Consider the following 69,914-nt stretch of genomic DNA (forward strand, 5'->3'; position numbering starts at 1 on the left):
TACACAAGTCTACGAGGGTTAGGTACCCAGTTGATAGGTTGAGAATATGATGGATATACATCCCATCATTATGCTTACATGGTTAAAGCAATACAGGAATTTGAGGCCACTTGTTTTGAGCAGGCACTTGGAAATAAGAAATGGAAAGAGGCCATTAACGAGGAGATGGCAGCATTGGATACAAATGCAACATATGGGAGTTAGTGCTTTTGCCTAAGGAAAATAAGGCAATTGGATGTAAGTGGGTGCATAAAGTCAAGCATATCGCTGATAGTTAAGCATTGATTCAGTATTTGGGATGTATAGCATGACATCCACAAAACGTCTCATTGATAGGATGCGTCACCAAGATTATTCAAAGATTTTTTATTCAGAATCTGGTTGAAACCAATCCGGTAGCTGGAGTACAGATTTGCATTTTTATACACTTCTAGAAACAATATGCTTAGTTTTGGAAATACCTCTCTTGTCTCGGATAATACCTTTAGTTATGAAAAGAAATAGTGATTGGAAATCTTCTCAATCCATTCATTCAATATTTTTATTTTTAGAGGATGGATTACCGAACTCCAACCATGTTTTAGATACAAAGATACCACAGAATCTTCATTCAGAGACTCCAATTCGAATGTTTCGTCGACGAATTAAGGATGCCCCGTTTCCACATCTCTCAAGGTTGGCTCTCCATAAATACAAAAATTTGTCTGTAAAAAATTGGAAAGGAAAGGAAAAAAAAAATATCGCCATTCTACTTTGGAATTTCTACATCTACGAGATTGAATCATCACCATTGTTTCTATGGAAACAGGTATATAGGTCACAATCAAGATATTTTGTATCTACCGATCGGAATAACATTACTCGGAAGCAAAGACACGTTTATAGGCCCCAATTGGATACAGCAAACACCAATTCTTACCTCACTCGGAGTTTGTGCATTCACTATGGAAGATATAAGAATCACTCCCTCATGGCTTTTGGAGGAACCAGGTATTTTGCAATAAAATGGATTTATTACATTTTGATACTTGTAGGATCCCATTGTCATTATCGGACTGAATCTAACCAAATGTATATCAAATTATTATCCAGCGGTTGCGTCTCACTCTTAGGTTATACCCCAGGTGTTCAATCAGAAACAAAAAAAGTTCGAGTTGGAACCACAGAGGGTTCAGACATCAGTCTTTGATTGGTGGCCAAAATCTATGCACAGACTTATGGCATTGACTATGAAGAGACATTCAACCCAGTTGCAAGAATGGCAACTGTGAGAGCTATCATTATTATGGCTTTAGCAAAGAGTTGGTCTTTACATCAAATGGATGTAAAGAATGTCTTCTTGCATGGTGATTTGCAAGAAGAAGTTTACATGATGCAGCTACCAAGTTATGAGAGTGATGTACACCCAGATTTTGTGTGTAAGTTACCCAAAGCCTTGTACGGCTTGAAGCAGGCACCCACCAGAGCATGGTCAAACAAGATCAGGGAGTATCTTGTTACCATTGGATTTCAGAAATTCAATGTAGATTTTTCACTTTATGTGGAAAAGACAGACAGATGGATCATGCTATTAGTCATCTACGTGGATGACTTGACTATCATTGGTGATAGTGATGTTGACATACAAGATGTCAGGAGGCTGTTGAAGCAAAAGTTTGAGATGAAGAATTTGGCTGAGCTACAATATTTCTTGGGCATCGAGGTGGTGAGATCACCTCATGGCATTTTGTTATTTGTAGAGGTAATATGGCTTGGACATGTTTTCCAAGTATGGTATGAAAGGCTGTAAGCCTATTTCAGTGCCATTGGAGGAGAACACAAAGCTTTCTACAAATACATGTGAGCTTTTGGAGGAATCCACTATATATATGCACATAGTGGGTAGCTTGATCTACATGACTATTACTAGTAGATAGGCAGCCAGACTTGAGTTTTGTTGTTGGACTTGTGAGTTAGTTTATGCAGGCCCCTAGGAAGCCACACTTGGATGTGGCTAGATGGATTCTCAAGTACATAAGGTCCACAGTTGATTATGGAATTTTCTATGAGGAAAGTATAAAGAAGCAGCTACATGGGTACACAAATGCTAATTGGGGTGGTAGTGTTGTAGACATGAGATCTACCAATGGTTTTTTATTCTCATTTGGGAGTACTATTGTGAGTTGGAATAGTAAGAAGCAGCCAACAGTTGCCTTGTCGAGTACAAAGGCAGAGTACAGGGGTGCTCTATGGAAGCTTGTGAGGTAGCTTGGTTTCAGGAGCTACTTGGTGATATGGGTGAGCCTATGGATAGGGCAGTTGTCTTTTATTGCGACAACATGAGTAGCATATAGTTGGCCAGTAACCCAGTATACCATGCTAGAATGAAGCACATTAAGTGCACGATCACTTGGTGAGGGGAGAAGGTTCTAGCAGGCGATGTAGATCTGGTATATGTCAGCACAAAGGATCAGGTCGTTGACATTTTCACAAAGGCATTGGCCATTGAAAAGCTCCAGATGTTTAGGAGCTTACTTGGAGTGCAATGTGTGGAGTTGAGCTCAAGGGGGAGTGTTGAGATATTAAGCTCAACTAGTGCTAACATTGATGACCCACTTGGGGGATATCTTCCGCACTTATATCACTGGCATGGTTGGTGAGATTATGGTCGATATGCCGCCGCCAGTGGATAGCAAGCTATGTAACTGCCACTTTGGAGTGCTAGAGTTATGCCATAGTTATAGCGCTAGCTCATATAGTCGGGTTCACTCTATAGACTAGTCACTTTGTATGTTGTAGGAGAGTACTTTCCCTTTATGAATGTACTCTTATCGTTTAGTTATATGGTTGTAGAGAAGAGAAGAAGATAGAAGAAAATTCAACCATCCATCTCTCTTGTGTCTTGCACTCTTTTGTGTGTGTGTATGTGTGCTTTCTTGCAAGGAACTCAAGCTCTCTCTCTTCCTCGCATTCTCTTTATTCCTCGCATTCTCTTTATTGCCGCACAAATGTGAGTTACTTACTCCAGCCTCTACCACCCTTGTCATCCCCTCTCCACACCCTCTCTCTCTGCAGCACCGACTGTTTGGGCGAGTGTCATCTCCACCATTTCCTCCACCACCCCTCATGTTGGTCTCTTTCTGATCCTCGCACAGACAGTTTTGACCACTTCCTCTAACCTGGCAAGGCTTCCTTCTAAGTTCTATCTCATGGACGCTAACACGTTAATGGTGGCCTCCTATCAGATCATTACCATTGGTCTCATCCACCGCGCATCTTGGGTGCCTTTAGAGATGCCAACTAGCACCTGATCGGTCTAGTTATCTAGCACAGAGGGCCACTCGGGAGGCTACAGCACCCGAGTAGAGGATGTAGAGGAGGCCCATCAGAATTTGTAGGAGACCATCACATAGCAGGGATAGAGACCATCACATAGCAGGGACAGAGAGCATCACATAGCAGGGACAGAGAGCTCCATGAGCTTTGCAAGGAGCTATTTCAGCTTTATTTATCTCCCATGGCAACCATTTGAGAGTAAGAGTGCACCCTTTTGGTCAATAAACCACACTCAGATTCATCACATCAACTACCTCCATGACATCTTTGCCTCTGATTCTCCTTCCATGGATCCCCTTTTCCCATGTACCGACATCACACCACATTTCCTTGCTCACCTCTCCATCTTCACTATGGTTATCCTCATCACCCCCATCTCCCTCACCTTCCAGAGCTATCCTAGAATCTCTTCTGACAGAGAGTCCTCCCATAGCCATCCTGTAAGATTCCTCCCCCAGCCCCTCAAGATGTCCAGTTTTCCCCCTGTAAATCAATTCCCTTTTCAGAATAATAACATCTTGTTTCTATCTATTTTGGCCTAGAGAAAGAAAATATTCTAGAGAGAGGTAATTCAGTTTCTAGATATCTTTGGATGGAAAAATATCCCTTCTTATTAAAATGATTTTCCCTGAAACTGAAATTCAAAAAGAACTTTCCAGTGTGCAATTGGAATAAATTAAAAATAGGTAAAAAGGACCTTAGCCTGAGGGTCCAAATTTTTTGAACATTTTGGATTAAGGTTCCTATGGACCAATAAGATTAATCCAAATTTAGGGAGGAGATAAATTGAAGAATAAAAGAAAATCCCCCAAAAAAATGAGTAAATACTCACATAAGATGAAGAGTTGACTAAGGACAAGGTTTATTAGTTAAAAAAGAAGAGATATTTAGAGGAAATGATGCATTTTTGACACCTCAGCGTGGGAAATTCCCTCATGAAGGAGGCGCCTATTTCACATGTGTGGATGAGTTTTAAACTCACAAATAATAAGATGTTTTCATCTCTCCTCTCTCCTGTTTCAACTAGATCCAAAAAGTAAGCAACTGACCTAAAAATGGTCAAAAAGTGACCAAACTGATTTGGAAAATTCTAGAATCAGTTTGCTTGGTTAGAGGCTCACTTTTTCCTATAAATAGAAGCCTCCCCCCTTGTAAAAGGTTAATAGTGTTTATGTACTATTACTCTACTCCTCCCTAGAGTCAAATACATTGAATTCACTTGATAATTAAATTATTTTTGAAAAAAAAAGGTGGCCACTCTTACTGCAAACAAGAGTAGAACCCTCAATCCCTCAAGCCAAAGGAAAGCTTAAAAACTCCATGTAAGCTTAATGCTTACTTATTGTGGATTTTAAATCTATGGTTTTCTTAAATTTTATGCTTTGAAAATGTTTGAATTTAAAATCTGATGCTATGCCTTGATGAAAAGGCCACCCCCTTCTCTTCTTTACAATTCAGTCCTTCTTAATCCTAGAAAGTTTAATTAAAAGATTGATTAAACTCTTTTCATTGTTTACCCTCTTGATTTTTGGAAAATGGAGTAGATTAGAGATATTAGAATTCAAATTGGATTAATCCAAGTCATAAATTGAATGTTAAAATTGAGAAACGGTCAGCCATACAAAGGAGGTTATGGCAAAATTTTCTTAAATTTTGTGAAACTAAGGTTTATCATTAGGCTAATCTAAAAGAATAATTCCTTTCGTTTGTGCATTCTAAAAGATTTATTTTTTATTTCAAAAGTGTCATTCTCATTAAAATTGAATTTATGCATAGAAAGATGCATAAAAGATGTAAGATTCCTCCCTCCGGCTTTTGAGGTGTACAGGTGTTAAAACCTCCCCTTCTGATCTTATAAGTATTCCCCTCTCTGAAATAAAAGAAAGATCCTGTTTTTCCCTGTTTTGGCCTAGAGAGAGAAAATATCTAGAGAGAGGTAATTCAAAATTGAGATATTTTTAGATATAAAAATCCTCCTAGTGTCGTGATTTTCTAAAAAGGACCTTAGCCTAAGGGTCCAGATTTTCTAAAATTTTTGAATTAAGGTTCCTATGGACCAATTAGATTAATCCAAATGTAGGGAGGAGATAAATTGAAGAATAAAAGAAAATCCTCCCAAAAATGAGTAAATACTCACATAAGATGAAGAGTTAACTAAGGACAAGGTTATTAGTTAAAAAAAGAAGAGATATTTAGAAGAAATGATGCATTTTTGACACCTCAGTGTGGGGGAATTTCCCTCATGAAGGAGGCACCTATTTCACATGTGTGGTTGAGTTTTAAACTCACAAATAATGAGATATTTTCATCTCTCCTCTCTCCTGCTTTAACTAGATCCAAAAAGTAAACTAAACTGACCTAAAAATGGTCAAAAATTGACCAAACTTATCTGAAAAATTCTAGAATCAGTTTGCTTGGTTAGAGGCTCACTTTTTCCTATAAATGAAGCCTCCCCCTTTGTAAATGGTTAATAGTGTTTTATGCACTGTTACTCTACTCCTCTCCCCAGAGCCAAAAATAGTGAATTTATTGATAATTCTTTAGTTTTTGACCATTTCGTCTTCAAAAGAATTGGTGGCCACTCTTGTTGCAAACAAGAGTAGATCCCTCAAACCATCAAGCCAAACGAAAGCTTACAAAAATTCATGTAAGCTAGAAATCCTACTTTTTCTTTATTCCATTTAATGGTTTTCTAATTTTTGTTTTCTTTAAAATGAAAAATGGTGCTATGCCTTGTTGGAAAGGCTTTCCTCCTCTCTTCATTCTTGAATCAACCTTTCTTTATCCTAGATGTGTAATCAAATTGTTAGAATTAAACTTTTCATATTGTTTCTCTTTAAAAAGTGGAATTTGATTAGTTTAGAATGCTTTAAACCATTTGGGATAATTTCTAAGTAGCTTGAGAATGAAAAATTTTAAAAAATGGTCAACCACACAAAGGAGGTTATGGCAAAATTTTCTTAAATTTTGTGAAATAAGTTTTATCTTTTATTATTCAAAAAGAGTAATCCCCACCGTTTGTGTATTCTAAAAGTGTTATTTTTATTCTATACATAGAAAAATGCATATTAGAAATATTTTTATAATAAAAGTGTTATTTTCATTAAAATTAATTTCTAGGCATAGAAAGATGCATATTGGGAATATTTTGATTATAAAAGTGTTACTTTCATCAAAATTAATTTTTATGCATAAAAGAATTTTTTTAATTGTAAAAGTATTACTTAATATGCATAAATAGATGCATAAAAGAATTTTTTTATTTATAAAAGCGTTACTTTCATCGAATTTTGATTTTATGCATAGAAATATGCATAAAGAAATTTAATTTTATTTCAAAAAGAGTTATTCTCATTAATTTTAATTTTATGCATAATAGAAAGATGCATAAAGAAATTTATTTTTATTTCAAAAGAGTTATTCTCATTAATTTTGATTTTATGCATAGAAAGATGCATAAAGAAATTTATTTTTATTTCAAAAAAGTATTTTATGCATAGAAAGATATGTTGAGATATCGAGCTCATCTAGTGAGGCGGTGGACATTGTGATGACCCGCCTGGGGGATAGGCCCCACACTTACACCACTGGCATGGTTGGTGAGATCATGGGTAATATGCGGCCAGTGGGATGACAGGTTGTGTGACAGCCATTCTGGAGACTGGCATAGTTATAGCGCCATCTCATTTAGTTGGGTTCACACTATAGAGAACCCTAGTATGTATTTGCTTGAGTACCTTTCATATGGTGTGTACTCTTATCTTTGTATATGGTGTGTTGTGTTCTCTTTTAGGGTTTTGTGAGTGTGTGTGTGCTTGCAAGAGCTCAAGCTCTCTTCTCCCCTGCATCTTTTCATGGTATCAGAGCCTGGTTCATGCTAAGGACTGAGTTGCAAGCAAGAGAAGCACAGGAAGCGGTATGAGGGTAAGAGCTTCAACTACTCTTCCCTATTTGTGTTGGCGACTACACCCTTGTTGGGAGCTCTACGGGAGACACCGGCAAACGATCTCTGATTAAGGAGCTTTCTTCGTGGGAGTAAAGCTATAGGGCAACTATACTGTCCTAATTTTTGGGCCGAAAACGTGTTTCGGGCACGTCACGACCTCCGTTTTTCAGAAAGCATGCGATTTCGAGCACTACGGGTAAGTCATCGATTCTCTGCAGAACTCTGTTTTAAGAACTGCAAGAAGACAAATTGGTTGTGCAGACACTGTGTGTGCTACAAGGAGGTCAATAGTTGCCATTGGGTGTATGTATGCACATTGAGGTCACTGGTTGTGACATTTGAGTATACTACAATATCGCTGCAGAAAATACAGCAGTTTGTGCAGGACAAACCAGAGTGCTATTTCTGGTAAATTTGTGTGTCTGGAAAGATGTCAAATGATAGCATAAACCAGATTGTTGCTGAGAAGCTTGATAAGAACAAATTCCATGCTTGGAGGTTCAGGTTGATGAATTTCCTGATGAGAAAGGGTTATTGGGACTACATAGAAGGTGAGCATGAAGAGGCACCGGAGATACCGGAGATACCGGAGATACCAGAGATCAATCCGACTGCTGCAGATGTGAAAGAGTTCAAGGACTGGAACCAAGGAGCCAGAAAAGTTATGTATTGGCTCTCTATCAGTATACAGGACACCAGGATGCCAAGTCCCCTAAGGAGGCGTGGGACACCTTGGTAAAACTCTATGAAACAAATACCAAGGCACGAAAGATACAGTTGAAGAATGAACTTCATACTGTGGAGAAAAAGAGTATGTCTGTGAATGACTATGCATTGAAGATAAAGGGTATTATAGAATCCCTTGCATCTATTGGTGTTTCAGTAGATGATGATGACAAGGTGGAAGTCTGTCTACGTGGTCTCGGGCCACAATACAAGGCATTCAAGACGTCCATTCAGACTCGGGAAAACATTCCCAATTTCACAGATTTGGTGTCTATGTTAATTATAGAAGAGAAGAGCTTGGGTGAAGACCAACAATCTTTACAAAACAAAAACAGTTCAGAGCAACAGGCCCTCTACACAAGTTCAGGAAGAGGACGAGGTAGAGGAGGCCATGGACACGGTCAAGGAGGTGACCGAACAGGTAATCAGAATTATGACCAGCACAGAGAATCTGGTTTTAGTTGGTCAAATGATTGAGCAGGGTTTGTAGGCTCGGTTTAACCCTGATGGTTGTTATGTTGAAGACTTTAAAGACAAGTGCAGGTTGGTTGCAAAAGGCAACAGAGTGGGCAGAATGTTTACATTGAATGTAATCATGCCTGAAGTGAGTGCTGTAATGTTTGCAAATGGTTCAGGAATTGTTGCAGACACAGACATTTGGCATAAAAGAATTGGACATGTGAATGTGCAAAGAATGAAGTCTATGCAGACTAAAGGAATTATGACACGACTGCCAAAATTTAAAGTTGAAGGTATGCAGAGAATATATGAAGCATGCCAATTTGGAAAGCAAACAAAGCATGTATTTCCACGTAACAGAAATGTGAGCAGAAATGCACTAGATGTTGTGCATTCAGATGTATGGGGTCCTACAAGGACCATGTCTATGGGAGGCTGCAGATATTATGTGACATTTATTGATGAGACCACACAAGGAAAGTGTGGGTATACTTCATGAAGGAGAAGGGTGAGGTGTTCACTCACTTTCAGAATTTCAAAGTTATGGTGGTTAAAAAGCAAACAAGGAAATATGTAAAGTGCCTAAGGTCACATGGAGGGGGAGAGTACTTCTCCAATGAGTTCTCTGAATTTTTTAAGAAAAATGGTATTCGAAGGCAGTTTACATGCAGATACACTCCGTAGCAAAATGAAGTTGCTGAGCGGAAAAACAAGCACATTGCTGAGATTGTGCGAGCATTGATGGAAGAGAAGAATATGCCGCATAGCTATTGGGCTGAGGCTGTTTCTACAGCAGTTTACATCATGAACAAGACTCCAACTGCAGCCATACAAGATGTAACTCTAGAGGAGAGATTTACATTTGTCTCATCTGAAAGTCTTTGGATGCATTGCATATGTGCATGTGCGCATGTGCCAGATGAGCTGAGAACTAAGCTGGATCCAAAAGCTGAAAAATGTGTCTTTATTGGATATTCCCTTGAGCAAAAGGGATACATGTGTTATAACCCTGCTACTACACGTGAGTTGAGGGTAATCAGGGATGTTGTTTTTGATGAGATGAGCAGCTGGTATGCTACTGAAAAAGAAGCTGTTGGGGCTGATGTGAGTGGAAATGTGGTCGCACAGAATGCAAGTCAGCAACAATCACATTCTTTGAGTGGACCAGGAGAGTCCTCATCTAGTGGTTCAGTTTGATAGACCATGGAGTGGCAGGCTGCATCATAATACCAGTCCTGCAAATGTGATTAGTACATCACATAAAGGCAAAGAGAAAGTGGTTGAGCCCCTTAGTATGCCTGACATTTCTGCAGGGCATTCTCATGTTAATGGAGAGTCTAGTGGCTCAGAGATGAACCTTGATGAGGAGTTTGGGATACCAGCTATGAGAACACCTGGTGTAAAGAAGGCTATGGAAGCCATGAATGCAAAACTGCGAAGATCTGGAAGAGTGAAGAATCCTATGCAAAGGTTTACCTATGATGGTTATGTGGCACATCACTATGCATATATGGCAAAGGTTGTGCAGGTTGTAGAGCCCACATGCATTGATGAGGCTATTAGAAATGTGTGTTGGGAGAAAGCTATGGATGAGGAGATGGATGCACTATATGGAAATGAGACTTGGGATTTAGTGCAATTGCCTGAAGCTAAGAAAGCCATTGGATGCAAGTGGGTGTACAAAGTAAAACATAACAGTGATGGAAGCATAAGCAGGTACAAGGCTAGATTGGTAGCCAAAGGATATGCGCAGACATGTGGCATTGATTATGAGGAAACTTTCAGCCCAATTGCCAAGATGGCAACAGTGAGAGTTGTGATAGCAGTGGTTGTGTCAAAGCAATGGTCTTTACATCAAATGGATGTAAAGAATGCATTCTTGCATGGGGATTTGCAAGAAGAGGTGTATATGTTACAACCACTTGGTTTATGAGGATGTGAGTCACCCCGAGCATGTGTGCAGGTTGAAGAAAGCCTTGTATGGCTTAAAACAAGCACCAAGAGCATGTGTGCAAGTTGAAGAAAGCCTTGTATGGCTTAAAACAAGCACCAAGAGCATGGTTTGACAAGATTTCTGAATATCTTGTCACTATTGGCTTTCATGTAGCCAATGCAAATTTCTCGCTGTATGTGAGACACGATGATAGAGGGGTTGTGCTTGTTGTCATCTATGTAGATGACTTGATCATTACGGGGGACCATGATACAGAGATCTTTGATGTAAAGATCTTGCTTAGACAGAAGTTTGAGATGAAAGATCTGGGGGAGCTCAGATATTTCTTGGGCATTGAGGTGATTAGGTCACCACATGGTATTGGATTACTACGGAGACAGTATGGCTTGGACATATTATCCAAGTCTAGTATGAAAGGCTGTAAGCCTATCTTAGTGCCATTGGATCAGAATGGCAAGTTGAGTGCAGATTCAGGAGAGATGTTGGAGGATCTTACTATGTATAGACGCATAGTAGGAAGCTTGATCTACATGATGATCACCAGGCTAGATTTGAGCTATGCTGTTGGGTTGGTGAGTCAGTTTATACAGGTTTCTCGAAAGCCGCATTTGGATGCATTGAGATGCATACTGAGGTATGTGAGCTCTACTTTGCATTATGGACTATTTTATGAAACTGGGACAGAGATATGTGTACATGGATACACAGATGCTGATTGGGCTGGTAGTATCTCAGATAGAAGATCTACTAGTGGCTTCATGTTTTCTTTGGGGAGTGCTACCGTGACTTAGAGCAGCAAGAAGCAACCTACGGTTGCTCTATCCAGTACAGAGACCGAGTACAGAGGTGCTGCTATGGCAGCATGTGAAGTAGCTTGGTTGAAAAAGCTACTTGCAGATTTGGGTCTATCAGTGGATAGACAAGTTGTCATTTTCTATGAGGTAGCTTGGTTGAAAAAGCTACTTGCAAATTTGGGTCTATCACTAGATAGACAAGTTGTCATTTTCTGTGACAACATTAGCAGTATACAGTTGGCCAGGAACCTAGTTTTTCATGCTCGCACGAAGCATATAGAGGTCCACTACCATTTTGTCAAAGAGAAGGTCTTGGCAAGACACATTGACCTTGTTTATATCAGCACACAGGATCAGGTAGCTGATATCTTCACCAAAGCATTGGGTACAGAGAAGCTCCGCAGATTCAGGGCTTCGCTTGGTGTACATGAGATAAAGTTGAGCTCGAGGGGGAGTGTTGAGATATCGAGCTCATCAAGCTCTCTTCTCCCTTGTATCTTTTCAAGATACATAAAGAAATTTATTTTTATTTCAAAAGAGTTATTCTCATTAAAATTGAATTTATGCATAGAAAGATGCATAAAAGATTTATTTTTATTTCAAATGTATTATTCTCCTTAAAAATTAAATTTATGCATAAATAGATGCATAAAATAAATTTTTATTATAAACGCGTTACTTTCATTAATTTTGATTTTATGCATACAAAGATGCATAAAGAAATTTATTTTTATTTCAGAAGAGTTATTCTCATCAATTTTGATTTTATGCATAGAAAGATGCATAAAGAAATTTATTTCTATTTCAAAAGAGATATTCTCATCAATTTTGATTTTATGCATAGAAAGATACATAAAGAAATTTATTTTTATTTCAAAAGAGTTATTCTCATCAATTTTGATTTTATGCATAGAAAGATGCATAAAGAAATTTATTTTTATTTCAATAGAGTTATTCTCATCAATTTTGATTTTATGCATAGAAAGATGCATAAAGAAATTTATTTTTATTTCAAAAGAGTTATTCTCATTAAAATTGAATTTGTGCATAGAAAGATACATAAAAGATTTATTTTTATTTTGAAAGTGTTATTCTCCTTAAAATTCAATTTATGAACAAATAGATGCATAGAAGAATTTTTTTATTATAAAAGCGTTACTCTCATCAATTTTGATTTTATGCATAAAAAGATGCATAAAGGAATTTATTTTTATTTCAAAAGAGTTATTCTCATCAATTTTAATTTTATGCATAGAAAGATGCATAAAGAAATTTATTTTTATTTCAAAAGAGTTATTCTCATCAATTTTGATTTTATGCATAGAAAGATGCATATAGAAATTTATTTTTATTTCAAAAGAGTTATTCTCATTAAAATTAAATTTATGCAGCATAAAAGATTTATTTTTATTTCAAAAGTGTTATTCTCCTTAAAATTGAATTTATGCATAAATAGATGCATAAAAGAATTTTTTTATTATAAAAACATTACTTTCATTAATTTTGATTTTATGCATAGAAAGATGCATAAAGAAATTTATTTTTATTTCAAAAGAGTTATTCTCATCAATTTTGATTTTATGCATAGAAAGATGCATAAAGAAATTTATTTTTATTTCAAAAGAGTTATTCTCATCAATTTTGATTTTATGCATAGAAAGATGCATAAAGAAATTTATTTTTATTTCAAAAGAGTTATTCTCATTAAAATTGAATTTATGGATAGAAAGATGCATAAAAGATTTATTTTTATTTCGAAAGTATTATTCTCCTTAAAATTGAATTTATGCATAAATAGATGCATAAACGGATTTTTATAAAAGTGTTATTTTCCACTGAAGTTGTTCTTATGCATAAATAGATGTGTAAAGAATCTTTATATCAAAAATAAGAATTCTCTTACATTCTATAAATAGATGTGATAAGATGTGATTTGAATCAAATAGATGGGAAAGAATGGATGGATGGATGTGTGATGAGAATAGAAGTGATGAGAATGAGAGGTTAATAGATGTGATATGAATCAGATAGATGGGAAAAAATGAATGGATGGATATGATGAGAATAGAAGTGATGAGAATGAGAGGTAAATAGATGTGATGAGATGGGATGCGAATCAAATAGATGGGAAAGAATGGATGGATGGATGTGATGAGAATAGAAGTGATGAGAATGAGAGGTAAATAGATGTGATGATATGTGATGCGAATCATATAGATGGGAAAAAATGGATGGATGGATGTGATGAGAATAGAAGTGATGAGAATAGAAGTGATGAGAATGAGAGGTAAATAGATGTGATGATATGTGATGCGAATCAAATAGATGGGAAAGAATGGATGGATGGATGTGATGAGAATAGAAGTGATGAGAATGAAAGGTAAATAGATGTGATGATATGTGATGCGAATCAAATAAATGAGAATGAATGGATGGATGCGATGCGATGAGAATAGGAGTGACGATAATGTGAGGTGAATAGATGTGATGAGATGTAATGAGAATTAGATAGATGGGAAAGAATGGATGGATGGATGTGATGAGAATAGAAGTGATGAGAATGAAAGGTAAATAGATATGATGATATGTGATACGAATCAGATAAATGTGAATGAATATATGAGATGTGATGTCATGTGAATTAGGATGTAAATGAATGATATAGGATGTGAATGAATGTGATAACATGTGAATCGAGATGTGAATGAACGATAAGCGACATGAATGAATGTGTTAGCATGTGAATCGGGATGTGAATGAATGAGATGTGATGTGAAATAGATGTGATAAGATGCGATGTAAATTGGATAGATGTTAATGTATGTGAAGTGATGAGATGTATGGGTAGATGCAAGTAGATGTGATCTAATGAGGATAAATGAGGAAATAAGTAATGAGATAGAAAAAGATGTGATTAGATGAGAATGGGAATACTTATGAAATGAATGTGGATTGATGTGTGGGTAATGTAGATTGATGTGGATGGATGTATGGATGATGTGGATTGACATATGGATTGATGTGGATGGATGTATGGATTGATGTGGATGGATGTATGGATGATGTGGATTGACATATAGACTAATGTGGATGGATGTATGAAAGATGTGGATGGATGTGTGGGTAATGTAGATTGATGTGGATGGATGAGTGGATAATGTGGATTGATGTGGATGATGTGGATGGATGTAGGGATGATGTGGATTGATGTGTGGGTAATGTGGATTGATGTGGATGGATGTATGGATGATGTGGATTAATGTGTGGGTAATGTGGATTAATGTGGATGGATGACTGGATAATGTGGATTGATGTGCATGATGTGGATGGATGTATGGATGATATGGATTGATGTGTGGGTAATGTGGATTGACGTGAATATGATGTGGATTGATGTGTGGATAATGTGGATTGATATGGATGGATGTATGGATAATGTGGATTGACGTGTGGATTGATGTGGATGGATGTATGAAAGATGTGGATGGATGTGTGGATAATGTGGATGATGTGGATGGATGTATGGATGATGTGGATTGGTGTGGATGATGTGGATAGATGTATGGATGATGTGGATTGATGTGTGGATGATGCGATTGGATGTGATTTGATGTGGGAATGATGTGATGTGATAGGGATCGATGAAGAAAAAAAATTGTGGGAAGGTGAGAAAAAATGGAGACTAATGTGAAAGGATGTGGAGTGATGGAAATATTGTTAAAACTGTATTTGTATGTGAAATCTGTTTTTAAATAACTGTTTTATGTCAAGAATGTTGGGGAAGCATTTTGACTGTCTTGTGAATGAGGTTGTGGAGACCTATCTGTTAAAGTTGCAACTGCTGACGCGGAGAGTCAACACAAGACGTCTCGCGTAGCAAGGTCGGCCGAGGTCTTGACTAGCCTCGGTTTGATTATAGTGAGCTTCCGATACAGTGGATGAGGGACCAAGGAAGTGGCATATGAGTGAAGCGCTAGGTGTCCTGCGAAGCATCCTAAAGAGTGCTTGCCATACGGTGCTCGGGCTTTGGGGTCGTCCAAGATACCCACACGTACATCGGGGAAGATATTAGAATAAGGAGTAAGAGTTGTTTTCTGAATTCGGGCATGGATCTGGTTGATTGACCTTGCTGGTCCTCAACGAATGAGTCCATGGCTCTTTTATATGGATCCGTTGGTTGATCTTGCTGATCTTCAACGGAGATTCCATTTTTGATATGTGAATATATTGCCGGTTACTATGAGCTAGGAAGTATCGAAAAGACCCCTGTTGAGTGGACAAGTGGTGAGCGTTCTAGTTGCCAATGATGCCATAGGTACACCGATGAAGGAATGATTGGAAATAAGGATTCAACTGGAGATTTTGAGGATTATGATCAGTGACACAATGGTTTCATTAAAAGATTGTTTTTAGAAGATGCTGATTTTGTGAAAAAGACAATTTCATATTGGGTGTGTAAGTGGTGTGACTAGTTTTAAGTTGGCATGAATATCCGGCTAGGGGGCTTGGGATCTCTTTTCCCTAGTACCTGGGATAAAACCTAACCAAATTCTTAATTGGATCCCATCACTACAATGGTTGGGCGGTTGGCTAACCCACGGGACTGGATGGGGTTAGGTTGGACTGATGGATCCCTAAAATGAGACTCAATTTTGTTATGGTACGATAGATGAAGTAAATCCCAGGTAAAAATTGTTCTATGGAAAAGAATCAACGACGACTGTGCTTCTCAATGAGGAAAAAAGCATTGGTCTCTATGATCCAAGTGCAATCTTTTCCTTGATCTTACTTTGATACTACAGGGTCGGTCAGATCAGTTCAGTTAGTTAAGGCTTTTGACTACGTTAGAGAAAAATTTATCCTGGAGGAATCGCCCGTGCTTTCCGGGCAAGGGAAGTTTTTTCGGGTTCGGTTTTGGAAGAACCAATGGATTAGTCTCTTGTTCGGATATCCGTGGGCCAGCCCCGAGTGTGGGACCCTACCCCTGCACAAGAAGTGCTACTTCCGCTGCTAGCACCCCTGAATTTGTTGCACGGTGGGGACAGATATCTTACAAAAGAATTATTTTTATTTCAAAAGTGTTATTCCCATTAATTTTGATTTTATGCATAGTAAGATGCATAAAGGAATTTATTTTTAATTCAAAAGTGTTATTCTCATTGATTTTGATTTTATGCATAGAAAGGTGCATAAAGGAATTTATTTTTTAATTCAAAAGTGTTATTCTCATTGATTATGATTTTATGCATAGAAAGGTGCATAAAAGAATTTATTTTTTAATTCAAACGAGTTATTCTCATTAATTTTGATTTTATGCATAGAAAGATGCATAAAGGAATTTATTTTTAATTCAAAAGTGTTATTCTCATTAATTTTGATTTTATGCATAGAAAGATGCATAAAGGATTTATTTTTATTTCAAAAGTGTTATTTTCCTTAAATCTGAATTATGCATAAATAGATGCGTAAAGAATCTTTATATCAAAAATTAGAATCCTCTTAAATTCTATGTTTAAATTCTGTGAATAGAGGTGATGAGATGTGAGGTGAATAGATGTGATGAGATAAGATGTGAATCAGATAGATGATTGGATAGATGTGATATGAATAGAAGTGATGATTGAGAATATGAGATGAATAGATGTGATGAGATAAGATGTGAATCAGATAGATGTGATGTGAATATGAGATGAATAGATGTGATGAGATAAGATGTGAATCAGATAGACGTGATGTGAATAGAAGTGATGAGAATATGAGATAAAAAGATGTGATGAGATAAGATGTGAATCAAATAGATGTGATGTGAATAGAAGTGATCAGAATATGAGATGAATAGATGTGATGAGATGTGATGCAAATCAGATAGATGATTGGATAGATGTGATGTGAATAGAAGTGATGAGAATATGAGATGAATAGATGTGATGAGATGTGATGCGAATTAGATAAATGTGAATGAATGGATGTCATGTCATGTGAATCGGGATGTGAATGAATGATATGGGATGTGAATGGATGTGATGTCATGTGAATCAAGATGTGAATGAATGATATGGGATGTGAATGGATGTGATATCATGCGAATCGAGATGTGAATGAATGATATGAGATGTGAATGGATGTGATGTCATGCGAATCGGGATGTGAATGAATGATATGGGATGTGAATGGATGTGATGTCATGCGAATCGGGATGTGAATGAATGATATGGGATGTGAATGGATGTGATGTCATGCGAATCGGGATGTGAATGAATGATATGGGATGTGAATGGAAGTGATGTCATGTGAATCGAGATGTGATGAATGTGATGTGATGTGATGCAAATCGGGTAAATATGAATGGATGAGATGTGAATGAATGTGATGTGATGAGATGTGGATATGGGTAAATGCAAGTGGATTAGATCTGATGAGGATAATTGAGGAAAGAAGTGATGAGATGGAAAATCATGCGATTGAATGAGAATGGGAATTTATATGAAATGAATGTGGATTAAGTAATGTTGATTAATGTGGAAAGACAAGAGTTCATTATAGAAACTGTATTTATGGCCTGTTTTTAAATGACTATTTTATGTCAAGAATGCTGGGGAAGCATTTTGATCGTCTTTTGAATGAGGTCATGGAGACCTAATCTGATAAAGTTGCAATAGCTGACAGAGAGTCAATGGAGGACGTCTCATGTAGCAAGGTCGGCCGAGGTCTTGACCAGCCTCGGTTCTATTAAAATGGTGAGCTTCCGGTATGGTAGATAAGGGACCAAGGAAGCGGCCTATGAGTGAAGCACTAGGTCACCTGCGAAGGATCCTAGAGGGTGCTGACCATATAGTGCTCGGGCTCTGGGTCGCCAACCATACCCACACGTGCATCGTGGAAGATATTGGAACAAGGAGTAAGTTGTTTTCTGAATTTGGACATGGATCTGGTTGATTGACCTTGCTGGTCCTCAACGGATGAGTCCATGGCTCTTTTATATGGATCTGTTGGTTGATCTTGCTGATCTTCAACGGAGATTCCATTTTTGATATGTGATTATATTACCGGTTACTATGAGCTAGGAAGTATCGAAAAGGTCCCTGAGTGGACAGATGGTGAGCGTTCTAGTTGCCAATGATGCCATAGGTACACCGATGAAGGAATGATTGGAAATAAGCATTTAACCGGAGATTTTGAGGATTATGATCAGTGACACAATGGTTTCATTAAATGATTGTTTTTAAAGATAGCTGATTCTGTGAAAAAGGCAATTTCATATTGGGTGTGTAAGTGGTGTGACTAGTTTTAAGTTTGCATGAATATCCGGCTAGGGGGCCTGGGAACTCTTTTCCCTAGTACCTAGGACAAAACCTAACCAAATTCTTAATTGGATCCCATCACTACAGTGGTTGGGCAGTTGGCTAACCCACGGGACTGACGGATCCCTAAATTGAGACTCAATTCTGTTATGGTACGATAGATGAAGTAAATCCCGTTATTGCATCATGCCTTTTGGTTTAACCAATGCCCTAGAAACTTTCCAATACCTGATGTGCATACCTTGCAAGGAGTATCTATGAAAATTCCTTGAAGTCTTTATGGACATGTGTGCCAACTCTAAATGAAAAGCACATCTATGGTTTTTGAGAAAAGTGCTAGAGAGATGCACACTCTACAGAATCTCTCTTTATCTTTTGTAACAACCCTAACCTAAACAGGGAATCCTTAAGATAGTCTACTGAGCCTTTAAAAGAATTTCCTAGTCATTGACACCACGACCGTGTAGAGATACGAGGATACGACTACTAGGTAAAACCTAGCTCTATCTTGCAAGGGGAGCGTGGTCTCCTAAATGGCTCTAAAAATCGAATCACCCATAGAGAGATCGATCTATCTTGGGCAACCTCTATCCTTGATTCCTAGAAGCCATGCCTTTTTCCCCATCTATGCGAGGCATGGCCACTAACTTATCCTCTAGAATAGAATTGCCCAGGGACTTATTTACTTAGCATAGTGCAATCGATTAGATTTGGTGGAAAGATATCCGAGTAATTGGGTCCACCCGTCCATAGAATGGTGCCGTCAAGGCTATCCATCCTCCCACTTTCCACCCAACTCACTTGTCATTTTTGTTTTCTAATTAATCCTACCACATTGTATGACATATATAGACAAGTTCATTAATTAGACATACAAGTTCATTACTTAAGGATTAATCCAAAAATCTCTTTTTAGATGATTATCAAGCTAACCTGGCCATTGCATCCATGAGGGACTCCCAAGGGGAGAGCTGGGGCTGTGTCAAAGCATTCCCTCTTGTGTAACTTCTTAAGGAAAAATGTTAGCATCTTCAAGGAGGAGCCATACTGTCCACTCTCTCATAACTCACACAATCACAAACTTAACAATCAAGATGGATCACAATTTGGAGTTCGTTTGCTCACTTTATGAGCAAAAAACTCATCCATGGGACCACCTCTAAGAGCTAGACTATGCTTGCTTAAGTCTCTTTATATGGGGAGCAAAAATGGGGAGCAAAAAGTAGAGTTTCCTTAAGGTGAAAGCAAGGCTAGCTGTAAACAAAACTAGAGGGCTGGGGGAGGACAAGGGTTCTCCCCTTAAGTCTATTCACACGGGGGGAGAGAGGTAGAGGACACCCCCTCCACAACACAAGGGGTGGCAGGCTCTTGGGAGCTTGGCTGAAAAAGGGCTTGCTGGGAGGGTGGCTACAGAGGGCTATCGGTGGAGAGAGCTTGACTGAAAAAGGGCTTGCTATGAGAGGGTGGCTGCAAAGGGCTATCAGGGCTCCACTCTAGAGTCGATTGTGTTGCATAGAGAGCGGTGCTAGGGTTGGGGGGTTTATATAGGGTACGGGTAAGAAGAGAGAAGAGGGGTGGAAGGATGTTTTACGTGAAATTATGTTGACATGTGGTTGCATGGGTCTATAGAAAGCGTGGTGCCTAAGCGGGCCAAAGGTGAGGTATGTATGTACCTTCCAGGGTAGTGGTCGGACCCCTTTTTTGGGGACGATGGCCTTGATATGGCCCGTCCAACACCTATCAAAAACAAATTTGTTAAATTTTCCAGGATGTTTTCCTTATCACAAGGGTGCAGTCTGTTTGTCAATCAAATACCTGATTGGCATTTATTAAGGTCGGAAGTTTACTATAATGCAACTAAAAATTTACGTAGAGGCTTATTCGAGTGTCCATTTTGAATGCTGTAAAATCCTATAAAAGGTAAAATCATGCGTAGATTTCAAATTTGGACTCACAATTTTTATATTACAAGTAGAAGTAGCTCAATTATTAAAATGTTGATTTTTACACTATAAAAAGAACCATAATTTCATCTATTAAATGGACATATACTATTATTGAAGATGGGCATGTTACATCCTTCCCCCCTTAAGAAATCGAGATGTCCTCATCTCGACATGATTTTAGGGTAGTCTCTCAAGAGTGTAGCTTCATCTTCCCAAGTTGCATCCTCTTCAAGGTAGTCTTTCCATTGCACTAGATGTTCTGTATAAGGATTCGTTTATGGAGCTTCCTTTCTCTAGAGTCTATGATTCTACTAGGCTGCAACTCAAGGACTCCTTGAGTTGGGATTATAACTTGCTCATCATCAAGAATATGATCAAGACTGAGTATATAAGGCTTCAATGAAATACATTGTGGACCTTAACATGGGCTGGGAGCTGTACCTTATAGGTACTTCTGCCTAAACACTTGATGATTGTATAGGGCCCACAATATCTTGGCCTAAGTTTCTTATATTTCCCAAGTGATAGAGAGATACACTTGGGTCATACCTTGTAGAAGAAATTTGTCTGCTTCCTTGAAGATCCTTTCAAACCTCCTTGTGTCGGCATAATGTTTCTGCTGATCTTGAGCAACTTTAATATCTTCCTGGTGGATAGCCTTGGTTTTCTCTTCCATCTCCATGAGAATTTTTCTACAGGCTTCAAATCTTAAGGTTGGATCTGAGAAATTTAGAGGAGATAAATATTCATACCCATAGAGTGCCTTAAATGGTGACATCCCTATGCTCTGGTAAATAAGATGTATTATAGGCAAATTCTACTAGAGAAAGGTATTGAATCCATCTTCTTGGCTCTCGCCCACAGTATGCTTTGAGAATGTCCTCAATTACTTGGTTGACTCTCTGAGTCTAGCCATCAGTCTCTCTAGATGGTAAGTTGTACTGAAGCAAAGTTGAGTACCCAAGGCCTAAAATAAGGACTTCCAGAACTTTGAAGTGAAGGGAGAGTCCCAATGCTGACTATCCTTTTCGGTAAACCATGAAGCTTGAAGACCTCCTTGATGAATAGTTGGGCAACATCAAAAGCTTTGAAGGTTTTTTTTGCTGGTATAAGATGAGCTACTTTGGTGGTGAGAAAGTCCACCACTACAAAATGGAATCATATCCTCCTTGTATGGTGGGAAGACTTGTTTGTGACAAAATCCATACTAATGCATTTCCACTTCATTTAAGGAATATCCAAGGGTTGAAGCTTTCCAGGCATCTTGACTCTTTTAGCTTTTATCTTTTGACATGAGAGACATTGCTTCAAATATAAAAGGATATCATTTTTGTCAAGCCTCTCTCATACTCAACTCTTTAAATTTGTCAACTCGGCTACCAGGGAGTAATCTTTGATGAAAATTGTATACCATCCTGTGATTCCCAAAAATCCACAAACTTCGCGGACTGAATGAGGGGGTGGCCATTCCAGTATGTCTTTGACCTTGGCAGGATCTATTGAGATACCATCTTGGGAGACAATGAATCCAAGATACTCAATTTTGTGAGTAAAGAAGGTACATTTACTTTTCTTAGTATAGAGTTTATGTCTACGCGCAGCAATTGCAGAACTCTACACACGTGCTCCTCATGCTCTTCCACCACCACTGACTTGGAGTAGACTAGAATGTCATAAAAAAAACAAGAACAAATTCATCCAATTAGGGATGGAATATATCTTGCATTAGGCGGTTGAAAGTTACAGGAGCATTGTTTACCCCAAATGACATCACAGTAAACTCATAGTGGCCATAACGGTTATTGAAAGGTGCATAAAGGAATATATTTTTATTTCAAAAGAGTTATTCTCATTAATTTTGATTTTATGCATAGAAAGATGCATAAAGGAATTTATTTTTAATTCAAAAGTGTTATTCTCATTAATTTTGATTTTATGCATAGAAAGATGCATAAAGGATTTATTTTTATTTCAAAAGTGTTATTTTCCTTAAATCTGAATTATGCATAAATAGATGCATAAAGAATCTTTATATCAAAAATTAGAATCCTCTTAAATTCTATGTTTAAATTCTGTGAATAGAGGTGATGAGATGTGAGTGAATAGATGTGATGAGATAAGATGTGAATCAGATAGATGATTGGATAGATGTGATGTGAATAGAAGTGATGAGAATATGAGATGAATAGATGTGATGAGATAAGATGTGAATCAGATAGATGTGATGTGAATAGAAGTGATGAGAATATGAGATGAATAGATGTGATGAGATAAGGTGTGAGATAAGATGTGATGTGAATAGAAGTGATCTGAATATGAGATGAATAGATGTGATGCAAATCAGATAGATGATTGGATAGATGTGATGTGAATAGAAGTGATGAGAATATGAGATGAATAGACGTGATGAGATGTGATGTGAATTAGATAAATGTGAATGAATGGATGTCATGTCATGTGAATCGGGATGTGAATGAATGATATGGGATGTGAATGGATGTGATGTCATGTGAATCAAGATGTGAATGAATGATATGGGATGTGAATGGATGTGATGTCATGCGAATCGGGATGTGAATGAATGATATGGGATGTGAATGGATGTGATGTCATGCGAATCAGGATGTGAATGAATGATATGGGATGTGAATGGATGTGATGTCATGCGAATCGGGATGTGAATGAATGATATGGGATGTGAATGGAAGTGATGTCATGTGAATCGAGATGTGATGAATGTGATGTGATGTGATGCGAATCGGGTAAATATGAATGGATGAGATGTGAATGAATGTGATGTGATGAGATGTGGATATGGGTAAATGCGAGTGGATGAGATCTGATGAGGATAATTGAGGAAAGAAGTGATGAGATGAAAAATCATGCGATTGAATGAGAATGGGAATTTATATGAAATGAATGTGGATTAAGTAATGTTGATTAATGTGGAAAGACAAGAGTTCATTATAGAAGCTGTATTTATGGCCTGTTTTTAAATGACTATTTTATGTCAAGAATGCTAGGGAAGCATTTTGATCGTCTTTTGAATGAGGTCGTGTGGAGACCTAATCTGATAAAGTTGCAATAGCTGACAGAGAGTCAATGGAGGACGTCTCATGTAGCAAGGTCGGCCGAGGTCTTGACCAGCCTTGGTTCGATTAAAACGGTGAGCTTCCAGTATGGTGGATAAGGGACCAAGGAAGCGGCCTATGAGTGAAGCAATAGGTCACCTGCGAAAGGATCCTAGAGGGTGCTGACCATATGGTGCTCGGGCTCTGGGTCGCCAACCATACCCACACGTGCATCGTGGAAGATATTGGAACAAGGAGTAAGTTGTTTTCTGAATTTGGGCATGGATCTGGTTGATTGACCTTGCTGGTCCTCAATGGATGAGTCCATGGCTCTTTTATATGGATCTGTTGGTTGATCTTGTTGATCTTCAACGGAGATTCCATTTTTGATATGTGATTATATTACCGGTTACTATGAGCTATGAAGTATCGAAAAGGTCCTTGAGTGGACAGATGGTGAGCGTTCTAGTTGCCAATGATGCCATAGGTACACCGATGAAGGAATGATTGGAAATAAGGATTTAACCGGAGATTTTGAGGATTATGATCAGTGATGACAGAATGGTTTCATTAAATGATTGTTTTTAAAGATAGCTGATTCTGTGAAAAAGGCAATTTCATATTGGGTGTGTAAGTGGTGTGACTAGTTTTAAGTTTGCATGAATATCCGGCTAGGGGGCCTGGGAACTCTTTTCCCTAGTACCTGGGACAAAACCTAACCAAATTCTTAATTGGATCCCATCACTACAGTGGTTGGGTAGTTGGCTAATCCACGGGACTGACGGATCCCTAAATTGAGACTCAATTCTGTTATGGTACGATAGATGAAGTAAATCCCGTTATTGCATCATGCCGTTTGGTTTAACCAATGCCCTAGAAACTTTCCAATACCCCGATGTGCATAGCTTGCAAGGAGTATCTATGAAAATTCCTTGAAGTCTTTATGGACCTGTGTGCCAACTCTAAATGAAAAGCACATCTATGGTTTTTGAGAAAAGTGCTAGAGAGATGCACACTCTACAGAATCTCTCTTTATCTTTTGTAACAACCCTAACCTAAACAGGGAATCCTTAAGATAGTCTACTGAGCCTTTAAAAGAATTTCCTAGTCATTGACACCACGACCGTGTAGAGATACGAGGATACGACTATTAGGTAAGACCTAGCTCTATCTTGCAAGGGGAGCGTGGTCTCCTAAATGGCTCTAAAAATCGAATCACCCATAGAGAGATCGATCTATCTTGGGCAACCTCTATCCTTGATTCCTAGAAGCCATGCCTTTTTCCCCATCTATGCGAGGCATGGCCACTAACTTATCCTCTAGAATAGAATTGCCCAGGGACTTATTTACTTAGCATAGTGCAATTGATTAGATTTGGTGGAAAGATATCCGAGTAATTGGGTCCACCCGTCCATAGAATGGTGTCGTCAAGGCTATCCATCCTCCCACTTTCCACCCAACTCACTTGTCATTTTTGTTTTCTAATTAATCCTACCACATTGTATGACATATATAGACAAGTTCATTAATTAGACATACAAGTTCATTACTTAAGGATTAATCCAAAAATCTCTTTTTAGATGATTATCAAGCTAACTTGGCCATTGCATCCATAAGGGACTCCCAAGGGGAGAGCTGGGGCTGCGTCGAAGCATTCCCTCTTGTGTAACTTCTTAAGGAAAAATGTTAGCATCTTCAAGGAGGAGCCATACTGTCCACTCTCTCATAACTCACACAATCACAAACTTAACAATCAAGATGGATCACAATTTGGAGTTCGTTTGCTCACTTTATGAGCAAAAAAACTCATCCATGGGACCACCTCTAAGAGCTAGACTGTGCTTGCTTAAGTCTCTTTATATGGGGAGCAAAAATGGGGAGCAAAAAGTAGAGTTTCCTTAAGCTGAAAGCAAGGCTAGCTGTAAACAAAACTAGAGGGCTGGGGGAGGACAAGGGTTCTCCCCTTAAGTCTATTCACACGGGGGGGAGAGAGGTAGAGGACACCCCCTCCACAACACAAGGGGTGGCAGGCTCTTGGGAGCTTGGCTGAAAAAGGGCTTGCTGGGAGGGTGGCTACAGAGGGCTATCGGTGGAGAGAGCTTGGCTGAAAAAGGGCTTGCTGGGAGGGTGGCTACAGAGGGCTATCGGTGGAGAGAGCTTGGCTGAAAAAGGGCTTGCTATGAGAGGGTGGCTGCAAAGGGCTGTCAGGGCTCCACTCTAGAGTCAGTTGTGTTGCATAGAGAGGGGTGCTAGGGTTGGGGGGTTTATATAGGGTACGGGTAAGAAGAGAGAAGAGGGGTGGAAGGATGGTTTACGTCAAAGTATGTTGACATGTGGTCGCATGGACCTATAGAAAGAGTGGTGCCTAAGCGGGCCAAAGGTGAGGTATGTATGTACCTTCCAGGGTAGTGGTCGGACCCCTTTTTTGGGGACGATGGCCTCGATATGGCTCGTCCAACACCTGTCAAAAACAAATTTGTTAAATTTTCCAGGATGTTTTCCTGATCACAAGGGTGCAGTCTGTTTGTCAATCGAATACCTGATTGGCATTTATTAAGGTCGGAAGTTTACTATAATGTAACTAAAAATTTACGTAGAGGCTTATTCGAGTGTCCATTTTGAGTGCTGTAAAATCCTATAAAAGGTAAAATCATGCGTAGATTTCAAATTTGGACTCACAATTTTTATATTACAAGTAGAAGTAGCTCAATTATTAAAATGTTGATTTTTACACTATAGAAAGAACCATAATTTCATCTATTAAATGGACATATACTATTATTGAAGATGGGCATGTTACATCCTTCCCCCCTTAAAGAAATCGAGATGTCCTCATCTCGACATGATTTTAGGGTAGTCTCTCAAGAGTGTAGCTTCATCTTCCCAAGTTGCATCCTCTTCAAGGTAGTCTTTCCATTGCACTAGATGTTTTGTATAAGGATTCGTTTATGGAGCTTCCTTTCTCTAGAGTCTATGATTCTACTAGGCTGCAACTCAAGGACTCCTTGAGTTGGGATTATAACTTGCTCATCATCAAGAATATGATCAAGACTGGGTATATAAGGCTTCAATGAAATACATTGTGGACCTTAACATGGGCTGGGAGCTGTACCTTATAGGCACTTCTGCCTAAACACTTGATGATTGTATAGGGCCCAGAATATCTTGGCCTGAGTTTCTCATATTTCCCAAGTGATAGAGAGATACACTTGGGTCATACCTTGTAGAAGAAATTTGTCTGCTTCCTTGAAGATCCTTTCAAACCTCCTTGTGTCGGCATAATGTTTCTGCTGATCTTGAGCAACTTTAATATCTTCCTGGTGGATAGCCTTGGTCTTCTCTTCCATCTCCATGAGAATTTTTCTACAGGCTTCAAATCTTAAGGTTGGATCTGAGAAATTTAGAGGAGATAAATATTCATACCCATAGAGTGCCTTAAATGGTGACATCCCTATGCTCTGGTAAATAAGATGTATTATAGGCAAATTCTACTAGAGAAAGGTATTGAATCCATCTTCTTGGCTCTCGCCCACAGTATGCTTTGAGAATGTCCTCAATTACTTGGTTGACTCTCTGAGTCTAGCCATCAGTCTCCCTAGATGGTAAGTTGTACTGAAGCAAAGTTGAGTACAATATGATGATTTTCTAGAGACATATGCACGAAGCATATACTCTACAATCTGATTCATACACTCTGTTTTCCCATCAGAGTGCGGATGACCAGAGCAATTCACATTCAAAGTAACTTCCTTGTTGTAAACCATTTGGAATAAAATAGAAAAACATGGCATTATAACAGCAAAAACAGGGGATTCATCGGCACCCCGACATACCCACATCTGCATATGGAATAATCAACATCTCGAGTTACCCATATCAACATAGAGTCATCAACGTCTCGATGAGTCACATATGTCCATCCGTAAACCTATCAGGTTGATTGTGTAAATCACCTAAAGTACGGAACTAGAGAAAGAAATGCCAACAAAGGAAGAATCCAAATTTCCTTATCCGAATACAACAAGATAAACTTGTTTGAACTCTAAAGAAAGAGACTTCAACAAGTAAAAATGTCGAGGAGATTACCCTCATCAAAACATGCAAGTTATAGATAAAAGAAGTTTATCTAGAGAATGCCCACACTATAATTTCTAGTGAATTTAGAAAATAAGATTGTCTTTGAATGTTGAGGTCAGTTGACATGCTAAGTGATGTAAGCAAAGCAACAATCTTGAGCCCAAATTATCCCATAAGATAATATATGTGAGGAATCCCTAGCGTCCCATTCCACCATGATACCACCCATACATACCTTAACAATTTGAAACTCCCTAGTATGCCGTCTAGGAAAATATGAATAAAATCCTGTATAAAAGGAATAAGATGGCCTTATCCAGACTTTCACATACTAAACCTGTCTCTATATACTTGAGACTACATCAAGGAATAAATCCTTCTGAGTACATCATTAGAAAAGAAATTGAATTATTGGCGCCTTTCTAATGATAACTACCCAAAACACAATAAAGTTAGGGTAGAAAAATAACTCACCTAGATATATAAGCAACTAGGTATCCGAGTTGGAATATGTACAAGAGTACAAAAATATACTCCAAAATTACGTGTAAAAAACGAAGGCAAATGCTACCTTCAAAGCACATGATATTATCCAAAAAATCAAAAGATCCTTATAAAACCATGGATAAAAGCATAGAAGCTCCTTAAATCCATAAAAACCATAGTTGATCATAAAAATCAATGCATACCATCTAATGGACATAAATCATGCCAAAAGAAGCATTTAAATTGGTGGCCAACTCATCAATCTGGAGTATATGAACATTGTGTTGTTCAAATAAAACTCTAAAGTAAGAAAGTGAGACACATGTGTGTAGCACTCAATAAGAAAACCCTAGACATAAGTGATCTAGGCAGAACATGATGAGTCCATATAAAACTTGGAAAATATCCCAAAAAAAAATCCACCAAAACAAACCGATCAACTAACCCATGATAGAATTTGTCTTAGGCTTAAGAAATTAAGCACAATCCACACTTTAATAAGTGCAAAATAAATTATCATGGAAAAGTGTCAAAGGTGAAACACACTTTGAACGAAAATTATAGCCATCAAAAGAAATTAAGGAACATGTCCAAAAAGAATGGCTTAAAAAATGGTAAAAAATCATGCATACATTGTTTAGAATTAATCCAAACATAAATATCCATTAATACGAGCTATAATCGTATTAATAAAATATGCGAATAACCTGCATCTATCTAATGTCAGCACGAGAAAACGTACTTCAACATTAAATAACCCTCGAAAATATTAAATTCTCGAGAAAAAGAATTATCATGATTTTTTTCTAATTTTTTCTAATTTATAGGGCCTCAAAATATAATAATTTTGAATTCCACCAAACCTATCTCATGGCATTCCAAACCTATATTTTTTCAGAAAATTTTTAGCAATTTAATTTGCCAAAATACCATTGATATTTTAAAAAATACCAATTTTTAAGATTTCTAAAAATAATTTCAGAATATTCTTAATTATTCATGAGAATCCCATCGTTCACGAAATTTGCAATTTCGCCCGACAATTCTCAAATCCAATGAAAATTTATAATTTAAATGGAATTTTTAATTTTCTGGGTCAAAAAATATATTTTAAAGGAATTTGAATGGTCACGGGTGCCCGAATGGACACACCACATGCCAAACACCAACCCCACATTTTCCCGAAATTTAAAATAACCTTTGTCTAATTTTCCACTAATTTTCAAGAATTTTTTGAAATTTTTAAATTACCCCGAACGCATTTAGAATACGAACGGTCAAAAAATTTCGGAATTCCAACGGTTTTCCCGGAATACGGAAAGCCAAAAGTTTTGGGAAAATGAAAAGACAAAAAAAAATCGGAATGTGAAAGGTCAAAGGTTTCCGGAATACGGAAGGTCAAAAGTTTTTTCGGAATTCGAAAAGCCAAAAGGTTTCGGAAAACGGAAAGCCAAAGGTTTTCCAGAAGTTGAAAAGTCAAAAATTTTCAAGAAGAAATTTTCAAGAATTTTTCAGAGATTTTTAAACCTCAAATTCCAATTTTTCTGATTTTTTAAAGGTTTTTTCCCAAAAAATCTCCAAAAGCTTTTTTTTAATAAAAAAAATCTTATTTTTTTTTAAAAATATGAAAATAAGCTTTTAAAGCTTATTAGATTTTTATTTTTAAAGGGGGGGGCGATTTTTTTCGCCCGGCTGCAGCGCAGCCCCCCCTCCCCCCCCGGTCGCCTGCGCCGCGTGGACATGAGAAAGATGGAGGGAGTGAAAAAACTCCCTCCTCACCTTCTTCTCCCCTCTTTCCTCTCCTTCATCTCCTTTCCATTCTCTTTCTCCACCCCTCTGTTAATCAGAGATTAGCTTAATGTTTAATTAAGCTTTTTTAATTAAACCCTTAATCATAATTAACATTAATTAGATTAATGTTTTTTAAAAAAATCATTTTTAAGAGAATTTTCACCCGGAAAAGAGAAAGAAAAATCAGATTTGAGAGGTGGAGAGAACCCCACGCACACGGGAGAGCAATTCATGCATCAACACGCTGTCCCCTACTGAATTTCAGTAGCAATCGACAGAAACTTGATCGCATTCCCGCGGAAAAAACCCGCAAAAAATGTATAAAAATATATTTTTAATCATAAAAATGCTCAAATAATTTCTAAAAAATTAGGAAAAAATTTCTAAAAATTCTAGAAATTTAGGGAATCCATCCTACAAAAATATCCACCATAACTCTATGGTATTTTTGTAAAAAATTCCATTAATGCTTGATTTTAACCATAAAAAATAGAAAAAAATAGCATTAACTCACGGTATTCCCCCGCAACGTCGATTCGTCCATTGAATTGTAGTTACACACATTCCAATCACCATATCGATGATCCACGTGTAATTCATCAACACAAATCAATAAAAAATTATATTTTATTAGTAAATATTAAAATTTACTAAAAAAAATTAACAACAATTAAATAGAGATTGCTCTGATACCACTGTTAAAACCCTAAGATCTCTCTAGATAATTGTTATGCATAAACATGCATAAATCAGGCATAAACTCAACCACCCAACCACCCCCGAGCCCAAGGGATGCACACATGAATAAGAATGAAATACATCATACCTCTACCTTGATGTCCCATACCATCAAGAGGTATAACTCCAATCCAATAGCATGTAGCTATAGTGTGAAATAGTAGATGAGTAGATATGGATCTCTACACAAGAGACCATAGCATAAGCCTCAAGCTTCCTAGCCTCCAAGCCCCCTTGAGTGTGCCCCATGCCCCTATTATATAGGAGAGCCCTCAAGTGACTCTTGACTTTCCATTCCTCACGTGTGACCCTTGGATGCCTGACCCTAACCTTAACCCTTAAGGTTAGTCCTAACCCATGCTCCACTAGAGCTTGTTCCCATGCTCCCATGCTCACAAGCCTAATGTGGGTTAGCCTCCTAGTATATGCACACATAATGTGTATATAACATACCACACATAATGTACATATAACATTCCCCCCCTTCCAAAATAGGGAAAACACTTAAGATAGTCCACCAAGTCTTATCTTGGAGAAAATTTCCTACTCATCGACACCTTGACCATGCAGAGATTCAAGGATACGATTCATAGGTAAGACCTAGTTCTATCCCATAAGGGGAGCGTGGTCTTCTAAAAATCAAATCACCCATAGGGTAATTAATCATAATTTGGGTAACTACTAGTCTTGCTTCCTAGAGACAATGCTTCTTTCCTCATCCGTGCAAGGCACAACCACTAGCCTAGTCTTCTAGAATAGAATTACCCGAGAACCTATTTATCTAGCGTAGGGCTTTCACTTAATATGTTGGAAAGCTACCCGACTAATTGGGTCCACCCGTCCGTAGGATGGTGCCGTTGGGGAATTCCATCCTCCCACTTTCACATGTCAACTATTCAAACCTAGTGTAAAGCATCCAATGGATGGCATTCACATGTCAACTATTAAAACCTTGATGGAGTTATAATCTTAATAATTTATAATATGCAAGTTAATGAGATATATCCTAAAAATTTCTCTAAACAAAGTTTCGGTCTATCCTTCTAAGTAGTCATTCAGTCTCTCACTAGTTTCTTAATTTGATCGCCCTATGTTTTTCCTCAAAAGGTTTCCTCCCCAATCTTATTTCTCAAATTTATTGTACAAATATCTTACGTGTGCACCCCCAAGATATAAGCACAATTTCATAGGATGATTGTCTCAACATGTGAGGATATCCAAATCACTTCTATGGCCACAGTAGAGGTGATTGATTCGTCCTCATATGATAAACAATCACTTGTTTTAATCCCTTGATAGTTAACCTTTGAAAAATAAATCCTAGGAACTACGATCGGCTCTGATACCACTTGTAAGGTTCCCCCCTTCCAAAATAGGAAAAAACACTTAAGATAGTCCACTAAGTCTTATCTTGGAGAAAATTTTATACTCATCGACACCTTGACCATGCTGAGATTCAACGATACCATTCATAGGTAAGACCTAGTTCTCTCTCAGAGGGGGAGTGTGGTCTTCTAAAAATCAAATCACCCATAGGGTAATTGATCATAATTTGGGTCTTGATTCCTAGAGACAATGCTTCTTTCTTCATCCATGTAAGGCACAGTCGCTAGCCTAGTCTTCTAGAATAGAATTGCCCGAGAACCTATTTATCTAGCGTAGGGCTTTCACTTAATATGTTGGAAAGCTACCCGACTAATTGGGTCCACCCGTCCGTTGGATGGTGCCGTCGGGGAATTCCATCCTCCTTTTAGCATTTCAACTTGAGATTGTGATAAGACATTCTTTATTAAGGCATATGCTGTTGTTTAAAAGAATACAAATTTTAACTAGTAAATCAATCAAATAGATCACTATTACAATTAATAGAGAAGCAGGGGCCATACCTTAACCCCTAAGAATGATATATAATTGAAAAATAAAAAATATTTATACCTTTTAGAAATTTGTCATTTATTGTTGCCTTTGCTCGTTAATAAGAGTTTCAGAACTTGATATATGAGAATAGAGAGTCTTTTAATACCTTCTCTTATGAATTAAAATCATCCGATCATCCCCAAGATTTATCTCCTCTTACTCGTACTCTAACTGTTCTCTCTTTCTTCAAAGGTCCATGGCAAAATAGCCTTCTCTTGTAGGGCTATGGCATACTATTCTTTCTTTAAAAGAAAAGCTATGGAGTTTTTGGTCTTTTCCTTCGAAAGACCATAGCAATCTAACCTTCTCTTCTAAGAGATTAGATAAGAATAAAGGGATATATACATCTCAAGCTCTAGGATTACCTTGATGCTACTTGCTACCTTCCTATAGTTTTCCCTGTGTAGAGACCCTGACAGAAGCAGCAAATTGTTTCGACCATAAACCCCTGATAAGAACTCAGAATATGATTGTATAACCAATCAAAAGAATCGGAAGCCATCTAGTCTACAAGCTAGCACAGGTAGAATAGGCAAAAACGTCTGTAGATAGCCGTAAACACGTTATCTTTAGAAACGCATTGCTTTTCCACATTTTCAGTATGCATGGACTCTAAATATATAAAGGTACTCTATATATGACCTCTTATCATCTAAATTCGAATTTCTATTTTTGGAGATACTTATCTCTTAATAGAACTTTTCTTGTCTTCTTATTTCTTTTAGGATTTTTGGAGCTAATATTTTTATTCTAACACTTTCCTAATGTTTCTAGCCTTGATGTCTCACTCTCTAAGTACACTCTCTTTCCTTATTGAAATCTATATTAAAAGAGACACATACATGGCTTGGGAGGGACCTTGCAATCTCCCCCGCTTAAAAGATTCGAGATGTCCTCATCTCGTGAGCTGGGACCGTAGTATCTAAGTAAATCCTCATGTCTCTTTCAAAGTGGTGTCCCCACTAGGTAGAAATCTTCTTTTATCTAAACATTGTTCCGAGTCCCATATTTCATGTGTTTGGCTTGTTTTGTTGTGCCTCCAAAAGGTCTATTATTCTAAAGTTAGTTGGCCTTATTATCCTAAGTTCATGCATCATCCATATACCTCTCATATGCTATGAACCTTCAAATTCCTTATTCTATACCCCCATGTAATATGGTACTTAACGAATTGTCATGTAAAAACATAAGGAAATCAATTCTTTATGCAATCTAACCTATGATAGCAATTTCATAATCTTAGTATCCTCTTGTAGAATAGCTCTATTCATCATGCACATTGCTTCACATTAATCTTGCACCAATCCTCTTCTATTTACTCATAGAAATACTTGTTGAATTCGATTATCTTTAGCCCTCCTATCCCTATTTCTTGACCTAATTTTGTTTTAACTCATGATTCCTTGTAGCCAAGGGTGGGCTTGACATTCCTCTTGAATTAGGGGACCTCTTCTTGATTAACATGGAAGGACTCATGTCCTTTTCTCGACACTTTCTATATAAAAATCTTTATCATAGTCTTTGGTATTACGGCTTCTGCAATAGAGAATGGTTTTGCATTCTTGACAATGTTATTCAATGGTAGATTAAGCTTCCAAATGAATCGATGGAGAAGAGTTACCTCATCTATCTCTAGAGCAAATTGGAGAAGTTTAACAAAAGTTTGGTGGTATTCTTTTAGGGTCTTCCTTTCTTGGGTTAGCTCAAAAAATTCATTCATTTTATCCTCTCAAAATCCTGGAGGACAAAACCTCTCTCGAAGGTGTACTTTCATGGCTTCCCATAACTGATTCTGGTTCTCGTTGGTTAGATTGACAATAGTGCTTTTAAATTATTTGACATTTCTTATGATTTTTAGAGAGCAAGGTTGAACTTGCTTAAAAGTTCAAAAACTATCAAATACTTATCATAGTGAGACATCTAAAGGCACTCTGGATTAATATATCTGAGATCTTTATTTTTTTGAGAATTACACCTCTGATTCTTTGGGATTGACACATCCAAAGATTATAAGGATTAACACGTTTGAGATGATTAGTTTTCTGAAAATTATACATCTAGTATCTTCGGATTAACACATCTAATAGCATGATCCTCTTGGAATTACACATCCGAAGTTAGACCCATGTTTGTCTCAGCAGATGGGTTCAAGATCTTGGATGATCGTCCTAGTGTAAAGCATCCAATGGATGGCATTCACATGTCAACTATTCAAACCTTGATGGAGTTATAATCTTAATAATTTATAATATGCAAGTTAATGAGATATATCTTGAAAATTTCTCTAAACAAAGTTTCGGTCTATCCTTCTAAGTAGTCATTCAGTCTCACTAGTTTCTTAATTTGATCGCCCTATGTTTTTCCTTAAAAGGTTTCTTCCCCAATCCTATTTCTCAGCTTTATTATACAAATATCTTGTGTGTGCACCCCCAAGGTATAAGCACAATTTCATAGGATAATTGTCTCAACATGTGAGGATATTCAAATCACTTCTATGGTTGGTAGAGATGATTGATTCGTCCTCATATGATAAACAATCACTTGTTTTAATCCCTTGATACTTAACCTTTCAAAAACAAATCCTAAGAACTAAGATCGGTTCTGATACCACTTGTAAGATTCCCCCCTTCCAAAATAGGGGAAACACTTAAGATAGTCCACTAAGTCTTAAGGCTTGGAGAAAATTTCCTACTCATCGACACCTTGACCATGCACAGATTCACATGCATAGATTCAAGGATATGATTCATAGGTAAGACCTAGTTCTATCCCGCAGGGGGAGCATGGTCTTCTAAAAATCAAATCACCCATAGGGTAATTGATCATAATTTGGGAACCTACTAGTCTTGATTCCTAGAGACAACGCTTCTTTCCTAATCCATGCAAGGCACATCCGCTAGCCTAGTCTTCTAGAAGAACCTATTTATCTAGCATAGGGCTTTCACTTATTATGTTGGAAAGCTACCCGACTAATTGGGTCCACCCGTCCATAGTAGGATGGTGCCGTCGGGGAATTCCATCCTCCCACTTTACACCCTACTCACGCATCAATTTGTTTTCTAATTAATCCTACCACACTGTTTGACATAAATAAACATGTTCCTTAATTAAGGCCCTTTTCACAAGGTTTGTTAAAACAGCCTTTTTCTATAGTATAATAATGCCAAAGACAAGATTTATAAAAAAGGTTTATACATGAATCAATTCCATACAAGCCAAACCGGCTCTCTTATTCTTTTCCTTTATACTGCCCATGATCTAGAATTTGGCCTTCCAGCCTCTACATACTGGGACCCTACGTGACAATACACCTCATCGTCGGGCTGGTGGCGAGGACTCAAGCCGGCCTTTCACCCTCTCAGGCTCCATCGCTCGATCCTCCCGCTCCTTAGAGGGATGTCTATGCACTAGGGTGGGCTAATTCACCGCACTAGCCTGGGCCCTCAGAACTAGGCAGCATCACAATCACTCGCCTCAATCGGCGAAACTCATTCGCCCAATGGCATGAGGGGTACCATGGGCCTTACTAACATCTCCGCCGTCCCGCTATACAAGCACAAGAACGGGGCAGCGTCAAGGCAGGGAGAGTTGTACCTGTATCTTAATTTAACCAAGATAACAATCCATTTACTCAACTAAACCATAGGACTAGAATCCATGTTACCTCTTTTGAAGAAAACAATCATTTTCACAATTTTAGCATTTCAACTTGAGATTGTGATAAGACATTCTTTATTAAGGCATATGCTGTTGTTTAAAAGAATACAAACTTTAACTAGTAAATCAATCAAATAGATCACTATTAACAATTAAAAAAGAAGCCGGGGCCATACCTTAACCCCTAAGAATGATATATAATTGAAAAATATAAAAAAATAATACCTTATAGAAATTTGTCGTTTATCGTTGTCTTTGCTCGTTAATAAGAGTTTCAGAACTTAATATATGAGAATAGAGAGTCTTCTAATAACTTCTCTTACGAATTGAAATCATCCGATGATCCCCAAGATTTATCTCCTCTTACTCATACTCTGATTTTTCTATCTTTTGAAGGTCTATGGAAAAATAGCCTTCTCTTGCAGGCCTTCTCTTGCAGGGCTATGGCATACTATTCTTTCTTTAAAACAAAAGCTATGGAGTTTTTGGTCTCTTCCTCCGAAAGACCATATCAATCTAACCTTCTCTTCTAAGAGATTAGATAAGAATGAAGGGACATATACATCTCAAGCTCTAGGATTACCTTGATGCTACTTGCTGCCTTCTTACAGTTTTCCCTGTGTAGAGACCCTGACAGAAGCAGCAAATTGTTTTGGCCATAACCTCCTGATAAGAACTCAGAATATGGTTGTATAACCAGTCAAAAGAACCGAAAGCCATCTAGTCTACAAGCTAGCGCGGGTAGAATAGGCAAAAACATCTGTAGATAGCCGTAAATGCGCTATCTTTAGAAACGCATTGCTTTTCCACACTTTTAGTATGCATGGACTCTAAATATATAAAGGTCCTCTAAATATGACCTCTTATCACCTAAATTCGAATTTCTATTTTTGGAGATACTTATCTCTTAATAGAACTATTCTTGTCTTCTTATTTCTTTTAGGATTTTTGGAGCTAATATTTTTATTCTAACACTTTCCTAATGTTTCTAGCCTTATTGTCTCACTCTTCTCTAAGTACACTCTCTTTCCTTATTGAAATCTATATTAAAAGAGACACATACATGGCTTGGGAGGGACCTTGCAATCTCCCCCACTTAAAAGATTCGAGATGTCCTCATCTCGTGAGCTGGGGTAAAATCTAAGTAAATCCTCATGTCTCTTTCAAAGTGGTGTCCCCACTAGGTAGAAATCTTCTTTTATCTAAACATTGTTCCGAGTCCCGTATTTCATGTGTTTGGCTTGTTTTGTTGTGCCTCCAAAAGGTCTATTATTCTAAAGTTAGTTGGCCTTATTATCCTAAGTTCATTCATCTATATACCTCTCATATGCTATGAACCTTCGAATTCCTTATTATATACCCCCATGTAATATGATACTTAATAAATTGTCATGGAAAAACGTAAGGGAATCAATCCTTTACGCAATCTAACCTATGATAGGAATTTCATAATCTTAGTATCATCTTGTAGAATAGCTCTTTTCATCATGCACATTACTTCACATTAATCTTGCACCAATCTTCTTCTATTTACTCATAGAAATGCTTGTTGAGTTCGATTATCTTTAACCCTGGTATCCCTATTTCTTGACCTAATTTAGCTCTAGCTCATGAATCCTTATAGCCAAGGGTGGGCTTGACATTCCTCTTGAATTAGGGGACCTCTTCTTGATTAACATGGAAGGACTCATGTCCTTCTTGATTAACATGGAAGGACTCATGTCCTTCTTGACTCTTTCTATATATAAAAAACTTTATCATAGTCTCTAGCTTCTGAAATAGAGGATGGTTTTGCATTCTTGATGAGGTTATTCAATGGTAGATTAAGCTTCCAAACGAATCGATGGTTGGAGAAGAGTTACCTCATCCATCTCTAGAGCAAGTTGGAGAAGTTGGTGGTATTCTTTTAGGGTCTTCCTTTCTTGGGTTAGCTCCAAAAATTTATTCATTTTATCCTCTCAAAATCCTAGAGGATAAAACCTTTCTCCAGGAGGGTGTACTTTCATGGCATCCCATAACTAGTTCTGGTTCTCATGGTTAGATTGACAACAGTGCTTCCAATTGATTTGGCATTTCTTACGATTTTTAGACGAGCAAGGGTGAACTTGCTTCTTTCATTGTATCCATGAAAAGTTCAAAAACTATCAAATACTTATCATAGCGAGACATCTAAAGGCACTCTGGATTAATATATCTGAGATCTTCATTTTTCTTGGAGAATTACACCTCTGGTGCTTTGGGATTGACACATCCAAAGATGATAAGAATTAACACGTCTGAGATGATTAGTTTTCTGAAAATTACACATCTAGTATCTTGGGATTAACACATCTAATAGTATGATCCTCTAGGAATTACACATATGAAGTTAGACCCATGTTTGTCTGAGATGGGTTCAAGATTTTCGTTCACGTTGATTTTTATTTTATTTTTAGTCTAGTGGAAAATATGAATTTCCCTTTTTGGGGGAATATTTTTTGAATTTAAAACAAAAGGGATATGGGTATTTCCCCAAAAAGGTAAGTGGAATAAAAAAAGTCAACCTTTTAATGACACACCTTACACCCTTCATAAACGACCCCCAAAATGGATAAATTGACAACTCATGAGCATCTTCTCATTGAATGCTCATTAACCTTAATGAGTTATGTAAAAAAGTGATTAAGGATTAATCCAAGATTAATCCTTTCACTAATCTTTCTCTCTTTTACACTAATCAAAGTCTCTAATTAACCACTAATCCCTAATTAATTCACACAATTAAGCACACCATTGGATAGAGCAAGAAAAAACTAATCTTTTTGCATCAACCATTGTGTAAATTAATCTAAATTAGGAGAATAATTAGACTCTTAATTATAGTCTCCTCTTTAAAGCAAAATTAAGCAAAGAGAGTTAAATTTCTCCAATTGATTAAAACATTGATGTATTAGGTGTTTTGATGTATCTAGATACTCTCAAAACACTCAAAAACCCTGATTTCAACTACTCATATGATCAATTTAGACCCCAATTAACATATTTTCTAAAATTTTAGCCTCTTGAACAAGATTAATCACCCTTAATGACAAAAACCAGTCCATTAAGAAAAATTAGTCAAGTTCAAGGGTTTTTCAATGGTTTTAAGAAATTTTTTGAAAGATTAAGCTACTCCTAATTCTTGCTAACACTCTAATCCAAACAATTTCAACAAAAAACACACAATTAAACTAAAATTAATGATCTTAGATCTATGTTTAAACTAAAGAGAGCTAACACCATTAAGAAATACATTCTCTTGCATTGTTTGATGTAATGGATGCAAACTAAGCCTAATACAAACTATGTGCAAGCCCTAAGAACATGAAAAATTACAAAAACAACAACAAAAACACATTAATCTAAAACTTAAGCAAAAAGCATTCTTTTCAAAAACAAAAAAGAGAGCTATTCTACACCAAATCTCACATAAATCACCATCAAATCCACATCGTTTTCATGGGAAGCCACTAATCAAGATAATGGGCAATAACACCACATTGGGGAATATGGGAATTTCCCACAAGTTTGGGACATGTGGTCAAAACTTTGGATTTTGCATAACTTGAACACCATTAATCCAAAATGAGTGGTTTATGGCTCTTTAGATCCCATTTTTCAAGCGCTTTCCAATGATAGGTCACATGATAGGGCTTTGAGAAACTTACAAACATGTTATCCATGTCCCCCCCTTTTTTAGTATTCAAAAATGGGAATTGGGAGATTCCCAAATTCTCTAATATAGTGTTCAATGGGTTATGCGCAAATTAGAGGAAAAACGATGGAAAAAGCCAAGGGATGGCTCCCCAGCAGAGCGGCGCCAAAAATGTTATGGCTCACCCTAACCCTTCTTAAAACACATCCAAAAAGAGATTACCTGGTGAACCGCAACTATCGTGAGGATCTTTCCAATAGCCAAGCTCGTAACCCTTGAGGTCTCCAAGCTCTACAACTCCTTGAGAAGCAATTCCATTGCGTCTCCTGCTGCGAGCGTTGTCACACCGCCGCATTGCACTACGGGTCCTTGTCTCTCCTCTCACCTCACTTCACTCATACACACTCACTAGCATGCATTAGGGCGAGAGATTAGCAAGAGGATTAGCAAGAGCAACACTCAATTGCATAATGGGAGAGTATGTTGTATTATGAGAGAAATTCACTTATATATATGGCCATAAGTGTTCATACTCACGTAAACTATGGCCAGCCTAGAACTTTAGGCTCATAAGAGGCCTAAATGCTATTACAATGACTACTCTCATAATATATCCATGAAGTACATCACTTAGGACTTCATCCTAACTTGCTATCACACGCTCTTGAAGCGGGAATCACCATGTTCAGAACTGTCTGAGACCCACTTTGGATAAGTTTCTCTAAAACTAAAATAATAATAAAATTTAAAATTTAAAAAATTTAAAAATAATAATAAATTGGCCATTCAATTCCTTTTCCCTGGCTAGCCTTAAGTCACATGCATTTATGGTCTGGTGGAGGCCTTTTTAGATAATAGTGCATCTATTTAGCTAGGTGTGTACCAGTCTATACTAGGCTCTAGACCTTCAGTAGAAACCCAGTTTAGCATTATACAAGGACCTACAATAGGGGCGAGTGATACTTTATCTAACTTCAAGTAAATGGAAGGATCCCCAAGAAGTGAGAACCCTAACCGGGCCTCACCAACCTGGTGAGCTACGAGTCTTTTTGATCGTGTAGCTTACTACCTCAGAGGTTTCACCTCAGCTGCTACCTCTAAACCAAACCTTAGTACATACCGACCACATGATGGAGGAGTTTAGGTAAACTCCAAAGAGACACCTAGTGTAGTCTCGTCGTTACAAGTAGGGAATGTTCATGTTGATATTCCTATCGATGCACCTTTAACAACTGATGATTGACCCACTCCCTGCACAAGTGCTTATGCCTAATGGGAAGAACGTTTGAAGAAGTGTAGGAAGTACCTACAAGGACCTACAATAGGGGCTATTGATGCTTTGTCTGACTTCAATGGAAAGATCCCCAAGAAGTGAGAACCCTAACCAGGCCTCACCAACCCGGTGAGCTACCAGTCTTTTTGATCATGTAGCTTGCTACCTCAAAAGTTTCACCTCAACTACTACCTCTGAACCAAACCTTAGTACATACCAACCACATGATGGAGGAGTTGAGGTAAAATCCAAAGAGACACCTGGTATAGTCTCATCGCTACAAGCAAGGAATGTTCATTTGATATTCCTATCGATGCACCTTCAACAATTGACCATTGACCCACCCCCTGCACAAGTGCTTATGCTTGACGAGAAGAACGTTAGAAGAAGTGTAGGAATTAGAGGCACTAATCAAGGCTACTAGATCCAAAGAAGAAGAGACTTTGCAATTTGCACAATAGTGATTAGTAGCCCAAATGGCTCATTATACACCTAAAGCTAGTCCCAAGCCAAGACCACACACAAGTAGTGCCTGACAACTAAGACACACACAATAACATTAAATCTATCTCAAGGAAAGAACTAGGTGTGTAAGTTTTGGAACAACGTCTTCTTACAGAAGACTCAGAGTATTACGTGCGACAAAAACCCTTATGTGGACTTAGGCATAGCTCAAAGCTAAATCTACGGTGTTAGTTAGGAAGAGATTATTTAATTAGTCTTTGGAGACACAGGGGAGGAGGAACACCAGGGCATCTACAACTGCATCCATAGGAGGAGAAATGCTTGCAAGGCATCTGCGATTGCATCCATAGGAGGAGAAATGCTTGCAAGGCATCTGCGATTGCATCCATAGGATCATTGAACATGAAAGGATTCAAAGACCCATGATGCAAGGTAGGACATCCAAAGCAAAAGCACCCACACTGAGCGAAATAGTAACACCCCTTATGAGCTTGGCGGATCCTACTTTTGTAGTATCACCCAGCTATGCCATGGACCCACCCATGTCTTATATCACATAAGATCATGTAGGGACTCAAGAGCACAATAGCACGAGCTTCCCATTCTTACATCTTAGAACTATCCCTACCCACCAAGACACTGCTAGCGCACTTTCGGATCGAGTCATTATTATCTATAAGCCATAGGCCCACCACCACCACGGTAGAATCCACTCCCACTTTCCACATAGTCCTCCCTACATTGGCACATCAACTACGGGCCATTTCGAGAGGATCATCAGCTTCACATTCACCATTCATCACATATCTCATTCTAGTGCACCCATGACACATGCATTTCCTAGAGTGAGTGTGCTACCAACTCCGACCGCACTCAATGCCCACATGACTATAACGCTTATTGGGGTACCAGTAGGACACATGCCTTATATTTCACCTCTAGCTCCACCTGGATTTAGACTAATGTATCCTCATGCAGTGCTGCATGTTGCACATGCACCTATTACACCTATCGTGCGCTAGCACCAGCTCCGCCCACCACCACAGACCTACTTGCTTTTGCATAAGCCCTAGGAAGAGCAGTAGTTGAGAGTATAGCACCTATTATGAGAGATGGGGGTCGACATACCTATGGAAAGGCTTCCCAAAAAGCTAAGCTAACTCATAGATTCACTGGAGATGGTGATCCTTAGGGAACACATATGTACATTCATTGAACTTGTTTGGGTGAAGATCATCACCGTGATTTTGCAGAGGATCACGGTCGTGATTTTGGATCCTACAAAATCATGTCAACTAAGACCTTGAGTGTCATCAAATTCAAGGGTGTTTCTAAGGCTTCCCTAACACTAGGGGTAGCTGTAACAGCTCCATATTAAGCCAAAAATTACCGTGATTCTTGGCATGATCACGCTCGTGATTCCCAATCATGCCCATGATTCCCGTGATCATTCCGGTGATCCCAATCACATCTGTAATTTTACAAAAATGTGGTAATTATAGATTTGAGGAGTTCAAATTGTGTACAAATCAACAGTTTTGTCAATTAAATCCATTTCATGCACTTGAGGTCGGGAAGGCTTGTTGGTGACAATATTTCCCTTAACAACAATGCATCTAACCAACCGAAATCCTCCTACCAAAGAAGTCTAGGATTAGCTTGCTTGATTAGCACACAAAGGAGTGTGTTTGCTTTACACAGATTGAGTTCTTATGAATCATCTCAAGTAGTGAGGAAACCATGGAGAACCATCTTAATAATTAGGTATTGGTAGGGGGATAAGGGTACTTCTTCTCCAACACTATACGGTGGTTCATGGGCTTGGCCTGAGGGATCCTAGGGTACAATTATAAGCCTAAAAGAGAAGCTCCACAAATTGCCAAGGGATAGCCACATTGAGCTTAGAAAGGGAGGTAGACACTAGAAGACCCAGAAGTAGAGGGTAACAATTGATGGAGGCATGGAGAAATCCTCAACCTATGGTACAACTTACTCCTAGAATTAGAAGGGATTCTATAAGATCCCAAAGGCTGGGTGCAATGTATTTTCCCACTTCCAGGGAGCTAGATACTGAGGAAATAATGAGGGAAGCATAAGCCCAACTTAGAAGGCTTGAAAAAGAAAAGGTAAACCTATATCTCTATAGGGAATTGGCTAAGAGACGTGCCTTTGACACAGCAATGTGCGAGGAAGGTTCTACCAGCCTCAGTGGATTGATGTAAAAAGAAGACTTGGTCACATGAGACAGTGCTAGAGAGGTTGAACAGGCAATGGAGGAAGGCATGCCACCTTTAGAACCTATTCCAGAGGAGTCTCAAGAAGACCTAACCGATCTCGTTGTATCTCTCTCTGGCAATGATGACTTGTCAAGAGAGAACTCGTAGAAAACTTACACTAAGGCAGAAGTAGATGCAATGTTCAGTACCCCCGAGTTCCAAGACTATATGAGAGGCATGTTGTTACAAGAGCGGAACCTGGGAGAAACATCTTAGATGATGATGTTAACAGGAATTTAGGAGTTGTTCCAATAACACGACCTAAGGGTACATGTAAATTTACATGCTAGAGCTACAAGAGATGGAGGAAGGGGAGGGATGGCCATAGGAAGGATGGCGTACGAGGCCCCACCAAGGGAGCCAATCAGAGTGACCCCTCACATGGGACTTGCAACAACTAGGGAGAAGTAGATGCAATGTTGAGAACCCTAGATTTCTAAGAGTATATGAGAGGCATGCTATTACACGAGGGGAACCTGGGAGAAGAAGTCTTGATGATGATGTTAACAAGAATACAGGAGTTGTTCCAACACCACTTGACCCAAGGGTACATGTAAATGGACGTGCTAGATCCATAGGAAGGATGGCATATGGGCCCCACCAAGGGAGCCAATTAGAGTGACCCCTCGTATCCATGGGAGTTGTAACACTAGCCAACCTATTAAGAATGGCCAAATAAATAGGAAAGGGGGTTGCTAGGGAGTCAGGTATCGAACTGGCACCACAAAGACACTGGTCAAGCCCAACCATGTGGGGCGAGATTAATGAGAAGGTGCTGGTGATGTTATACAACACCTCAAGATATTCGAATCGATGTGTGAAACTTGTGGTCCAATCAGCGAGACCAAATGAAAATATTTGGGTTCTCTCTTACACTAGAAGGCAAAGTGCACCAATGGTATCGGATGATTGCTTAAGCCTGATGGTAGGATTAACTTTGCATGGCTTAAGAATGTGTTCGTACCAAGTTTTGCACAAAGTGGAGATAAATGAAGAGACAAATAAAGGGTATAACCTTAGATAAGCCAAGCACTGCACTTTTAGGTAAAATATAGCTAAAGGAGGTGAGGGATGTGTCCATGAACCAACATCTGTACCCCAGACCAGAGTTGGTATGGTGCTCAATATATCGACAAAATCACATGAAAACCAAGTGTCCTTTGGACTTACCCATTAATGTATTGTGTTCATTATTGTATGCGACTTGGGAACCACAATACCAACATGTGTAGGTACCCACGCAGTCACAACAACCATAGGTACCTCAATTACCTTAGTTGCCTCCTACACGGCAACAATTAACATTACCAGCACCACCTGGGCAAGGGCATGCTCGAGGGGCAAATTTGTCTAATGTGAAAAACCAAACAAGGGGAATGTATAGAGTACCCAAAGTGCCTATATCTCCACATGTACCACCACAACTATTGGCATCTCAAATGATGCCAATGAATTAAATGATCATTGAAGAGGTGCCAGAAGAAGGAGAATATGTACGGGAACCTAAGCAAACCATGAAGGAGTTGAATGAAACTTGGGAGGTAACCTTGGAGTATTTTTTGATGTAAGGAAACACACCAGTGCCATTGTTCCATAATGCAGTGCAATGGAAGGGCAAGGAGATTAATGCCACAACAAGAAGATCCCCACTGCAATGTTATCACTTCCAAGGATCTCATCATGTGGCTGAGTGTCAATGCAACGAACTTGCATACTACTCAAGTCAGTACACACCCAGGTTCCTAGTTAATTGTTTCAGATATAATTAATCAAATTATCAAGTTGGGTCGCTTTGATTGATGACATCAGTAATTGTGGGCATGATTCACCAGTCATGGACTGTGAACCGTGAACTGTGAAAATCGTGAACCATGATCATGGTCCTGTGATCATGATTGGATAAGATAAGACAAGATGAAATGTGTTGAGGATAAGGCACAATTAATGTGCAATCCCGAGGTCAGTGAGACAACTAGAGTTGTCAAAGAATCATGGCGTGATCAAGAATCACGGCGGGTGTGATTTTGCAGACTGCAAAATCACGGCGACGTGAGCCTATAGGTTTTGACCAAAAATCAATGTTTTAAGGGTGCAAATCTTAAATACTTTAGTTTAAAATTTCCAGATTGTCCTTTGCAACATGAATGTTAATGTGATAACAAGCAAGAGGATCAATGGCTCTTTATTTTTTCAAATTTTCAAGATTTTAAAAATACAAAAATGGGTGTTCACTACATAATCATGCATGATTAATGAGTTCCCACCATGCAAGTACATATGCAAATAATTTGTTTTTTTTGCTTTTCTAACACTTAGTCAATGCAACCAACCATTCCAAATGCTAAAACAATAAAAAAATAGTCCTCTTTTCTCGCAACTGTATCCATAACTTATCCTCTTCTCAACCAATCACAGCTTCAAGAAGCCACATCTAGGAAAAAGAGGCTTGTAAGAAGATGATAGGGAGTGTAAATAGAGTAGAAAGAGACCGGTTTCTCCCCCTGATGACAATGACGTCAAAAATGTTATAGGCTACAGTAACCCTCTCCAAATATAATGGATAATGCTTACCTTAACACGTCATGGGAAACTTGCCGGCTCCAAGATCGTATCTCTGGAGGAAGACTCCAAGCTACACTAGTGGTGGCTAGCTCTACTCCTTTGCCACCTTCCTCAAGTTGTCACCATGAGCTTGTCTCTCTTCATATACAAGGACTCTCACTGCTCACACTCATGAACACAAGTATAAGAGGAACATGCACCAATAATGAAGTACTCTTTTTCCTCTCAACTCTCTCTCTCTCTCACCATAGATAGAAGAGAGCAAGGAGATAAGACTAGACTCAATTGGCACAAAGGGAGAGTGTGTCTTGCATTATGAGAATTTGTTATTTATACAACTAGCCCTTATTCACACTTGGGCACCCAAAAATTAAAAAGAGAGGAACTAAATGACTACAAGATACATAGGCTTGGGCATGGCCAACAATTCTCATAATTACAACATTTTAGTGCCGTTTCATGACACTTATTGTGCTATCTCTCGTATGTGATAGAGAGATGCTAAGTTAACCTCTCAAAATGGGGAGATAGAGCTAAACAAGCCCACTTGGTGTACCTTGAACCATAGATAATGAGCTAGCTGCTTAGAAATTCCATTAGGAGCTAAACAAGCTCACTTCATGTACCTTGAACTAGCTTGCAAGTTGAAGAGGAGAACTCTGATGTGTGCAAGTGAGCAAGGAGCTACATGCTTTTTTCAATATTATAGTGCCATTGTCTAAAGGTGAGTATTTTCATTAATATGAAGAAGTGACATGGCTACCGCAATCACAATTGCCTTTTGGAAGGGGAGGTAGTTCTATGAAGGAGACTTACATCATGTGTTCACATCTTAGTTAATTGAGCCATAAGCTCAATCAATTGTTTTCCAAGAAAACCTGGCCTCACCGTTCTAATTGGACCAAAAAAATGTGTTAGGAATTCAAATGGCACAGTTTCATAGGAGTGGCACGTTGTGAGGTGTTTGATAGTCCAAGTCATGGTTTTTTTTAAAACTAAAACAAGCAATCACCTCATCAAAGGTGACTGGCTTGGTAAGGAAATGTACACAACATAATCTTATGTGAGAATGCACTCTATACCAAAGGAGTAAACTTGGCCAAACAATGCCACCCAAGTTCAATTGTGGCGTCCTAGTACCAAACTCTTCCTTATAAAGCCGTGGGAAATAAGAAATGGTAAGGCATTTTATATGGGAAAAAATCATGTAAGTAATCTTTATCACCCCACATATTGTGGCTCTTTGAACACAAACATGAACCTGGTGGCAATTTTGGTGGTGGTGTCCTCTTTTAGCAAAAGGGTCGAATTTGGGTCAAGGTCTCCTCGGATAAAGCTGAAGCGGCGCCAAAAGGCCCGGCTCATCAACGTGTCGGTCATAAAAGTCAAACACGTGGCAGCCGACATCCGGAGATCTATCGCTGACGTGGAGACACGTGGTCGGGCCTGGTCCCCCCCTCCCGCTGCCTCCGCCGGTGTACCTGGATATTGATTATTCGAAATTACGGGGAATTTTCTCCATCCAATCATGTAATTGCAAAAATGATTATTTTTGTTTTGCAACCGACACTCTCCTGCTCTGGTGGAAGAACTCTACAAATGATGCGGATTATGAGCATTCTTTTTCGTTATTGCGAGGCCCCGGTGTGTGTGTGTTTTTCTTCGTCGTGTCAGGTTGATCGAAGCTGCTTCTTTGAAAAAGTCTCTGAGTCGAGACTCGAGCCCCGGCCTCAGAGGCCAGGCTCGTTGCCGTCAGGGCGGCGGATTTCGGATAATCACATTTGCAAGAAGATTAACTCTAATCACATTGCTCGGCCTACCCCATAGGTTGATTCTTTCCTTACAAAGAGAACCTGTAGTAGACACACACACACACACACACACACAGACTACTACCTAAACCCTCTGTACCTCAAAACGCTCTTCGTTTTTCTGGTTACCATGGCTGGCATCAAACTCGGAGAATCCCATCGCAGAGATTCAAACCATATCCAACCCAACGCTTCAAATTCATCCCAACCCAACGGTCGATCTGTCTCTAACCTCCATCGCTTCCTGGAACACACAACCCCCGTGGTTCCTTCCCACCTTCTCTCCAAGGTACCCTCATCCAAGCAATCTTCACAAATTTTATTTTCTTCTTAGTTAGCAGTATGCCAATCTAATCTTATCCGTTTTTTTGTCTATTTTTTCTTACATTCAATCTTGTTTTGTATTACACCTCTGTAGGGTTAGCATTCATGCATCCAACCATGGATGCATGCATAGAAGTATGTATGTATGTCGTACTCTCACATTGGCTAGGGTTAGCCTGCAGACGATGTGAGCTCTTCAAAAGTTTTGTTGAAATCGGCTCTCTTTGCTGCAGAGTTGTTTGCACGGCTCGTGGATGGAAGAGTCCCAAAGGCACTTCTTTTTCTCTTTGAGCGATCTATGGGAAAGCTTTGATGAATGGAGCGCCTATGGTGCCGGTGTTCCCATCGTCCTCAATGGCAAAGAAACAGTAACACAGTATTATGTCCCCTACTTGTCAGCCATTCAGCTATACACGAGCCCCTCGAGCAAGCTCAGTTCGAAAAGCAGGTGCTTGTGGCACTAATTTCCTTATAAAACCCAATGATACGTTCATGATGTTAGCTTTTAAACTGGAACAAAGACTGAAGGTTGCCATGCCATCATCAGGAAGCTCGGCAATGATAGTGATGGTAGCGAGTCGGACTACAGAGACAGCATTAGTGAGGTAAGCTCAGATTGTGAGCTAGAGAAGATACTAGATTGCAGCAGCAGCCCCATTCACGAGCCATGGAGCTCCACCACAGCAGGGGCTTTCAGGGAAGACAATGGCGGCGAGTCTCTTCTTTTTCAATATTTTGAAACCAATGGCCCCGCTCTCAGGGTTCCCCTGTTTGATAAGGTTGGACAATTGGCCCGGCAATTCCCTGCATTGAATACCTTATGCAGTAACGATATCTCGCGATCAAGCTGGCTGTCAGTTGCATGGTATGCAGTTGAACACTCACATGCAAATGCTTGTTTTGCTAGCTCGACGACTCAAGAATTTTTGTCATGTTGCAGGTATCCAATCTACAGGATACCTAGTGGTCTCACGTTGAAGGACTTAGCTACCTGTTTTTTGACATTTCACTCTATATCCACATCGTTGACTGGTATGTCATTCTTCACTTCCTTGCATCAGAGTTTTCCTTTCAGCTCATGTAGCAGTCCCAACTACTCGTTTTGGGCAGCAACTCATAGGGGAAGAGTTGCTTCAAGCTAGCAATGTGCACTTCCTTTGTGTTTGCTCTTGATGTGCCTAAAAATGTTTCTGCTTAGAAAGATGTATGTGATGGTGCTCTGTTTTTCGTGTAACAGGCAACACGAGAGATATGCATGCAGAAGTCTCTCTGAGATTAAGTTTCCTACCCGCCAAGAACCAGGTTGCTCTTCATTCTTTTGGTCTTGCATCCTACAAATTTCGAGGTGCGATTTGGACTTCTACTGGAGTGGCGGACCGTCAATGCTTGACACAGCTACAGAGGTCCTCTGATAATTGGTTAAAACAACTCAATGTACACCATCCAGATTTCGAGTACTTCACGTCTCATGGCCTTCCGGCCCACCGCTAAAGGGCTCATAGGCAGGGTTGTATGGGAAAATTTTGCATATAGCTAACTCTCAACTCAAAATGTAGATAGATTTTGCTGTGTGCCTCCTCTAGTAGCCATTGCAACCTTTTTGACTAAAACAATGAAAGGAAAGGGCATTAGTCATGGAAAGGTGGGAAAACAGTAATGGAAAACTTATCAAAATGAAAGAGTAGCACCCCTGAAGGTGGTGGGATCCTATGTCATCTGAGTGTGTTTGAAGTGACAATGTAAGCTGCCATCACATATTGTAGGCTGGCCACATTTATTAAAGAGTATGAGGCATCAATGCCCCTGAAAGAAAATTAAAGGTTCATTTGAAGAGGGCACATGTAGTGAAGTTAGAGAAAACTGACTGTTTTTTGTTGTGGCTCAGACGCTGAAAGCTAATATCATCAGTAAGCTACATGAACTGTCTCAATGGCTGGGCATTGTACTGTCGCGGAATCTTAAACCCAAATTGGATGTTTCCAAGCTTTATTATTCCTCCATGGGGGTGATTATTTACCAATAAGTGAGCATGATCATTCAATAGTAATGTCATGCCTTCATGCCTAAATCTGCAACTTTATTTTTATTTTGTTGTTGATGTGGCGAGTAATGCCATTGCATCTACTCTATGCTATGTGGTGCAATTTGATGGCCTAAAGTTATATGAGAGGAGCAATATCAAGTCCAGGATGGCTGTTTTCCCTTTTTAACATCTGAGAAAAAGGTTTTTTAATACTTTATGAGCTGTGTTGATTGTGAAGATTAGCACTTTTCTGTTTTTAGCCACCCCCCTCTCTCTCTCTCTCTCTCTCTCTCTCACACACACACACACAATTTTGATTGATCAGTCCCCCCCTCGCTCCCTCGCTCTCTCACACACACACACACAATTTTGATTGATCAGTCCCCCCCTCGCTCCCTCCCCGCCCCAAAGCACCACACCACGACCACCCAGCCCCTTCCATCACACACGCCCCTGTATACACTGTTGATGGCAGTTGTGCACGTTTGGTCAACACACCAAGGCATACCTCCTGGTGTGTGAAATGACTAAACGTGCATCCCAATAATTAAGGTGCGAAACTGCTATCACACATACACACACACACACCCGCGCACACACAAAATTGAATGATCAGAGTCTTCCCCACCCCACATACATGCGCTTGCGCGCGCGCACACACACAAAATTGACTAATCAGTGATGCATCCCACAAGAAGATGCGAAGGACGGTGAGCAAACCAGTACCCATTCCAGCAGGTAAACGATTCTGTCCAAACTGGATGAGGAAAAGGGAAAATTTGAAAAGGATTCTGCCTAGGCGACATCGTGACGAGTGGGTGTGGTGTTCATTTTTGTACTTTTTATTTTAATAAAATTCTTACATTTGATATTTATTGTTTGTGTAAGTATGGTTACTATTGGTTAACATAACATAGTTTCCCTATCCGACTTACTTTAAGATGCTTGGTTATCTTACTCGTTCGAAAAAACGTACTTATCTTCTATAAGATGGCATTGGAACATAAAAAGCGGTTTTATCTTGTGCTTGATGTCAAATAGAGAAAGTCAAAGGACTAAGTGTACATACTTACTTAAGACTAATAATAGAATTCGGATCATTTTTAAGTTTGGTCGACCTAGTGTGAAAACTAGTTACTCGTATATGTATTATCATTTCTGACAACAAGCAATACACAATCATTCCCTTGCAATAGTTTCTTTGTGAGCTCTCCTTCTTCCCTTGTGCATGTTATTGGATTCTTACATGTTAGATGGATGCTTGTTTGAATAGGTTTGATTGTAGATTCTTATCTTTTATTAGCGGCTTTTTTTATCACTATTAGTGAGAGAGAACCGTTGTGAATAACCATCTTTTCTTACCTCAATGTAGGTAGCTTTCCTTCACTCTTTTGACAAGAAGCATTTCGGTGTAACAACAAAGTAAGAACATGACGAACGTTACAGCGCACCCACATTAGAAAGTTGCATTTACGGCTCTAAGGCAAGATCCAATGATACATGCTCTAACAAGGCTAAGGGTAAGCTCTTGACTTGAACATATTTGGCATCATTTGTCGGGGACTAGACTAGGGCTTAGCTTTGTTTATCCGTCCATTCCAAGCCATTAGGATCACTTAATATTGCTCAGTGTTGATCAGGAGATCACACTCTGGAAAACATATGGTTTTGGAAACTTGGATGCATTAGTTTTGTTGCTTTTTATTTTGATTTGAAGTTTATTTGCACTAGGGCATTCTATATTCATATCTTGAAAGGGGTAACCTTGAAACTTGGATGCATTAGTTTTGTTGCTTTTTATTTTGATTTGAAGTTTATTTGCACTAGGGCATTCTATATTCATATCTTGAAAGGGGTAACCTTAGTGTCTTAATGATTTGCATGATTTTGGAGCCACAATGCTAGATTTCATTGCATTAAGCTAAGGAATAGCTTAGCAAGGTGGAATCCACTTCAAAAACAAGAGCTTTAAACTCTATTCGGTGTGAATTACAGTGGGATAGTCAATTTTTATTATCTTTCATAATTTATTAATGTATTATTTAAATTGGCATCTTAGAAGCATGCAAAAAAAAACTAATTACTTGCATAATAATCGTTAACTAGGATTAGGATGTTTAATGAATCTCCATCAAGTGCAAAAACTCCAAAAACCACGCCAAACAAGCTCTCAGGTTTGGGAAGACACAGTCCTACAAAAAAGAAGTCAACACACGTGAGCTTGGAGCTGTGAGTCTAGAGACGCGAGCCATGAGTTTGGAGATGAGTCTAAGGAGCCATACGTTTGGACACATGAGCTGTGAGTCTAAAGATTTACGTAGATGTGAGTCTAGATGTAAGTATACCTAATATTATACCAACCGATTATTACTCTCTTAAAGACTTTAAAGACATAGCTACTCATGTTCTTTAAGGATTTTCTTGTCATACAATTTATACTAGCTATAATTTTTAAGAAAAATTCTTGTCCTTTTTAATTATAGGGACAATAAAGTATAATTATTGTCCATTATACACCAACCCTATCATAGGTCCTAAGTAGGCCTATTTCATAAAAATAAAAGTACGTGAGCCTAGTTCATACAGAAAAGATGTGAACCTATTGAAAAGATACAGGGGAAGAGAGAGCTTGAGCTCTTGCAAGCACAAACACACTCACACAAACTGTAGAAGAGAACACACAAGGTGAGAGGCTGCAAATTCTTCTTCTTCTTCACACAGCAAAAGAGGTCTACAAAGAAAATAAAGTGACTAACGCACATAATAGAGTATATATAAGCGGTCCATAATGTGAACACGCTAAGAAGTGGAGTGGGTAGGTGTGGACTAGTCGATGTAGTCCAGCTGTAAAATATCTGGCGAAGATATATTCGTGCCAACTACCAAACCCGCTAGTGATATAAATGTTGAACGATCATGCAGGCGTCTCGTGAGTGCCAGCTCACGTTGAGCTTGACATCTCAACACTCCCCCTCAAGCTCAACTCCAGCTCATGAACTCCAAGCATATCTCAAAATCTGCGGAGCTTCTCATCTCCCAAGGCCTTCGTGAAAGATGTCAGCGACCCGATCCTGTGTGCTGACGTAGGCCAAGTCAATGTCACCTACCAAGACTCTCTCCCTGATGAGGTGGGAATGTACCTCAATGTGTTTCATCCGTGCATGGAAAACTGGGTTCCTGGCCAACTGTATACTGCTAAGATTGTCACAATATATGACAACCTTTCTCTCCACATGCAACCCCAAATCAGTAGCTTGCATAACCAAGCTACCTCACACGCTGCCCCCTGCAGCTCCTCTATACTTGACAAGGCAAATGTGGATTGCTTCTTTCTACTCCATGTCATACCAGCACTTCCCAATGAAAACATAAATCCACTGGTAGATCTCCTGTCTGAGATGCTACTTGCCCAATCTATATATGTGTACCCATATAGCTCCAATGGTACACCTACTGCATAAAACAATGCATAATGAATAGTGGCCCTCAAATACCGATGTGTGCTCGCACACACTGTCAAGATGTGGTTTGCGTGGAACCTGCATAAACTAGCTTTATAAGCCAATAGTGTAACTCAAATCTAGCCTATTGATTGTGACATAGATCAAACTCCCCACAATCTTCCTGTACATAGTGGAATCCTCCAACGCATAACATGCATCCGCACTAAGCTTGCCATTTGATCTAATGGCAACCGAGATTAACTTACAATCAGCCATCCCATACTTGGACAATATCTCCAATACATACTGTCTCTGTGATAGCCAAATATCATCAGGTGTGCGAATGACCTCAATTCCTAAAAAGTAGCACAAATCTTCAAAATTAGCCATCCCATACTTGGACAACAATCTCCAATACATATTGTCTCTGTGATAGCCAAATATCATCAGGTGTGCGAATCAATTCCTAAAATATAGCACAAATCTTCAAAATCCTTCATCTCAAACTTTTAAGTTCACATGCTCAATCTCATCTAAGTTGTCACCCCCAACAATAAGATCATCTACATAGATGGTGATGATCACAATACCCTTATCACTCTTACGCACATACAAAGAGTGATCTGCATCTGCCATATGAAAACCAGTAGTGGCAAGATACTCTCCAATCTTATCATGCCATGCTCGTGGAGCTTGCTTAAGCCCATATAAAGCCTTACGAAGATTACATACGTACTTCAGGTGATCTGTATCCTTAAAAGCAGGTGGCTAATCCATATACATTCCTTCTTGCAAGTCATCATGCAAGAACGCATGTTTTACATCCATCTGATGTAAATACCAGCCTTTAGCTGCAGCCACCGCAATCACAACTCTCACAGTTGCCATATTTGCAACCGGGAAAAATGTCTTCATAATCAATCCTATGTGTCTGCGCATATCTTTTGGCTACTAATCTAGCCTTGTACCTGCATATGCTACCATCACTGTTATGTTTCACCTCATACACCCACTTACAACCAATAGCTTTCTTCCCTTTAGCCAATGGCACCAAATCCCAAGTCTCATTTCCATACAATGCATCTATCTCCTCATCCATAGCTTTCTCCCAATACACATTTCCAATAGCCTCATCAAAACATGTGCAACACCCTGCGCAACTTTTGCCATATAAGCATAGTGATGTGCCGCCACATAACTATCATAAGTCAACCTCTACATAGGGTTTTTCACTCTTCGAGATCTTCGTAACTTTGCATTCATGGCTTCCATAGCCTTCTTCACACCAAGTGTCCTCATTGCTGAAATCCCAAGCTCCTCATCAAGGCTCATCTCTGAGCCACTAGACTCTCCATTAACAAGAGAATGCCCTGCAGAAATATCAAGCATACCAAGGGGCTCAACCACTTTCTCTTTGCCTTTATGCATGGCTGATCCTGATGTTGCAATGACATAGCCTGCCACTCCATGGTCTATCAATAGAACTGCTAGATGAGGACTCTCCTAGTCCACTCAATGACTGTGATTGCTCACTTGCATTCTATGCAACCACATTTCCACTTACATCAGAACCTTAAACTTAGGCAGCCTTGTCACAATTTCTTTAGTCTGCATAGACTTCATTCTTTGCACATTTACATGCCCAATTCTCTTATGCCAAATGTTCGTATCTGCAACAACTCCTAAACCATTTGCAAACATTGCAGCACTCACTTAGGCATATTTACATTCAATGAAAACATTCTACCCACTCTGTTGCCTTTTGCAACCAACCTGCACTTATCTTTAAAGTCTTCTACATAACAAACATCAGGGTTAAACCAGACCTTCAAACCCTGCTTAATCATCTAGCTAACAGAAACCGAATTCTTTGTAATGTTCAGAACATGAAGTACATCTGCAAGGTACTTCACCTTACCATCCTACATAGACAATGGCACGTCTCTAACATGGGCAATCGGATGAGCAGTGTCATCCCTTGTTTCAGCAAAACCTCGTCTTTCAAGACTCTTCATTTCCTTGAACTACTCACCATGACTTGTCATGTGGTTCAAAGCACCTGAATCAATATACCATACATCATCCTTACATGTTGCTTAAAGAGAATGTGGGGGAGAGGAAGAGCTTCAAACCCTAGCAAGCAAACACACACACACACACATACAAGAGAGCAAGACACACACACACACACAAGAGAGAGCAAGACACAAGAACCCTAGCAACCAAGCAAACACACACACACACACACACACACACACACACAAGAGAGAGCAAGACACAAGAACCCTAGCAAGCAAACACACAGACACAAGAGAGAGAAAGACATAAGAGAGATGGATAGCTAAATTTTCTTCTATCTTCTTCCTCTCTTCTCAACTAAAATAACATAAAGATAAGAGTACACACTATATGGGTTAGTACTCAACTACTATAACATACAAGGGTCGGTCCATAATGTGAACCCAACTAAATGATATGGCACTATAACTATGTCAAGCTTTAGTAATCCAAAATGGCTGTCCCACTAGCTGCCTATCATCCCACTAGCTGCATATCACCCATAATCTCACCAACCATGCTAGTGGTGTAGATGCGGAAGCTATCACCCAGGCGGGTCATCAATGTCCGCCGTAGCACTAGTTGAGCTCGATATCTCAAGAGTCCCCCTCGAGCTCAACTTCACACACTGCACTCCAAGTAAGCTCCTAAACCTGTGGAGCTTCTCTGTGCCCAATGCCTTTGTGAAGATGTTAGCTACCTAATCCTCTGTGTGCTGACATATACCAGATCTACATCTTCTACTAGAACCTTCTCCCTCACAAAGTGATAATATACCTCAATATGCTTCGTTCTAGCATAATATACGGGGTTACTTTTGCCAATTGTATGCTACTCATGTTGTCACAATATATGACAACTGTATGCTACTCATGTTGTCACAATATATGACAACTTCCCTATCCACGGGCTCTCCCATGTCACCAAGTGGCTTCTAAAACCAAGCTACCTCACAAGCTGCCATAGCAGCAACCCTGTACTCTACCTCTGTACTCGACAAGGCAACTATTGGCTGTTTCTTATTGCTCCAACTCACAACAGCACTCCCAAATGAGAACATTAAACCACTAGTAGATCTCATGTCTGCAATATTACCAGCCCAATCAGCATTTGTGTACCCATGCAACTGCATCTATGTACCAGTCTCATAGAAAAGTCCATAATCAATTGTGGACTTTATGCACCTGAGGATCTGTCTAGTCACATCCAAGTGTGGCTTCCTAGAGGCCTACATAAATTGACTCACTAGTCCAACAGAACAGCTCAAGTCTAGCCTTGTAATGGTCATGTAAATCAAACTACCCACTATGTGCCTGTATGTAGTGGGGTCCTCCAAAAGCTCACTTGTATCTGTAGAAAGCTTCGTGTTCTGCTCCAATGGCACTGAAACAAGCTTACAGCCTATCATACCATACTTGGACAACATGTCCAAGCCATACTGCCTTTGCAATAGCAAAATGCCATGAGGTAATCTTACCACCTCTATGCCCAAGAAATACCGCAGCTCACCCGAATCCTTCATCTCAAGCTTCTGCTTCAAAAGCATCCTGACATCATGTATGTCTGCATCACTCTAGCACCAGTGATAATCAAGTCATCCACATAGATGACTAATAGCATCATCCCTCTATCTGTCTTTTTCACATATAGTGAAAATTTTGCATTGGATATCTGAAATCCAATGGTAACAAAATACTCCCCGATCTTGTTTGACCATGCTCTGGGTGCCTCCTCAAGCCATACTAGGCTTTGAGTAACCTGCACACAAAATCTGGATGTGCATCACTCTCATAACCTTGTGGCTACATCATGTACGCTTCTTCTTGCAAATCACCATTAAAGAAAGTAGTATTTACATCCATTTGATGTAAAGACCAACCCTTCGCTTTGCAGCCATAACAATGATAGCTCTCACGGTTGCCATTCTTGCGACCGGGCTAAATGTCTCCTCATAGTCTATGCCATAAGTCTGCACATAGCCCTTGGAAACCAATCTTTCCTTGTACCTGCTCACTAAATCATCAGCATTGTGCTTGACTTTATACACCCACTTACATCCAATTGCCTTCTTTTCCTTAAGCAAAGGCACTAAATCCCATGTTGCATTTGCATCCAATGCTGCCATCTCCTCGTCCATGGCATCTTCCCATTTCTTATTTTCATTTCAAAGCAAGTGGGCTAAACCTCCTGTATTGCTTTTACCATGTAAGCATAATGATGGGCTGTATATCCATCATATCTCAACCTGTCAACAGGGTATCTAACCCTCGTAGACCTGCATATACCTGGATCACTACCAGGTGTCCTCAAAGCAGCCCTAGTTCTCCTTACACCAGGAGTAACCACAGACGGAATGCCAAGCTCCTCATCAAGGCTTAGCTCAGAGCCACTAGAGTCACCATCCACATATGAGTGACCTACTGACAGATCAGGCACAAAAGGTTGATCTACCTTTTCCTTCCCTTTCCGTGATACATGTGTACTTGCATCATTCCTCAACTTGCCTGACCATGGGCTAACATTGGATCCATTGCTCAAGGACTCCCTAGGTCCACTCAGCACCTGTGATTGCTGCTCTACATGTGATGCAACATCAGCACTTCTTACATCTGCATCTTTTATTGCCTTCACTGCTAGTGCATACCAACTACTTATCTCATCAAAGACAATATCTCTGCTTACTCGCATCTCACGAGTGGTAGGGTTATAGCATCTATAACCTTTTTGCTCCATAGCATAACCAATGAAGATGCATTTCTCTGCCTTTGGATCCAACTTTGTTCTCACTTCATCAGGAACATGTACATATGCAATACACCCAAACACTTTCAACTAAGACACATCTGGTCTTATGCCTCTAAACTTCTGTTCAAGAGTCATACCATGAACAGCTGCAATGAGTGTCCTATTCATAATGTACACAGCAGTTGCTACTACTTCTGCCCAAAAGTAATGTGGCATATTCTTTTCAGCTCAAGGCACGTGCCACTTCTGCAATGTGCTTGTTTTTCCTTTCTGCAACACCATTCTGTTGCGGAGTGTACCTACATGTAAACTGCCTCTTGATTCCCTAATTTCTCAGGAAATCGCTGAACTCATTGGAGAAATATTCTCCCCCACCATCTGATCTTAGGCATTTTATTTGCATGCTTTTTTCCTTCTCGACCAAGGCTTTAAATCTCTAAAAGTGAGCAAACACCTCACTTTTCTCCTTTGTGAAATAAACCCACACTTTCCTAATGTGACTAGTCATCAATGAATGTAACATAGTACTTGCAACGTGCAATTGTTGCAGTCTTGATCGGTCCCCATACATTTGAATGTATGACATCCAATGGCCTTGCACTGACATGCTTTTTATGTGGGAAAGCATGTTTGGCCTGCTTAACAAGTTGGCATGCTTCACATACCTTATGCATACCGTCAACCTTAAACTTTGGCAAACCTGCAACAAAATTTTGGGCCTGCATAGACTTTAGTCATTGTCCATTCGCATGACCAATACACTTGTGCCATATGTCAATATCTGCAATGACACCTGTTCCATACGCAAACATGGCTGCCTTTATCTCAGGCATGTTCACATCCAAATTAAACATCCTGCCATTTCTATTACCCTTTGCAAGCAAGCGACACTTATTTTTGAAGTCTTCCACAAAACATCCTTGAGGATTAAACCTCACTTTTGCAGACCCTGCTCAACCATCTGTCCATTGACCCCGACCCCGGCCTCGGTCTTTTGATATATATATATAGGAGAGTGAGCCTCCATAGCTTTCTCTCAAGTGAAAGCTTAAGGGGAGTGAAGCTCTCTATATAGTCTACCCCCCAAGGAGTGGAGTGGGCATGTGAGACAATGCCTTCACCTTTCTCCCCACAGGCATAAATAGAGTGTTCTGAGGGGGGCCACGGGAGCTCCGGATAGGCGAACACTGTGCTGTAAAGCAAGCTAGGACCCCTTGAACGATACGCTCGTCCTCTTGAGCTATCACACACCTTAGTCCAATTTTGACCATAAGTAAGGGGGTAAAAACGGGTTGAAAACAAGAAAAAACCAAGTAAAAACGGGGTGCGAAACACCTGAGAAACCACTTGTGTGGGCTTCAAGGGTAGTTACCAATGCCCGTAGGATACCCACGCCACATGCATCTATGCTCTGGTCAAGTGCTAGTCTGAGCAACTAGAAAGCGTTTCAGTTTACACAGGCTCACACCATCCCTCCACGTTAGCATCTTGGCCTTCAGCACAGCTGGAACCCAAGGAAGTGTAACCCAAGATGCACGAATAGCGGGTAGTGACTCCTCTGACTTTGAAGTCATGGAAGGGAATCCTATCCAAAACTCTAAGGAAGCAAGCCAAAACATGCCAGTTTGGGCCCCACAACCCGGATCTAGCATGTTTAGTCGTCTAATAGAGACTTTTAGTAGAGCTACGCGCTCTGAACCTGCCAATAAGTGAAGTAAATGAAGGAGGTGGGGAAGTAGATTCGCCATTCACATCTCATGTAGACCTTGCTCTCCCAAAGAGTGTCCATGTGGATATTCTACCCACTTCATTTAATGAAGGCCCTACTGAGAGCTACCACCTCTTCTAACGCTCTTCCTAAAGTAGAGGCCCCTAGAAGTCAAACCACAAGAAGTGACATTGCGTCCACTTCGAGAGAACCTTTTGGCATGCCAAGTTTGGATGGGATATTTCTCAATGAAAATTGGGAATATGACCTACACATGGAGACTCTGACTGACCTATACACGAGTTACACATACCATGTAGGTTGGTTAGAAGTCATACGATCTACATCTCTAGTGCCACCAATCTAGATGAACAACAACAAATGATATGTGAAGTATGATATGTGAAGTTATCCATAGAATTATCCAGTTCGAGAGGCAGAGAATAGGGGAGTGAACCTAGTTTCAATTGGCCCTATGAGATTTTTGGATACGGGCAAGGCTAAACAACCAACCTTGTCGCAATTCCCTCGGTGAGATCCTTCGTATGTTGTTTTGCCCTGGAGTCTCAATGCAGGTTGAGCCCACAAGCAGTAACTTTAGCTTTCCAACTTTGGCTCGGCTTTCCATTAGGGAATCCACAATGCCTATTCCAATGATGAGCATGACGGAAAGTGCACCTGTTACCACTGTTGTTAGTACAACACCGCTACCTAGTGGTACAGTACCTACAACAGTGCGTACCAATGCATATCGACCATATGTACCTATCGCTACTCATGCTCATGTAGCTCCTACGCCTCCTGTTATGCCAATGGCATATGCTCCACGAATGCCTTATCAGAACCCTTATCCAAGAGGAGCTATGCCTAGTCACATATCATATCTTGCGTCAGCTGCATACATACCAAGACTAATGCCAACTCCTATCAACCAAGCCATCCCAGAAGTGCCTCCACCAGTTATGCCTGCTCACTTAGGTGATCTAGCAGCGTTTGCTCAAACGATCGGACGATATATTGTGGAAAACATGCGTGGCATACCTGAGAGAGCCTAGTACCAAGGCGGTACAAGTTGCCAAGCTCACTCAGAACTTCAGTGGTGGGTAGTAACGAAGATGTTAGGAAGCACATTGAAGTTTTTGAACACGTGTGTGATTCCTTGGAAGAGCACAATGAGCTACATAAGTGTAAAGCCTTAGATGTACCTAAGAAGAGAGCAACAATGGTGTTCGGTTTGGTTAGGACCACATAGCACGAGTGAATGTCCCACCTTCAGAGTTAAATTCAATGGGACTTGAAATACATGTGGTAAGTATGGCCATCAATCTAAGGATTGCCTAGTACTTAAGCGAATGTTAGCAAATCAGGCACCACTAGCCTAGTCAAACACACCTCAAGTACCCGCACTGATGCCTGCACCACCTGTCGAGCAACCGTCACAACACGTAGTTCCAAGGAACCCAAATTTAGTCTAGTTTGTGCCGTTACCACCGCCAGTGCTAGGACCACAACCTCTGCTTCCGAGGGTTACCCCTATAAACCAGATGGGTTGTGAGTCACAGTGCCTGTGGGGAGTATGAAGAGGATATAGACCCCACTGTTCCATATGGGATCGATACATTTGAAATGACTCCCCAGTATTACATGGAGGATCATTTCGGGAAAGTCAAGCCTGTATATCAAGCGGCTGCTCTCACCACAAGAGGGCAAAACCTTAATACCTTTGTCAGGAGACCACCTCTTCAATGCTACGATTGTGGTGGACTGCATCGTGTAGCAGAGTGCCCTAATAGGCTACAGAAGATCGCTACTCAAATGCAACCAAATCAAGGGAGCACGTTGGGAATGCCGGTACTTACATGTAATCGTTGTGGCATAGATCATTTAATTGCTCAATGTCCACATAATCCAAGTGCACCCAAGATTACGCCATTGAATTTGGTTGAGGTCACCAATGAGGCACTAGGAACCACACCTATTGTACCCGCAAATGTAGTCACACGGTCAATGCTTCAAAATCAAAACTACATTCTTGAAGAGAGGGATACTGCATCAATTGTCGAGTAAAGAAAAAGAAAACGCGACAGAAGAGATCGCTTAATGCCACAAGCTCCAAACCTAGTTCAAAGACTAATATAGGGACAAGAGACAACCCTATGTATATGAATGACCCTGAAGATGATTCTGATTCAATAGAAACCATGGGGACCAACAACCAAGTCAGCTAATGCCCTCTCAGCTACCCAGACTGATTGAGACTCTCAAAGACAAGCTATGTGGGCCAAAAACCCTCAAGAAAAAGATTGGGACTTACCCAAACCCGGTAGAGGAGATTGAATGAGTGCAACACTTAAGGGGTTTGGTGGAAGAAACACAAAGAGAACTGGAGCCAGAACCTAGAAAAATCAAGATTCCAGACACAGTGTTTCCTACACAAGTTCAGCCTCACAGGAGCCATAAACCGTTAGCTATACCTAGTATCATTCGGGAAGAAAGTGAGGATAGGACATCAGGAAGTGGGCAGACACCCTTCTTGCTTGAAAGAATGTTTAGTGAGGGAATGCCTGACCCCATCGAAGAGGAAGTGATTCCATCTTCACCACTCCCTAGTCGGGGCCGATATCTCAAAAAGTACCGTTGAATGTGTCCAAACTAATGGATTTCATGTCCTCTAAAATTAGAACCACGATCATATCCAAGTTATACGGAGATCCTGATCTATTCTTAGCTCTTCGGGCATTTCTCAATGGAGAACTGAAGGCGGGGTTACCACAGTTTGCAAATATGGATAGACTCAACATGCTTCAAGATGTGGAGGAACATTTGGATATACAGCCCAACCTAGATGAAGACTCGGTCATTGAAATACTTGTTAACAAGTTGGGAGAGTACTTTGAAGGTGACGAATCTAATGCAATCCTCCCCATTACTACCAAGAGATTAACTCTAAAGGGAATCCTTGATGGTGGTGCTGGAGTGAGCATTGTGACAAAACTGCTGGGAATCTATGGGAAGACCTCACCTAGAAGTCACAAACATAGTGGTTAAGATGGCAAACGAAACTATAACTAAACCTATTGGAATGCTAAGGGACCTTAAAAACAAGGTTTTGGGATACAAGGTAAGGCATACCTTTATTGTAATGGATTTCTCTAAGCATCCTATATCATATCAAATGATCTTAGGATGTCCTTTCATGAAGGAAGCACAAATGGTGCATGACTGGTTGAAAAACCATGTCTACTTACAATTTCGAGACTCTGTCATTCGAGTTGATCTTGAGAATAGTCGCGCGCATCCTTTAGGAAGCAAGGTTATCATTGATAATCCATCGGATACCACTATTCACTTAGCCCCATTAAAGTATTGCTATACATGCAAAAAAGAGACCGATGATGGGGAAGATTCTCCTTATATGGATGTCCTACCGGGCATGACTGAGTCAGATAACGTAGATTGGGTACACCTAGCGGCAACCATAGACACATGGGAAAATAGAGGCACAAGTTTGGTAACACCTAAGAGGTGAGACATGCCACCATTAGTGCCAGTAAACATGATAGGTGTTATACACTTGACTTCTGATGGTGGCAAGAAAGTGGCAAACTCCCTTGACATTGAAAGTAGCGAAGACTCTGACCAATGCGACTCCAAGTCTGAATCTCAAGAAGAAACTGACTCTAAGCCTGATAGGGGGTATGAATTGAATATTCACCCGTGTGGAAGCCACGTGCTCAAGGCCTAGGATCGTAACCTCTTGCAGTTCATCTAAGAGTGAGGGGGGCACAAGTAAAGATCGATCAAGTGAGTCTGAATCTGATATGAACAAAAATAAAAATCTAGGTACATCCGAGAGTGAGGGGGGCACAAGTGAAGATCGATCAAGTGAGTCTGAATCTGATATAAACAAAAATAAAAAACTAGGTGTAAGAAGAAGACGAGATATGTTCTTAAAGAATTCAAGGACATATTTGCTTGGGCATACCATGATATGAAGGGTGTTCTACCCAATGTGGTGCAACACACAATTCCAATGATTAGCACTGCTAAACCAGTCCAGCAACGTCCCTACACCTAATGAATCCTAAGTATGCAAAGATTGTACAAGAGGAAATTGAAAAGCTTAATATAAAATGTGGATTCATATACCCTATTGAGCACTCAGAATGGGTTTCTCTAATAGTCATTGTACCAAAGAAGAATGGAAAACTCAGAGTGTGCGTTGATCTCAAAAAGGTTATTGCAGCCACCAGAATATATCATTACCCCTTGTCGTATTCGGAACATGTGCTTGAAAGAGTTGCAGGGGCAAGGAAGCTTATAGCTTTTTAGACGGGTACTCTGGCTATAATTAGATCACAATTGTAGTAGAGGACCAAGCTAAAACAGCTTTTATAACGGAGTTTGGAGTGTTTGCCTTTCGCGTCATGGCCTTTGGCTTAACCAATGCACCTGCAACATTCCAACGATTGATAAACACGGCCTTTAAGGAATATCTAAGGGACTTTTGTGAAGCCTTCTTAGATGATCTTTGTGTTCATTCCTCTTGGGACGAGCACTTGATGTGTTTACGAAAAGTATTTGAAAGGTATAGATTATATCGCATCTCATTGAATCCTTTCAAATGCCAATTTTGGGTTAAACATTGAGTTATTCTAGGGCATATCGTGTCCAAAAATGGGATTTCCACACCGACGAAAGTAAAATCAAGGTCATTCCGGAATTGCCCCCACCCACCAACTATAAGGGAGTCCAGCGCTTTCTGGGCCATGTTGGTTATTATCGAAGGTTTATTTTATTCTTTGCTGAGATAGCTTGACCATTGTACAAGCTTCTCATCGAGTTTATTTGGACCGAAGATTGTGACCATGCATATGAGTTTTAAAGAAGGCCCTAGCGAGTGCTCCAATCTTGTGAATGCCTAACTGGGATTTAATCTTCCATGTGCTTATTGATGCATCAAACTTTGCTATTGGGTGTGTACTATCTCAACCTGGAGAACATAAACTAGACTACCCCATTAGCTTTGCCAGTCCGCCCAGCAGTTGAACGATGCTGAAATGAACTACACCACTATGGAGCGAGAAGGGTTTGCAATGATATATACAGTAAAGAAATTTTGTTATTACCTTCTTGCCACCAAGTTTGTTTTCTATGTGGATCATTAAGCATTGTTGTATATGGTGAACAAACTATGCTCCACAGGAAGAATCACACGATGGTTGTTGATTCTTCTTGAGTTTGATTTCACTGTTGTTGTGAGACCTGGCAAAAAATGTCATGGCTGATCATTTGTCTCGCATACCTAATGGTGAAGCTCCTACGGGATTTGATGATGACTTACCTGACACTTCCTTATTCATGGTGGAGACAATGCCTGAATGGAGGGAGAAGATTGTTAACTTCTTGGTTAAGGGTTTTTCCACCCAAAGAGCTTCGTAAAGATCTAGCTCGAAAGCTGATCAAGGAATGCGAGCCCTATTGCCTAATGGCCGTGACTCTCTATAAAAGAGGAAAGGATGATGTTCTTAGGCGTTGTGCTCGAGAGGATGAGTATCTATATATTTTGCAAGAGGCACATATGGGCGTAGCCGGTGGTCACTTTTCAAGAGACTTAACTGCGTAAAAGGTATTGCAATCAGGGTATTGGTGGCCCAGTTTTCCATGGATTGGAAGGAGAAGACGCGGGCAGTTATATCTGAGAGTTCAACCAAGCATGCCGCTTAACGGGTTGGTCTACAAAGGAGTGGACTAAAATTCTTCCAGACTTCTTGGTGGAGGGTGTGGCCTTAACTTGGCAATGAGGCTTTGCCTAAAGATACCAAGAGTGATTGGGACAACTTGATTGGGGCAATGAAGGAGAGATTTGTGACATTGGAGTCGCCAAATGCTTTACTATTGCAGCTGGATCAGATTTCCCACAAGGAAGGAGAGTTAGTTTCTACCTTCTCAATGAGGTATGAGGCCTTGTTCATTAAGTATCAACAGGCAGCTTTACGTGTTGTTGCTTCTTCTTCATCATTTTCTACAGGGAACTCTAAAAGTTCTTTGGCAGTGGAGCACCTTAAGATGAGCAAGTTTGTCATGGCTTTGGATCCTGGCTTGCGTGGAAAAGTTCTTAGCAATAATCCTAGTAATTTTAAAGAGGTGCTTCGCATTGCTTTGAAAAAGGAGGCTGCCCTTCAAATTAAGGCTACGTTCCAACCTTCTCCAAGTGTGCCAACTCCACCACCTCGAGTAGAGGTAGCCTCAACATCTCAGGTACCAGGTCCATCACTAGATCACAATATTACACAACTTATGGTAAAATTTACTGATTTAAAGTTGCACTTAGTCAATGCAAGGCCACCTAAGGCTCCACATATTGAGGATAAGCCTTAGAATAAAAGCAATGTTACCTGCTATGAATGTTAAGAAAAGGGACACTATCGTCTTGAATGTCAAAAAATGAGAAAAAGAGAGGATAAAAGTGTAGCACTTCTAGAAGAAATATGTTCAGTAGAAGAAGAAGAAACCTTGATACCATTGATGGCAATAAGGAATCGTAGAACTAGGGGGGATGAATAAAAAGAAGAAGAAGAGAAATAGAAGAAACAAAAGAAGAAGAAAAAGTCTTCTAGGAGGAAAATTGGACAATCGGCGGATTTTCCTCTTGGGGACAAGGATCTCTTAGTTATGACCTTTCAACAGACCTTAGGGAGAAAACTGTATAAATCACATTTGGGCAACTTTTGGCACTCTCTCCAAAACTCAGGAAGGAATGGGGTAAGTTAGCCATCACAAGAGAGTCCAAGAAAAAGAAGAAGAAGGATAATGGGATCCCTATGACTCAAATGGTAGACATAGATATGGGGGATGATGCTCTGCTGGACTTTTGGAGTGTATTGTACCTCATGGGGTTTAGGCGTACAAACGGGAGATACTTCGGCTTCGATAGTTGGGGTGAGGTTTTCTCGGGTTAGCAGGTGGTCCTTCTTCTTATGTGGGTTGCTCTTCTGCAAGAAGTTGGCATTTTTGGTGCCCAGCCACACCACACTGTTGCATGTCGCGGCGATGTCGGTGATGATGCTAGAGAAAGGTGCAACGGTCACCATGGCTGGATGTAGAGTAGTAGGTGGTTCATGAGAGAGAAGGTAGAAGGTAGTTGTAGGTGACAGGTTGAGGCTTTGAGCGAGAAGAGGTGTTACATACAAACAAAGAGATACACAAGAATTAACTGGAGTTTGTGGTGATTTAAAAAGAGTTATCGTGCATGATTGGCACGCTCTGCAGCTGTTGAATATTCTTGATAGGGCTGCATCACATCGCTCGGCATTCGAGATAAATCTTTCATAATTGCTTGGAGAGGATCGATGTCATCAGAGTGATGGATACCCGGTAGTGGGTTAGTGGCACTGGTGCCACATCAATGAAAGGATTCGGTGGCATCAGCACGTGGTAGGGTCACAGAGGCGATAGACGTTAACGAGCTTCTAGAACCGTTCTCTGTTGAGCGTGCCAAGCACGAAAGTTCCGTCCGTAGAACTTTTCCACTACCCAGAATGGTCCTGTCCATCAAAGCTTCAGTTCTCCTGAATGTGGACCACACGAGACTCAAATAACAGGACCGGATCTTCTTCCTTGAACATGTGAAACTTGGAGTGACGGCGGTCGACCCACTTCTTCCTTCGTTTTTGGATGACTATGGTGACAAAGAAGCATTCTTCATCTAGCTAGAGGAGCTAGTCTAGGCGATGCTACTACAGGGACTCTTTGTTGGAATTAGGGTTGCAGGAAAGCACACAAAGCTTGGAGAACAAGAAGCAAGAATGCACATAACACAAAGTGTATTAGATTGTGTCTATGTACAAAAGATAAGTTAGCCCTAGAATGATGGGTGTATATCCGACCTACCCTTAAGATGGCTGTGCAAACCAAAATTTTAAGAGAATCCCAAATCTTAGTAAGGGCACGCATTTTAGTTTGACCATATATTCTAAAAACCCTTTGCATCTCAAGGATCTCAATGCCTACAAAAGACGTCTATGAGAGGGAGGGAGAGAGAACATCTTCTTGAGGACAAATACAACCTATGAGAACTTAAGGGTCACTCCCAAATCTTGTCCCAAATATTGGTTAAGGGCACGCATTTTATTTTGACCATATATTCTAACAACCCTTTGCATTCCAAGGATCTCAACGCCTACAAAGGACCTACAAAAAACCTGAAGGGTCTACAAGAGGGAGAGAGAGATCATCTTCTTGAGGACAAATACAACCTGTGAGATCTATTTGGGTGTTCTTAGTTCAATTAATCAACTAAATGTAACTATTTCTTGTTTTCTTTTTTTTGCAAAGGAAGAAAACACACTTTTTCACCCTTTTGTGGAGTGAGGGGAAGAGGTGGCTAGAATTGAACCCATGACCTTGAGGAGAGTGGCACCACCAGGTAGCTATTATCCCCACTATGAAGAAAGGATGCATGTCTTTTCAAAATTGATATGGTGCTTGAGTGGAGCGAGGAAATATCAAAATACCTAGCTCATGGTTTCCCACAAGATTGACCTTAGTCTATGGAGTACGAAAGCTAATGAAATATATTATTAAGAAAACTAATTAAAGATTAAGGAGAAAAAAAACTTGTATAAAATAAAGATACTAATCACATAATAAATAATATCATTGTTGCATTCCTCTCCAATGAGAAAGCACACTTACATGATTTTATAGCACTCAAAGAGCCCTCATCCATAAGATACATGCACCCTAGTGCCATCTATGTGTTAATAAATGCCCACACTCCATGTGCCTCCTTATGCTTTCCATGTGCTACCTTTTTTACCATTGACTTCACCTTTTACGAGGAGTAACCATACAAATCAACCTTTGAGTTAGAATGTTAGTCTTCCTTCCTTTCTAATGTGCATGTTCTCCCCTCACACATTGCTATTTCAACACTCCCCCTTAATGTGATGAGGGTCACCTAACATGGTGCAAATGTGCATGCTTTCCCCCTTGCTCTACTCATGTTATACCCTCATACATTGCATTTCAACACCCACCCCTTATTAAATGAACATACTCATGGCTGCATTTCTCTTTCTAAAGAGCAAGAGCCTCATGAAACCATAAGGTCAAAGCTGGATGTGGCTCTCATAACACCCATTCCTAGGGGACTTGGATTAGATCCTTTCCTGAGGATGCCTAGAAAGACTGCAAATTACAAGGCGAGGTTGCATGATTCTTCACACGGGCCCTATTTGGTTACCAAGCATCTACTAGGGAAATCCAAACTCCAAATTGAAATTGACAATGGCAATTGGTTTTCCTTTCTAGGAAAATATGAGAACCAACAAGTTAGTGTGACATTGGACTTGGCAGATAGGAAAAGGATCC

The 69,914-nt window shown here is 39.6% G+C and overlaps 1 protein-coding gene across 1 annotated transcript; it reads left to right on the forward strand.

The window, feature by feature from the left end:
• Nucleotides 1–48,053: 48,053 nt before the first annotated feature.
• LOC147630868 (uncharacterized) lies at nt 48,054–50,774 on the forward strand. Its single transcript, XM_086808962.1, has 5 exons — nt 48,054–48,527; nt 48,796–49,010; nt 49,110–49,427; nt 49,503–49,594; nt 49,800–50,774. The coding sequence occupies exons 1-5, from the start codon at nt 48,369–48,371 to the stop codon at nt 50,051–50,053; spliced, it is 1,038 nt and encodes a 345-aa protein (XP_086665088.1). The 5' UTR covers nt 48,054–48,368; the 3' UTR covers nt 50,054–50,774.
• Nucleotides 50,775–69,914: the final 19,140 nt, after the last annotated feature.

The sequence above is a fragment of the Cibotium barometz genome, chromosome 15 (assembly GCF_041138505.1).
Source record: "Cibotium barometz isolate CiBa-2024 chromosome 15, ASM4113850v1, whole genome shotgun sequence".
In the NCBI taxonomy this organism is placed as follows: domain Eukaryota; kingdom Viridiplantae; phylum Streptophyta; class Polypodiopsida; order Cyatheales; family Cibotiaceae; genus Cibotium; species Cibotium barometz.

Coding starts and splice junctions, on each gene's coding strand:
- LOC147630868 (XM_086808962.1), top strand. CDS start 48,369: ATGGCTGGCATCAAACTCGGAGAATCCCATCGCAGAGATTCAAACCAT. Junction 48,528..48,795: donor CTTCCCACCTTCTCTCCAAG/GTACCCTCATCC, acceptor TCTTTGCTGCAG/AGTTGTTTGCACGGCTCGTG. Junction 49,428..49,502: donor AGCTGGCTGTCAGTTGCATG/GTATGCAGTTGA, acceptor GTCATGTTGCAG/GTATCCAATCTACAGGATAC.